This window comes from Varanus komodoensis, unplaced genomic scaffold (assembly GCF_004798865.1).
Source record: "Varanus komodoensis strain SLA01 unplaced genomic scaffold, ASM479886v1 scaffold6_2, whole genome shotgun sequence".
Classification (NCBI taxonomy): Eukaryota; Metazoa; Chordata; class Lepidosauria; order Squamata; family Varanidae; genus Varanus; species Varanus komodoensis.
Genome location: NW_025336346.1, coordinates 13,619,851 through 13,680,798, shown reverse-complemented (window position 1 = coordinate 13,680,798; position 60,948 = coordinate 13,619,851). Strand labels below are relative to the sequence as shown.

General features: G+C 42.0%; 1 protein-coding gene across 2 annotated transcripts; it reads left to right on the top strand.

Moving 5' to 3' along the window:
- Window positions 1–2,468: 2,468 nt before the first annotated feature.
- FGD3 (FYVE, RhoGEF and PH domain containing 3) lies at window positions 2,469–46,609 on the top strand. Of its 2 annotated transcripts, none has more exons than XM_044451422.1 (17): window positions 2,469–2,825; window positions 3,981–4,578; window positions 11,791–11,880; window positions 13,987–14,123; window positions 15,300–15,456; window positions 18,211–18,349; window positions 20,471–20,529; window positions 23,128–23,274; window positions 24,938–25,030; window positions 26,003–26,082; window positions 26,371–26,401; window positions 27,239–27,340; window positions 28,324–28,386; window positions 33,652–33,774; window positions 37,827–37,979; window positions 42,282–42,422; window positions 45,398–46,609. In XM_044451422.1, the coding sequence occupies exons 2-17, from the start codon at window positions 4,030–4,032 to the stop codon at window positions 45,620–45,622; spliced, it is 2,289 nt and encodes a 762-aa protein (XP_044307357.1). In that variant the 5' UTR covers window positions 2,469–2,825; window positions 3,981–4,029; the 3' UTR covers window positions 45,623–46,609. The 2 variants fall into 2 exon arrangements, with proteins under 2 accessions (XP_044307357.1, XP_044307358.1); XM_044451423.1 differs by lacking the exon at window positions 2,469–2,825 and adding an exon at window positions 2,858–2,989.
- The last annotated feature ends 14,339 nt before the right edge of the window (window positions 46,610–60,948 follow it).

The following is a 60,948-nucleotide window of genomic DNA, read 5'->3' as shown; positions in this document are numbered from 1 at the left end:
CAAACTGGAAGGAAGCCCAAAGCCAGATCCCATCTGGACAGAAAATATCCTTTGTCGAAACCCCAAGGTGTGTATTTTAGCTCTTTCAGTATTAACTTGATTTTTAAAAACCATTTTTTACAACCCATCTTGGGTTGTAAGATGGTCCACAGGGATAGATAAATCTGTCAAGTTCGATTCTGCTCAGTTTCTCATTTTCCCAGTAGTAAGTCTGTTTTGTACCTCACTTAGCATTTTTAAAGGTCACATGAAAATTTATACTTCTCTTTGTCTGCACCTTTATGTATTTTTTCAAGTAATTTTCATAATACAATGTGCATTGTGTGCATGTTTCCCTAATACATTTTATACATAGTTTCTCCTATTTTGCATATTTGTATGTGTGTTTTCATCTTAAAACTGCAGTGGAAAATTCAGAAGAGTGTGAGGATCATCAGACACTTCCATTCCAGGTTGTGTGTATGTCTGGCAAGTGCAAATATAGTAAGTTCATATTAAATTGTGAACCTAATGAATGTTTCAGCCATCCCTACATCATCCCATCAGTCATGTCAGGAGTGTGTATGAACTAATAGACTGGCATGCATGGTACGGTGGAGATTGGACTTGTAGTTGTATAAAGGATTGATTACTTTATTGATTGATTACTTCAACTGGGTTGACATCAAAGGAATAGAGTTTTCAGATTTTGTTACCAATTTTGTGTCCTTTTTTAGACATTGATTTTGATTTACGGTCTCTGTAGTGCAGTTTTTGCCACTGTTTTGTATGAGTGGCTAAGATGCTACCATCTATATGTGTAAGGGAATAGTCCCCATTTTACCTTCACTGCTTGTTATTTTCCCTTTGGACCTACAGGTTGCTGATCAGTTCTGTTATCAGTTCTGCAGCCCAAATGATAAATTGATTAAATGTCTCAAGTCGGGCTCCTCTCATCCAGCTTCTGCCCTTCTTACTTTCTTTGCAAGCAGGGCAGCACTCTGCCTCCAGGCTTGCAGGTAGAGCTGGAGTGTGCCATCTAGGCTGCAGTCAGCTTGAGTTGATCTTATAAAACTGTATCTTGAGAGTCTGTTGTTCATTCTGAACAGTATGTTTCATTGGTAAGGACTCTTTTGGGCCAGATGCCTGCTTGCTACGCATGTGATCTCCTGCCTTTAGTAACCAATTTGATTCTTTTGTTCTTTGGTTGCCAGTTTTGGATTTGACCTCTGATTATCTGCTATTGTGCTTCATGGGCCAGTAAATAGGTCCCTCTGGAACTGGGAATTTGACTTCTGCCGATGTACTCTGGCAATAATACCCAAATGATGTCTCTAGGCTGATTTTGCTGAATGTACTCTTCAAGGCAGAAATTGTCATTCTAACGCATATTGTAAATAGTGTTTTTTCCTGATAAATTGGAATGTAAAATGCTTTTCCTGGAGAACTGTTCTCCTGTACTGATTTTGCCTCCAAATACTTTGTTTCTTACAGGTGGTATAGTCTCAGTGGGGTGATCACTGCTTACCACTGATGGTGCTGTGCTCTAATCATGTTTTAAACTGTTCCACCTGTCCTCCACCTGGCCTTAGTGTCTTCAGTAACTATGCTCTAGTTGAGGAACAAGTCTGGCAGCTTCTTGCAAAACCTGTTTCCCACACAGTTAAATTTACATTTAGAAATTCTTGTCAGTTTTGCTTATGTTCCTTTGTTAAGTGTTATATACATGGATGGTAGTATGTAATGACAGCATGTATGCTTTCTTTAAATATGGTATGCAGCTTCTACAACAGAGAAATCAATGCAGTATAAACAAGTAGCTTTTTTCCCATTAAGCAGTCAGAACTTGTGGATGTTGGCTGTACCTGCAGAAAGATGCGAACAACTGGAGTTAATTTTCCTAAATTACTTATTTTAGAAACTAGTTCAATTAAGTTACATTTGGCTGTATGGAACAGTGAAAATGCATGAACTTATTGCTCTGAGTTACTGCTTGTAAGCCTGAGAGGAAAGCTATTTGCCCTTGAGCAGTTTGAGGAACTCCACCCTTGCAGTATTTTAATGAAGACTCAGGGCTGAGTACAAAGGTGTTTCATGGTTCTTTTTCCAGTGACAAACAGACAGCAACCATGGTAAGTGCTTCATTAAAGCAGTATGTTTAGTGTGACAGCAAAAGAGGAAGGAAAGCTTTGCTGATTTTACCATAAAGAGGTGGGGGAAGGGAACAGAAGAGAGAAATTGGTAGTTCTTCAAGTTGCTTCCTGCATTTCTAGAAAAATAAGTCAAAATTTTAAAAGATCTATATTAAACCTCTGTTGAATTTGCTTAAGAGTTTAATCCAACATAACTCAAAGCGGTGGGACACTACTATCCAGAATGTTCAGTTCAGTCTTCAAAGTTGTGGGGTAGGTTTTGTAAAACGCACTGTCTGTCTGTATATCCTGTTTAGCAATAAGGAAGTGGTCACATTCTGTCAATGTTTCAAAGCTCCAGCAAACTGCAGAAGGGAAGGCCAGTGCATCTTGTCTTAAGACAAATTCAGTATGTAGAAATACAAACTGGCACTTTTTCTTCCATGGTAATAAAGCAGTGGTTGTACCAACTTTTATTGGCGCAACTGGCTTTCTTGCTATTAAAGTTGGAACAGTCCTTTATTTCTGGTTTTGGTTTTTAGTACCTCCTAAACCTGTCCATCTGCAGCCAGCTGGGCAGGAGAAGATTCCTCCAGCACCATCTAGGCCTTTGCCAGCAGATCCAAAGTCATCAAGGAGCGTCACAACTGAAGAACAAACAACACAGACCTCAGCGGACATTAACAGGCTCATTGAAAAATTTGAAAATATTAGGTGAGTTTCTGTGGTCGTCGTTGTTATCACCCTGATCAACAACAACAACATCTCTTCCTAAAACAATTTTTATCAAAAATGCATTTTTAACTGGGAAAATATAACAGCTCACAATGAAATACATAAAAGGAATAGACCTATTTGAACACTGACAGATATTACTGGTAAGTCGCTTTTAACAGTGGAGAGTTTTGAATTCTGCCTCATAATGGATGGTTATTTATTGGTGAGTAGCTTAATCAAAATATTTTGAAAATAGATAGTTTATGTTCAGTAAAAATGGATGAGTTTTCAGATTTTAAATTCCATAAAAGTTAGTCGATTCAGCCATAACATTGAACTGACAGTCAAGAATCCAAGTTGTCAGATATATCACCATATCCTAAAAAACCCTGCACATTAAGGCCTGGATTATGTGTTCTTGGGCTGCAGTTGATTTATTTAAGGTTGGATGGTTTTGTTCTGTGAGAAAGGTTGACTTTATGGCTGTTTTCTGTAGAGAGAGGTTGATTGGCACAGCTCTCAGAGAACTCAGAATTTACTAGTCTGTGTTGTGTTAAAAATGCCCAGGAAGAATGCTGGTTTTTTATTGTTACAGTGCACTTGGGTGTTGTGGTTTTGATGCAGATAAATATACTTGAATGACCTTTAACAGCCTATAAATGGTTTACCCACTATTCAGGGTTAATTCTGTTAAATGGGTGACTTCCTCAATATAGTTCCCATAAATATTTAAAAATCTTAAATTTGTGGCTTTTGAGTTGTTCCTTAAAAATTGCAGTCTATTACTATTAAATGATGTCTTTGTTTGGCTACATAGTAATTATCAAGATGTATAGCCGTTATTTTGAGTGCTTATATTTTCAGAAATGCTTAAAGTTTCAATGCCTATTTGTTGCTCTTATCCAATGAAAACAGAAATAGCTGAAGCTTTGTGCAGGCCTGAGGCAGAAAATTTGGATTGTGTCTTTCATGGAAGTTAAAATAGCTTAACAACTAATGATTGACAGTTTGCTGCATCATTATGTAAAACATCAAATCTGCATCAAACCTATAGGTGGCCATCCCATACAGGCCAAAGTCAGAGAGCTTAAATCTCTGGAATTCTGATCTGAAATTCATTAGTGATTAAACCAATCATTCCTGTATTTTCAGGTTGCCCATTCATGTTGTTCAAAGAAATCGATTTAATTTAACTTTTAAGATGGAACCTGGAATGGACTCTTCTAAAGAGCCATCTGCAAACGTCTGTGAGGTGCTAGCTTCCGGTGGTAATTCTACAAACGAAAATACAGAACAAGATGAGAGTGAGGCTGGTGTCTTGTGTAGCAGTGAAATGTCTAATGCAGACATAATGAAAATTAAAGAACTAAATATAGATGATACCACAAGCACTGAAGACTGTACTATTGTGCATGACAGAAGAGCACCAACGGAAGAACTTGGCTGTAAGGACTCCTCTGTGGAGCTGAACGGGAATGGCAAAATTCCCAACAGAGACAGTGGAATTGATAGCCCTTCTTGCAGCGTGGCTGGAGAGACTTTTCTCAATGAAAATGGTGCAGAACAGAAAAAGCTCACCATGGCTGGGAATCCAGCAGAGGTGGAAACTGACAAGAAGAGTGCCAGGTTTTCTACTGGGGAGCAGAAAAGAGACTCTGCTCAGGATGAGGACAGTGACATGGATGAGGGGAGCAGTGAAGAGCAAGAAACATCAGAGACACCTAAACTGGAAGGAGTAGACATCAACAAGGTAAAATACATCCTATGTTTACAGTAGCATTCCATGCAGAAATTGACTTTCAAAGTAGAAAGCTGCATAATACAGAGTTTGAAAGTTTATGCACACAGTCCAGTCACGCAATACTACTGCCTGGCAATGACCAATCCAGGCATTCAGGCAGAAGCCTTCTGTACATAAAACACTGTACTATTACTAAGCTGTAGCCTTCCTTGTCTTATGGCTCCAGCCTGTAATCTTCTGGAATGTGGCATATAAATGGCAAATTACAAAACAATGTTTCCCTCCTTATTGACTAAACCCAATGCAAACAGCTGTGATTCACAAGCAAACCATTTGCAGATGGCTTTCTAAAACTTTTTATATGCAACTGTGCAAGTGTGCGTGCCTAGGAAGCACTTCCTGGAGAATTTGGGGGTGTTTCTGCTGAGTTCCCTTTCTTGTTATCCTTCTGGCAGTAGCTCCGCTCCCTGCTATTAAAACAATTCAGAAACAGTTAAAAAATTGACATTTCTGCACAAGCAGAGATCTGAAACAGTATTGCAGAAGATACTCCTGAACTTAGACTCATCGAGCGCCTGGAAACCCCTCCAAATCACCCAGTATCAGCAGCTGGAACCCTTCAGCAGGTCCCACCAGCAGTGACACCTGCCCTGATCCCTTCCTCAACTGGATGGGTGAATCTTCGAGTTGTTACCCACAGTGCCCCAGATATTGCATAACCTCCAGGGCATTGTGGAAAACTACATTGCCAGCTTGCAGCTAGAGATGTCACAGCCTGCTGAAAACTGTGTTTTTCCCCTGCAGGGTGTTTTAGAAAATGCGGAGTGGGGTGGTGGGTGGGGAGAGAAGCATTTTTCCAGTTTCCCACTGATTCCCTTCCTCAAAGCCTTCACTTCTTACCTTCACCCTCTGCTACCACCAGGTAAGCCCATGAATAAAGGTGAACTGATTTAGAAGGTGACCGCCAGAAGGGACTTTGCTGAAATAGCTGGCTACATCTAGAAATGTGTGGAGGTTTGCTCAAGCTTTCAAGATTCTTAAAAGGGTGCCTCAGAGAGAGGTGTTCTTGTCACGCATGTGCATGCTTACATGCACTTCACACTCTTCTCTGTCTGGGTCAATATGTAAACCAGAGAAGGGGCTCTGGCTTCCCTTCCAGCAAATACTCCCTTCAATTTTTATTTTACTTAGCTGTAGGCAGGAAGTGGGACAAAAGTAGTAGCTGCAGTTCTTCCTGTCCTGGTGAACTGTTATGCATGTTGAGATGTTGCTGCTACAGCTGCTGCTTCAGTTTAGAAAGAGCATGTGTCGTGTCGGCATTTGCCAAATGATTCAGATTGATTTAGAAAATGAACGAGTTCATTTCCAATTTTTCTGGAAATAAACTGGTTTGTTTCCAGGTCAGTCTGGAAAAATTTCTAGTTCTGTTAAGCCATGTTTATCTGTTTGGTGTATATCTGACCTTTCTAACAAAAACTAACACAGTGGCACAAGTGGGTTTGTTCTGCAATCCTGCAGTTCCTGTGGTTGTTTGTTCATAGCTTTGTCCTGTCATTTTTATAGCATTTGGTCCTGCAATCTTGATCGCCTGCTCCAGGCAGTTCAGACCTAAATTCACTGAGCCTGCATTTCTTTCTGTTTGTACCAGGAATATTTTGCACTTTCCTGTAGCAGCAAATAACTCTTACAGTTGGATCAATGTTCCATGTTGCGGTTTTAACATTGAGGCTCCCTTTGTAGGCTCTGACCGCATGGCAATGACTTGATCCTTCCTCAGTGTGAACTTGGAAACATTCAGCTCACCATATTGATAGAGTCAGTAGTTGATCAGCTGCCGCAAAACCTCGGCACATGTCTTCAAGCACCTATCATATATGATCCTATCACAAGATATATGATCTTCTTTCCCAGAACAGGACCATGATCATTATCTGACTCTGTTTAGCCAAAACAATTAGTCTTTAGTCAAAACAATAATGATACCTCCAGAATGTTCTGTATTCGCCCAAGGGCAAGCCATTTAAAGTCAACAACAATATATATACCGCAGACCATAAAATCCAAATTTAAAGGTTTCTGGTTCCACTCTGGCAATAGAAATAGGTTGACAGAAATAGGGTCAGAATTCTGGATGAAACTTCCCAGAAAGAATCATGTGGAGGTAAAAAGAAGGGTTATAATGGCCAGTGCAAAGAAATAGAAGAAAACCAAAAAAAGAGGAAAAACAAGATAACTCTTCAAGAAAGTCCAAGAAATTAAAGGAAAATTCAGACCTAGATTAGGGATGCTCAAGAACAAACAAGGCAACATACTATCTGTCCAGGAAAAAATAAAGAGAAGGTGAAAACAATATGCCAAATAAATACACAGAAGAGATGGAAGGATGACAAGGTGCTTTGAAGAGGAATCCTATAATGAGAAATCTGCAATATGAAAAAATGAAGTGAAAGTTCCTCTGAAAGCACATTTGTGAAGCATAAAGTACCCAGAGTAGACCAGATACCAATAGAACTCTTCCAGCCTGCAGGAACTGAATCAGTCACAATCCAGCAAGAATATGCCAACACACATGCAAAACGAAACAGTGACCCACAAACTGGAATTGTGCAATATACATTCCAGACCCCAAGAATGATACTAAAGAGTGCAGCAACTATGGGAGCATTGCACTAATTTCCTATGCAAGCAAAGTGATGTTCAAGGTTTTGCAACCCTTATAGAGCAAGAAATGCAAGTTGGATTTCAAAGAAAGGAAGAGGCTTGTGAGCTCATAGTGTAAATATGCTTGGGCTAATGTATGAACTTGCCTTGCACCAAGAATTTCAAAAGATCAATGTATGCTTTGTAGACTATAGCAAAACATTTGTGTGGATCATGAGAAGCTACAGGTGTTCCTGAAAAAAATGAGGCTGCCTCAACCAATCATCCTGATAAATTACTTTTATTGTGGACAGGAAGCTATTGTTAGGACTGAATAAATATGGAGAAACATTAAAGTCTCCTATAGGCAGTGATGTTAGACAAGGCGGTATTTTATCTCCCTGTCTGTTCAGTCTTTACACAGAACATATAAAGAAAGATGAATTAGGATTAACAGAGGAAGCAGGAGTGAAAATTGGTGGAAAATACTTCAATAAGTTAAAATGTGCTGATAATACCATATTACTCGTAGAAAAATAGAAACAGAGTGAGACAGAAGGGACCTCCCAGGCCATCTAGTCTGACCCCTCTGGCTTCAGCAGCTAACTGAAATAACTCATGCTGAAAGTTAAAGAAAGTGCCAAAGCAGTACAGCAGCTGATCATTTTTGAAAACAAAGAATCATCCCTCCAAAGAATTGCACGGCTTTACTGTCAACAGTGAAGAAATTGAAATTGTGAAAGATTTTATGAATCACAAAATGGTGAATCATGTGAATTACTTGTTCTCCTTTACTCAGCACTGGTTAGACCTTATATAGAGTACTGTGTCCAGTTCTGGGCACCACAGTTCAAGAAAGATGCAGACAAGCTGAGAAGGGTTCAAAGGAGGGTAACAAGGATGATCCAGGGACTGGAAACAAAGCTGTGTGTGGAGAGATTGAAAGAACTGGGCATGCTTAGCCTCAAGAAGAGAAAACTGAGGGGAGATTTGATAGGCAGAAGACCAACTAGGAGGTGGATCGATTGCTTAAAGGAAGCCATGGCCTTGAGTTTACAAGAGCTGAGCAAGGCTGTCAAGGATGAGACATTTTGGAGGGCATCGATTTGTAGGGTCATCATAAGTCAGAGACAACTTGATGGCATGTAACAACAGCAAAATCATGGAACTATGATGTTCTTGAAAATCTAAGCATCAGAACTGATGAGGCTGAGGCATTAGAGCTAGGTTGAACTTTGCCTTGTTTAAGAGCAAATGGATGAAGTGAGACATTGAAAACCATCAGGTCTCTTAGTCTCTTAGTAACTTGAAGCATTTATTTAAAAGATTGATATACCATCCTTCAGCAGACTCTGGGATGCTCTGGGAAAGAAGTTTCTATGGCAGTTCATATGGTGATTTAGTTCTCTAGCCATGTTTAGAAACTTTGACACAATGAGAGTCAAATTAGCCATCAGCACATCATTTGCTTAACAGAGATAGTGGGGGTACTAGTACGTTTTCCTGATACTGGGAATATTGATGTGGGAATAGGCCTGGAATTAGTCTGAGTCTCTATCCATATGTATAAACACTGGGGCTGGAACCAATTAGGTTATTAATGAGAATCACGTCAGAAGAAAGAATAAGAAACATTGATTTTGGTGTCATTGCAGCCATTAAAGGTAGAATAATAGCAGACATTAAGGGAAAACCTAGAAGTATATTCTGGAAAATGCAGCCTTTCAGACTGTATGTATTTACTTTGCTAGGCTGTAATATTGCATGATGAATGAATACAAGACACCATGAAATCTGTGGGGGCAAATCTCTACAGATATGGAACTACTTATGTCTAGTGGAATTCAAATTGCATACAGCATTAACCAAGTGGTCTTTAAGTACATGGCAGTATCCTTTGGATCACTCAGCCATCCTACCTTTGTTACTCAGCTTTGCACACTTTTATGGCAATATATTTTATATTCTATATAAACTACAATTCATGGTAATGTGCATTTAAAACATAATGCGAAATTCCTCTGTCGGATTTGGAGTGATTTCCCTTTCCCCTGCTTCACTTCTGTGTGATAGAGCCCATGCTATTTAAGAGCCTCCATATTCTAGGGTGGATTTTGTGGGATACAGGGCACTGCAGAGGGGAGAAAGAAGAAGGTCAATAAGAAGAACTGCCTACCATTTGTGCAACAATGGGATACAACTAAGAATCTTCATCCTGTTTATGTTGTCACTAATGCTAGTAGTGTTACTGTTGGGTAAGGTGGAATTGCAATGCTAATATCGTGCTAAAAGCAAATTACATTTGTTATAATTACATTGGATTTATATCCAACTTGTTTCCTCTTGTGAAGAACCCAAGCCAGCTTACATAACTCCATTTTATCCTCAATGGAAGAACCCTAGAGGGAGTGACTAGTTAGAAGTCACCCAGTGTCAAGTGGGAACTAGAATCCAGATGTCCTAGGTTTCCAGTCCAATTTTAAATTTTAAAAATTGAAATTTCAAGACACATCCTACTATGAGGTGACTGCTAATTTAAATGTGTGAATTTAACACATTTCTCAATTCTTTATTTACAAAATTGGAAAAATCGGTCAGATCCTTTCAGAAGCTAATGTGTCTCACTGGTTCTTGCTTTTTTTCCCCAATAGCCCTGTAGTCTAGTCATACTTAAAGCTTTCAGGGAAAATATTTCTATTTCTTATAACTGCTCCAAAAATAGCTGTGAGGTGAATGAGCCTAAAGGAAACCAGGTACCCAAAAATATTCTCTGATCATACTTAATGCTGTGGGGGAAAATGGACATGAAGTGGTGCTTCCTTCCAACAGATCTTGCAGAATGGTGCTAAATTTAGGTGTCATATTTCTCCCGTGTCATATTTCTCCCTTGGGATTGCTGTCGCGTGCCCTTCCCCGTCACTGTCATTATGCATTTGTTGCATCTTGACTTAATAATTGAGGGACTTGTCTATCTTTTGTCCAATGAAAACTGTCAAGAAAGAGTTAATTAGCTTTGATCATCCCTCTCCCTCTCTGAGTTGCTGAAATTTTATGAGGCATGTTAGACTTGATGCTTCTAAAAGGGGAAATGGCATGAAAGGCAGGTCAGGGTTATTAATTTAAGCAGTTTTAGAAGAGCATCCCTGACTGTGTCTAAGTTCAACTTTCCCCTGCAATTATATTGAATTCCCTTTTTTTAATCAATTCAGTTAACAAGAAGTGATATGGAAATATTCTGGACTGGTACCGAATTGTGTAAGAGTGGTCCAGTCATCTCATATAGAAATGAATGATTTCTACACATGAATTTTTTATTCCCATCAAAGACTATTGCCCTTATGAAATGAAAAAACCATCTTACCATGAGTTGTGATATGGCTAAGCTATCATAGTTAATTGCAAATGATACAGTGCTAGCATAGCTGTCTGAATTTGCCGCACACTTATTCCTGAATTCCATTTTTTCTCTGAGCTGCTGGTAAGCAGCACCATATCTTGATAAGAACCCTATACAGAGCAAGTAATTGTGCGCACGCTTGCATAATGATGGGCAGAGATGTAGTTGTGGGCTGGGAGCGCGAGCCTGGCTTAGACCCTGCTAAGCAAAGCGTGATGTGTTGTGAGGACCATCAGCCTTTGCATCAAACTGCATGTGATCTAGTCCTTTGCTAGTGCAGGCTGGCTTAATTTGGTTTAACAAAGACATCAAAACCTTTAGGTTTCATTCTACAGTCGTCAGAGTTTTACATTAGAAAACCGAGATGGAAAATTGTAGTATACAGCAGAGTATACAGTTTAAAATAATCTAGCATAACTAAAGCAGCATTTGGAACTTTTAAAAACATATTCTCAAAGGCCTCATACTTTTGGTTGGTTTGTAGCAAGGATGGACATCATCATCATTACATTGCACTTGCATCTTGTCTGTGTTCCTCTGGTGAGGAATCCAAGGCAGTTTACGTAGCTTCACTTTAGCCACACAACAACCCTGTGAAGTAGGCCAGACTGAGAGTGAGCGACTGGCCCCGAGTCACCCATGGCTGAGTGGGGACTAGAACGTGGATCTCTCATGTCCTTGGCCTAGCACTCTAACCACCATACCACACTGGTTCTTGTGTGGCTCTGTGCAACTCCTGCCACTTTTGTCCATGCCAGCCACCAGGCTTGCACCTTGTTTTAAACTGAAAACAGGTTCATGAATGCTTCAGGGAGGACAATGTTATTTTAAAACAAGGCGCACACACCTGGTTTAACAGCAAAATCATGTCTTTCCTGTCACCGTCACACTGCTGACCTTCCTGGTGCTGCGTAGCTGCTCTGAATGCCATGATAAGCTGGTTATAAGCCCAATATAAAAGGCTGCACTGTACTAATTTGTTATTAGAAAAGCCATGCAATGTACTCCCTGCATAACCATCTGACACACCAGCCAAATGTGTACTTCATCAGCTCTACAAAACAAGGCGCTCGTTTCACAGGGAAGCCCATTTCAACTATTGCAAGAAAGTAGTAAGAGGTCTCTATTTTCTCTACATGTAACGTTTGTTTACCATGGGCTTTGCATTTTTTGTATTGTTGCAGTGTTCAGAGCCACAAAAGCTGTTTAACATTGCAAACGAACTTCTTCATACAGAAGAAGCTTATGTTAAAAGACTTCATCTTCTAGACCAGGTAAGGTTACTGCTACATTTTGCTTTTTAAAAATATTTTATGCATTTGTATAAAATATTTTATGCGTTTGTGTTCTACCTTATTTTAAAGGCTTGCAGTCAGCTTCATTCACACATTTTTGTTTCCTGTTAACAAACATCTGCTCAACCAGTTTTCACCATCCTTATAGTGACCTTTCCAGAGCTGCCTTTGTTTTGTTGTTCACTTGCAAAGTGGTATCTTACTCTTTGTGACCCCATGGACAGCATTCCTCCAGGTTCTCCTGTCCTCCACTGTCCCCCAGAGTCCACCTAACCCCACACCCACCTTCCCAGTGACCCCCATCCGGCCACCTCAACCTCTGCCGTCCCCTTCTCCTCTTGCCTTCAATCATTCCCAGCATCAGGGTCTCCTCCAGCGAGTCCTTCCTTCTCATTAGGTGGCCAAAGTATTTGAGCTTCAGCTTCAGTATCTGTCCTTCTAAAGAGCAGTCAGGGTTTAAATTGCCTTTGTTTGCAGTAATCCATCCCTGATGCATGCCTTCAGTATTTCAAATCATACCGGTAGACTGTTAGAATAAATACAGTAGGCTGTGACTTCCATATTGCCCAACATAGGTTTGCCTATTCATGATTGAAAAAGCTGGCAGTGGTTTGCTGAACTAAAGCAGTGGAAGCTAGGAATGTGATTTCTTTCCAGGGTGACCCAGTGCAAATGATTTCTGAAAGCACTCACAAAAGTGTAAGCCGGCGTATTTAACCTCTTTCGGTCCAAGAGTGAAATTCAATTTCAGAGAAGCCATCAAGAGTCTCATTCCCAGTAACAAAAATGAGAGCATATTTATTATATTTGATTTTAACAATATCCAAAGCTCAATTTGTGCTTAAAACTGTTATTGCCAGTAATCAAGTCATAGGAGAGACATTTCAGCACTCTGGAACTGGGCAAATACCACAAAACCACCAAACAAATACTGTGTAAGGGAAAGGAGTAGCTGGTGAGGAGAAAAGCATGGGGAAACCTCCAAGAGGCAGATTGGAAGCCTACATGGGGTAGATTTGGCACAGTCCTGAGGTTTGATTTCCCTGTCATAAGGAGTAAATGCTTTCTCTTTATCTCACGAGGCTACGAATTCATATTTTTATATTGTCTATGCCATACCAGAATTTGAGCTTGGCGCTTTCTCCACAGTTGTTTCAGGGTAACCCACCTGGATGGATTTGGATATGTTCTGGCAAACATTGGATCTTCTACAAAGCACCACGAATGCTCTTCATTTGAGCTAGATGTGGCAGTATTTTGCCTCAAACAGGAGATACTCGCATGGCAATTTGCTTTGCCCTTGTTAATACAGTTGGGCCATTGTCCACAAATTAAGAATCCGAGTTGATCCTCCTTCACTTCATTGGGAGGCTCTTCTGTCCTTAGCATCCCCTTGTTCCTTAATTTGCTGACCAAGCCATCATTTCTGCCCCAACCAACATGATCTACAGAAAATGTTTGGTTTTGGATATGTCTGTCACATCTATTCATGTGTTTGTAGGTGTGTAGAATATACACATGCATTTCTATCATCTACTTGTGGAGGGTGACTTTCTGAAAAGGAAGTCTTCTGTACCCGTGCTGAATCATGACATGATTGAGAAATGTAGAAAATCCCGGCAAAATGTGTACCATGGAGTGAACCAGAGTGGCCCATCTCCTCACTTACTTGTTCTACACAGCTTCAGAAAGCTTGGATGAGACGTTGGTAACAAAGTCGGCTCCTGCTTTTCTGCAGTCTGCACACATTCCAGTGGATGATATGAAACTCGCGTTTCTTCATAACCAACTGGATTTTTTTCCTTTTCCTCCTGCTGTGTAATTCATTGATCCTCAACTGTAGTACCCCTGCACTTGAAACACAAAAAGGGTTCAGAAAATGCTTCTCCTCTTCTAAGGATGTTTAGTTCCTCTGTGTCCTGCTGGGCAATGCTTGTTCAACCAATTAATCTTCATGTTGGGTCTCCTAGTTGCTTTGGCCCTCCCACTTTCAGTTCTGTCTGTCAAAATCCAGCTGCTCTAAATTAGTAAGAATCATATCGTTTTGTTTCTGATGTTTTGTTGTGGTGTGTTTGTTTTGTACAGGTTTTTTGTGCTAAATTGTCTGAGGCTGGGATTCCAAATGAAGTGATAACAGGAATATTTTCAAATATTTCTTCTATCTACTGCTTCCATGGACAGTTTCTCCTGCCTGAACTGAAAACACGGATTACAGATGAGTGGTAGGTAATGAAAGTTACATACAAATGCTTCCTTGCCTAGAACTTTCTAGTAACTAAAAATGTCTGTTTCTGTAATATGCTAAATGCACTATCAGTAGAATAGTAGAAAGGATCTTTATGCAACATCTTTTGGCTTAAAGGTTCCATATCTTTATTTTATGCTTTTCTGTTCCATGTCTTTCTGATGTGTTATTTCATAAAACCAAAATAATGTTTTGGATGGCCTTCCAGTAGTAGGTCTGAAACAGTAACATATAATGCCTCCTTACCTTCACCCTAGTAATATAATACAAATCCTTGCAGAACTCTAGTCATTCTCAGTGTCTTCAGTTCTGGACCAGGTTCCCAGGCTTATATCTTCATGATGTATATGGAGTTACTGTGGGGAAAGCCCACTATTGTAAGAGCTCCGTTACTCATTCTAGCATACAAAGCTCTAACCTGGATTCCACACCTGGGTCCATAAATACAAATGCATTAATCGTTATTCATTGTCGATTTACATATTTATTAGATTTATATACTGCCAAAGTCATCAATGACCTCAGGCAGTTTGCAGCTATAAATCTGAAACAACAATAAAGTAACAACCCAAACAATGCAGTTGCTGTACGCACGTTCCCCAAGGCCCACTGGGGATGATGCACATAGGCTGGGGTATGTGAAAAGTATATTCTCTATGGGCACGTTTCCCAAAGGCTGTTGAAGAATATGCATAATGATTGGAGAATGTGCCAGTTTGTGAACTGATTATATGAAATATGGTGAGTGTGCACAGTGGCTGCTTATAATGAACACTAACCATTCAATTTATATTGTCTGTAACACACACACCAGATTAATTTCTGTAATAGAGTTCCTTGCCTATTAGGTGGTAAATAAATAAATAAAGCATGTCAAGCTGGCTGTTTGGAAATGGCTTGGATCCAGGATGCTTCCTTTGCATTGGAGGACCCTCCAGAACAGTGATGTTGAGAGCTGCAGAAGCAGAAATCACATCCACCTTCATTCTGTAGGTTCTTTCTGCTGGACCAAAAGCTTTCTGTGAATGGAATTTAGATCTAAACATTTCTTTTGCAAAAAGTGTGGCTTGGGTGCAAGCAGGATTATGCTTCCCAGTTTATGTGAGCTTCAATTTTTTCCTGTTTATGTCTTTGTGTTTGGCTTTTGCTATAGGAATACCAACCCAAGACTAGGAGATATCCTTCAAAAACTTGCTCCATTTCTGAAGATGTATGGAGAATATGTAAAGAATTTTGACAGAGCAATGGACATGGTGAACACATGGATACAGAGATCATCTCCTTTTAAAGATATCATTCAAAATATACAGGTATATTTAGTAAATACAGATGTACTTCTATATGCTATTTTGGCCTTGACAAGGCCCTCCAAGATAATTAACAAAACAAAAGCTGCAATTAAAACAGACTGTTAATACCAAGGCAAGTAGAGTTAAAAGATTTCATCTCAAAGAAAAAGCCAGGTAGATGACACACGTGTGCCTGCTAAAAACATCAGGAATGGGGCCATTCTAATCTCCTTTGGGAAGGGATTCCATAGCCTGTGTGTTGCTCAAAAACACCCTGCCTTACACATAATTACATTCTCTTGACTGTACCTCAAAAGATGATGATAACTTATGGGCAGGTATATACAGGAAGAAGAGATTTTTCAGATATAAAGCTCACAGTCCATATCCTGTTGACATATTAGGCAGGAGTGAAACTAGAAGAAAAAGCCCCATCCAGCACTCATAGGACGTTCTGTACTTGCCAGTGGCTCTGCATATGTAGCCACCAGCAAAGAGTCAAGAGCGTATTCTACAGACGGCAAGGTTGATCCAGACCACAAATAATTATTCCTCTAGAGCAGCTAGATCTCTGCCCAGCTTATCGGTTGGTCATGCACATAATGAATAGTGATATATACCTAGTTCATGTCTGAGAGCCAATGTACAATAGTGGCTGAAGTGCTGGATTGGAGCTCTGGAGATCTAGGTTCTAGATCCCCTCAGCCATGGAGTTTGCTGGCTGACCTTGAGTCACTGACTCCCCTTCCTCACAGGGTTGGTGTGAGGCTGAAATAGAGAGGAGAACCTTGCAAGCCAACCTGAGTTCATTGCAAAAGGAAGAAAGGTGGGGTATAAATGCAGTGATGATGATGATAAACAAAATGGACATATTTACTAGGTATGCATGTTAGAAAGGATTTTCTATAAAAGGATGCTCCTTTCTGTGCTATGTTAACATTAATTTTAATATTGCAAATATAGTACTAACACTATAGTACTAATATGTACTATATATATAGCAGTATTAATAATAGTGGAAAATGGATAAAATCCAAATGGCAACAAATACTCTTAAAGTACTTTTTTCTCCCCTAATTGAATTTTGAATGCATCCTGAAGTGTGTCTCTGGACCTTGTTGAGTCATGCCTTGTAGCTACTGAAATTCCTTTCCACCCTGCTGAAATCTGAATATTCACTCTGGCATAGGATGGGAATTCCGCTCCTTGTTTACTATACAGCAGTTCACAGAGGTGTGTGTGGAATTCATATGGGTCAAACAGGGCAGAACAGTTTTGTCAAATTTGCTTTGGTCTGCCATGAAATCCAGGAACCTTACCCTGGTTGAGTTCCAGGTTGCATTGCAGTCTATGCATAGCCATTAATAGGAAATGAATTTCTAGGAGAGAAATGTCATTCTTTGACCTTTGATCTCACAGTGCAGTGTACAACTAAAAATGGTGTGTTCATGCATAAATGGATCATCACTCATCAGTGATTGCTACTGCCTATAAGATTTCATGCAGGACTCTTGAGATGCTTTGTGTGGGGTATTTGTAATAATGTCATTGGTAATGACTCTGAGATTACATGAAAAATCGCATCATGAATCATGAGTATTGATTAGCTTATAATGCAAGTTCCCTTTGACTTGCCTTACATTTAAGTGTCAAAACTGTATCCTAATGGTTGTCAGATCCACCAAGTTCCTTCTTGCAGGTTGGTGATGTTGATTATGGTATCTGAATACAAGGATTAGGATTAAGCTTTGCATTCTGATGCAGATGTTTCTTAAATTTCATACAAAACAATGAGTGTTCATTATCTCATTTTGTTCTAAATGTGTAACGTACTGAGGCTTGTGGGGTTGTCCAGCATATGCTGCCTTACTGTCCTGCACTACAAGCTGGTTAAGAAAAAAGTGGGTTTCTGTTTGACATGCCCACTGCATTGATTAAAGTCTGCTTGGTGGTGCAGCTAGATAATTTTAAACCCCGAATATAATGGGTACTGTCCAGTGGTATTCCTACATAGAGTACACCCTGGTAGAGCAGCCAACTTGCGTCTAAGGCTCATTCAGTTCAATGGATCTGCTCTACATAAGACTAACCTTGGATATTACCCAAGTGTCTCATGCACCCCCTTTAGACCACCTTGTATATTACATTGATTTCAAAGTACAAAGTTAACTTTCTCTTTCCTCACAACTGCCATTCCATTCTCTAACTATATATTAGAGTGCTTGCCAACCATGATAGACTAAATGGCCTGAGCATGTGCACTTTTGCATTTTAAGCTCACTTCCATCATAAGATCACTCTGACTAAAGGAACACAATGGAGTTTGCAGTTCTGCTTCCCTGATGTTCTCAGCATCTCTTCCAGCCTGAGCATCGCTAGGGCCCTGGACCGTGCCCACAAGACCTTGTCTTAGAAATTAGGGTATTGGCCAGGGAGAAACTGACTATGATGCTGGGCCTACTTTCAGTGTGGTGTATAATACATGCTTTCACCGTCCTTATCTCTTTGGTTTTGGTATTTGTATGTCTAAAAGTATCCCATAGGGTTGGTTTGTTTGCTTATATTTTACCTAGTAATTATTGTCACCATCTTCAGGATATTTTTTAAGCCTGATTACTGAAGCACAATGATCTACTGAAAGCATCTGTCTGCTATCCCAGTCGGTTTTGCAGATTAAAGCGTAGCAGTATCTACTTCATTAAATGATTTGAATACATGGATATGACATTTATAAAAACAAAAATCAGCCAGAACCATTTTTTTCCTGGGTTACAGAAACAAGAAATATGTGGAAACCTGACATTACAGCATCACATGCTGGAACCTGTACAGAGAATTCCACGCTATGAGCTTCTCCTGAAGGATTATCTTAAAAAACTTCCTGGAGAGTCACCAGACAGGAAAGATGCTGAAAGTATGTACATTCCACATGGTTAGGAATGACCAGTTTATTCTGTAGAGTTGCATTCAAGAGTGAATGGAGTATCTGTGAAACATATTGCATGTTTTAAAACCTGTAAGAATCAGACCCTTCTCTCCTTTTCTTCTAATCAATCCCCCCTAAAAATAACATAATATCAATTGACTTGGATCATAAGCTTGTGAAACCAAAAGGAGTCAAGGCCTTGGGGTGTAAGTGGTATACACTCTTGATAGTCCTTGGATCTATGTTATATTGTGCTTGTGGTAGTGAAGCTTCTGGCTTCAATTGGTTGAACTAACATGGTGACACAGGAAATGCATGGTGATGTTTCAGCTGCTCAAGGTAAATACAGTCAAATCTGTGAATTTTGATTTTTTTCAGATGCTCATTTTTCCTGCATTAGGCTTGTTCGCTCTGGTTCTTCATCAGATTTTGAGCACCCCCCCCCCTTTTTCTTTTCTTTTTGTTTGCACAGATGTTCGTAAATATGATTTTGTGTGTCTTTCAAAGCATGCAAATTGTGCATTTGTTTTAATGTACGCCTTTTTGTATGCATGTCCCCACTGGCTGAAGCACATTTTTATACATTCTTCAGATGTACACATTTTCCAGGGCACGTTTTTCATATGTGTGCATGTTTTTGAAAACTGTTTTGTGAAACTTAGAAACAGAAATGTATGGATTTCACGCCACTAATTGTTTTCAGATCCACGTATGGTTCTGGGTAATGCACATTGATTGAGTTCATATAAAAATGTGAAACCAATACTTTTTTCCACTCATCTTTGGCTCAAGTAACAAAGCTGTTTTCCACCCAACCTTTATAAGAGAAGAGAAAGCTTCTGATTTGGTGAGACTGTAAACTTAAAGAGTTGGGAGATTTTGTGAGAGCACTGAACATTGTAAATGACCTTGTAGCTAGCTATTGTTTTTCCTGCTAGATGAACGATTAGGCAAATTATTAGATGAATTATTTTTGCTGTATAACATTTTACTGGTGAGTTCACATATTCTCAATCCCTCTCAAACATATGGACTGTGTATATGATGGAACGCAAAAGCAAAGCTTCCACCACATCCTATTGCAGGCTCAATCTGACTGAGCATAGTTGTATGGCTAATTTACTCTAACTCTAACAAGGCATGAATCCCTTGTGCTTTCCCTCCAGCAAACCAAAGTTCAGGTGCAGAGGAATGAGTAATGTTATAGTGATCCTGATTCACTGTGGAAAAGCACTGACTAGAGTCAATTTCAAAATGGGCTGGTTTTGCATGTGACACTAAACCATGGTTTGATATTGCCCAAGCCAACTTGTATGAGCCTGAACATAGCATCTGGCTCGCATGCTTCCCTCTGGTATGTACAAACCAGCGGTTATGACTTAAAACAAACTCTGGTAAACATGGCATGGTTTAAAACTGGCTTGATTACAGACTGATTCACATGCAACAATAAGTGAGAATCAAGTCTGCCACAAGAAAGTGGAGGAGTACACAAGTCTGGTACTGCACTCGGGTTTATTCTGGGTCATTAGCATAGCACTAACCCATGGTTTAGCATTACATGGGAAACAACTTGATCAGGTATGTGCCAGGGAAGTGTGTGACCTGAAAAAGCACAGAGTGAGAAGCTGTGGAGAAGAGAGTGAAGCTGGGGGTGCACATTAAACAGCCTACATTAAGCCTGACCACAAATTAAGGAACAGAAATTTCTGTTTTGCAAGCATAACTAGGAAGTTGTATAAAGCTATAGGCTGTTCCTGAGTTAAATAACTGGTTGTGTTTAACATGCTCTACTGCTCGTAGCAATTTATTGGATCTTGACAACTGACTTATATAAAACTTATTTTTCCTTGACTTCCTTGTCCATTGTGTACTGCTTATCAGACTTGTTAAAAAGATCCTGGCCTATTAAATGGAATGCTTTTGCACGCACCCTTGATCAGGGTGATCAAGGACAGGAATATGGTGCAAAGGGTCTTTCCTTTTACGAAAGTAATTTGTGTGCAGTGGTAATTTTGAAGCCAGGTTGTTCACAACATGGATATGAAAACTGCACTATTAACTGATAACCATTTTAAGAACGTATAACCACTGATGCCTGTATTGCAGAATCACTGGAGCTCATTTCAACTGCAGCAAACCATTCAAATGCAGCCATCCGAAAGATGGTGAGTGGAAACTGTGTAGCATTATTGTCATCTTCTGAGCCATTCACTGAGAAGCTTATTTGAACCAATGATTTTCTCATTACCACATGTCTTAATGTTGGTTTTCATATGGATTGAAAGTTTCTGGTTTATGTCAGGCTAAAGTATTTAGCTTGACCTAAACTACTTCAGTATATTTATTTTCTGTGTATGTTGTTTCTGGTCCTTTTGTCCACTGGCACCTATTAAATATCAATTATATATGTAGTTAGTCTCTTACATTCTTTTGTAGGTGTTTTGTCATACATGAAAGCTTCAGTTATAGTACTTGCACATTAACCACAGGATCCTACACATGGCTGCTTTTAAAAATTAGGTGCCACTGAGTTCATGTAGACTTGCTTCTAAATAAGGGTGTACAGCACTGTAGCCTAAGGTGGCCAGTTCAGCCATGTGACCCATTGTTACACTTGCTGTCCTATGTATGGTGGAGGGCAGACCCATGCTTGGGTGGTGTGCTCACATACGACCATGAGAATTTGGTCATACATGAACTAGATAATCATATGATGTAGCTGTTTTTGTTCTTCTAGCATGCCTTTAGGGATCAGGATGTATTCTTGATATTAGATAAATCATCTGTTAGAATGAAACATACGGTTCTTCACAAAACTTATTTCTGAAGTTGATCCTTACAGTGTCTCTTGACAGGCAAAATGTGAGATAAATCCAAATTAAAGGACATTGGTCTACCATTAAGAAAGCATTTGTAGGGCCAGCTTGCTCATAATTGGAGACCTTACAAGTTGTGAAGATATGTAGCAGTAATGGATTAGCTATTTTCAGTAATGAAAGGATGTATCCTAAGAGCCATGCTGGATCAGACCAAAGGCCTATCTAGTCCATAGTGATACAAATCCTGGATTTACATGTTTGAGCATTGGGCTTCTCAGGAAATAACTTAGAGCAAGCAAGTGCATTAGGTAAGAATGTTCTTGCATATGGTTCAGAGTAAAGACAGAGATAGCCTAGCTTAATCAGGCAAAAGGTTGCTGAGGCAGAAAACTGGGAAGTTCTGAAGTCAGGCTGTGCTGAAAAACAGGTGATGGGTTAGACCTTGAAGACAGATCTTTAGGCCTGGGATAGGCAATTTGCCACCCTCCAATGGTGCCAAGGGTAACCAGTGGTGACGGATGATGGGAATTTAGGCCAGGATGTAGGGGTGCCACAAGTTGCCCACCTCTACTTTAAGCTTTACTAGGTAGCTTTTAGGCCAGCTCAGCTTCTGGCATCTGTTGGGGCCTGACAGTATTGTGACAGCCACAGGAAATGGCACTTCCTGCAAAGTACTGTGCAGAGGTTTTGCAATTTTTTAGCTTTTCTCAATGCTAATGCTCATGAAGGCAAGCTGATATCACCTCAATTTGATCTACTTCTGAAAGGCTGTTTTTACCTGGCTCCTGGGAAGATAGTTTAAAACTGCACTAAGAACATTTAAAAGGATTTCCTGTGGGTGACATTTCGCTCCCCATGTTGTTTATAGTCAAGCCTACAATATTATACTTAATACTGAAGAATACTGTAAAATAATCCTAGCTTCTGGTCAGCAAAAGTAAGTCCTGCCCAATTCAGTGAGATTTATTTCTGAGTAACCAAGTATATAGCAACTTGGTTTTAAGCAACATTTTAAATGCTAAATACAATTGAATTTTATCTGGCCAGGGCGGCTTATTTTATAATGTGAGTTTTAATTAAGATTATTTTATATGGATTTTAACTTGTTTTATCTATGTTGTAAGCCGCCCCGAGGCTTCGGCGAATGGGGCGGCATAAAAATGTTTTAATAAATAAATAAATAAATAAATAATATAGGAAAGTGCAAGCTAGACAGCAAAAGTGGAGTGCATGAGATGTTAGAGAGCAATCTTATGTGTGTTTTCTTAGATGTACATTCAGTGGGATTTGTCCTCAGTCAGGTTTTCATGGGATTGTAGCCAGAATTAGCTTAGATCATGCAGGGTCCAAAATACATCCCATGTTGCACCACAACCTGCCTCTTGGGTCAAAGAAGCAATGGATACTTTCTCTTTGAAAATAGAAAATACTCCCTCACCCCCCATATAGCCCACAATGCCTGACTACTTGATTGCCACCGCTTAAATATTCGAAATGGCATGTGCTGCAAGCCCACCAAGGTGAGCTACAGAGATTGTGCAAACCCATACTTATTCTCTCCCTTGCTAGGGTTTTGGATGTTAGAAGGAACATTTTGGTATTCTCTGGCAATGTGTGATACAGCAGCCTAATCAAGAGCAGACCAAAAGACTGAGGATGCTAACAGAAGAGTTTTGCTCTGCTAGAATGCATTCTGTTTTCATGCAGGTTGCCTTTACCTCTGTGAAAAACCACATCTTTATATTGTGTGTTTTTTCTTTTATTGTGTTTTTTTTCATAAGCAATTCTGGATACTTGCAGGTAGACGACAAGGTTATAAATATTGGAGCCTCATCCAGTAGCTAACAAGATTTTTCCCATTATTTAAATGAATTATTTTTTTCTGTTAAGTGTTAATTATAAATGAGTTGGTAGCTGAATTGACATTTCCTTTTGTGTTTGCAGGAAAAGATGCACAAGCTCTTAGAAGTCTATGAGCGACTTGGAGGAGAGGAGGATATTGTTAATCCAGCCAATGAATTGATTAAAGAGGGCCACATTCAGAAACTGTCAGCAAAAAATGGCACAGCTCAGGATAGGTATCTATTTCTGGTGAGTCATTTGGTTTCTTTGAAATAAAGTTCTATAGTGCTAAACAGAATTTGTAGAAGAAAAACATCTGCTAGGATTTGTGTGTGAGCATTTTTTCCCCATTGTGAATTAGAATAGGGCTCCCTAACATTTTCACCCATGGTGCATGGCTGTGGGCACCACCGCAAAAAGGCACCCACAGAAGATATGGCTTGATACATCATGGCTACCAAAAGACAAGCAATTCAGCTATGTAACTGAATGGAAGCAAAGGAGTGGCATGCCAGTTAATCCACATATTTGATCCCACAGCAAAATATCTATTTAAGGTTGCAATTCTATGCACATTTCTGTGGAACACAGTGAGAATTACTGAGAAATTCTGAGGAAGCCTACATAGGATGATGCTTTTCATCTTGTCAAGATGCACGTTTTTCCGGCTGCAAAGGAAAGGATGATGCCCCCAGCCCCCAAAGGAAAGAAGTGGTTTTCCATATGGCTTCCCACACCATTCCCCACCTGATATACCTGTTTCCTGCTACCTGAGCAGGCACTCTGTTTCTGTGGCTGAATCAGGAAAAGGGCTAGAAATGGATAGAAGCAGGGCTAGGAACGGAGAGGAGGGAGAGAGATGGGAAGGATGGAGAGAAACAGCATGGTTAGAAGGAAAGAAACAGATAAAGAGGTAATGGGGAGATAAATAGCAGGGCTGGAGGCTGGATGTGAGGAAGAAATAGCAAGGCAAAATGGTAGAGGGAGGACAAATAGCAAGACTAGAGGCTGGGAGTGGAAAAAGTCAATTCAAAGGAGAAATGGAAATTCATTACTTTCTGCTGAACTTCTGTTCTTCTTGCATGAAGGAGGTCAGATAATTTGCGAGAAGGCAGTTTCCATCTTGGTTTTTCCTGGATGTGGGGCCTTCCCCAGTTTTGCCAGTTTATTCTTCCTACAAATCCATGTCCTATCTGAGGTAGCCAGTGTTTGTCAGTGCCCATTTGACTTCTTCAGATGATCTTCAGGTGTGCGCAAGGTTGTTGAGGCTTCTGTAGAAGTCATCTGGAATGAGGTTGGCTGACCTCCTTCCCTAGAGGAAAACAGACATTCATCAGTGAGTAGAGAATTTCCGTTTTTTTCCTTGAGTGCAGGAAGCCAGCTGGTTTGGGGCTGCAAAAAAGCAGTGAATTTTGTACAAAATCAGATTCCGTCAATAAGCAGACAGTGCAATGAAAGATGCTTTAAAAATGCAGGCACAATTGATTTAATGAAGTCCATATATCCTTGGTTGAAAGAATATGGATAGAATACTCGCAGGCATTGGAGAGCATGCTGATTTATTGCATGTCTCAAAAGCACATAGAATTGTTCTGTTAGCAATGTAGTCAAGAAAGACTCCTAGCTTGAAAAAAGGAGAGTATTTAGGCCTGAATTCATAGTATTTAGAGCAAAAATGAGACTTTTCTCAATCTCCCGCTGAAATATCATTAGACTCAGGTTCTGATACATTTCCCTTAGCAGTGTGAAAAGAAATATTGTTAATAGCGCAAATATTTCTGTTCCAACGTTCTTGAATAAATTAAATAAAATATGACTATTTAGCATAACTGATAAACCATATAACCTTGTGGATAAATATTGAGCTGATTCCTACATGCTATTAATAATAAGAATTTTCTGTCAATTGCAGTTTAACAGCATGATATTGTACTGTGTGCCAAAGCTGAGATTGATGGGACAGAAATTCAGTGTTCGAGAAAAGATCGATATTGCAGGGTTACAGGTTTGTATCTTGTTTTCTTGCTTTTATGCTCATTGTTTTTCTAGAATTTTGCAGTCTCGTCACAGAATGTCTCTTAACTGAAAAATAAGCAGTCTGACCACTCCCAAATGCTTAAGCAAGGTAAAATGCTGGCAGCATTAACTGTGCTTTGTTTGCAGAAAATTAAAAGGGGCAGTTTGGCATGTTTTAATGTGGCCCTCCCAAATCTGCTGCGCTCCAGATCTGTCACAGTACAGGCCCCCACATCCTCAGGCAGCACAGACAATGCTGGTCTTGTATACGGTTGATAGGAATTGTAGTCCAAGTCATCTGGAAGCACCTGCTTGGGAAAGGCCGCAAAACAAGCAGCATCCTCCATGCTAATGAAAAGCTGCTGAGCTATATGCCTTATCGCTGAATTGAAATATGGTGGAGGCCACATCCATTCCCTTCTCCAGGTCCAGGCTGAGCACAAATACAAGATGGATTAGATTCAAAGCAGCTTGTAGCAATCGCTTTTACTGCTCACATTTAGAGATCCTTGCTTGTACTTCATATGGCAGCAGAGTTATTGGTTTGTGGGCATTGGAGGAAGAGGGCATGGCAACAGCATTCCATGATGCTCCCTTCTCCTGCAATCCCTAGTGCCACTTTCAATGTTCTGGAGAAGCAGGGGATCCTGTCAAGCAGAGTGGAGGTGGCCCTGGATGCTTCAGAGACAAGGTGGAGCTGGAGAAAATCAGCACCCCATCCATTTCTTGGGAAGACTTGGCTGGATCCTACTTCCTTCCATGAATGAAAAGAGCTCTGAGTTCAAAGAGCACCAGCCTGGATCCAGCCCATAACAGGGGAAAGTGAAAAAGTAATTCACCATGTACTTAGTTCTTGGTTCACCCTTTTTGCTCCTATTCATTTAGAAAATGTGAAGAATTATTTGGTAGATATAGGATTTCAACTTTTACAAATGCCAAAATACTGACTTGGTTTTTCTAGGTCCAGGAAATTGTCAAGCAAAATGCAGCCCATACATTCTCAATAACTGGAAAAAAGAGATCATTGGAACTACAAACAAGGTACAGAATTTGTTCTGTATATATCCACTTATTTTGAACAAGAAGCACTTAACTTCCCCAGCCTTGGTCCTTCCAGAATCAATTTAGATTTGGCATATCCCATTTTAGCAAAAGATCATGAATTTTCATAATTTTCTATAGAGATCAATAGCTGTGTGATGTTTGCCTATAACATTTCAGATATTAAACTTGCTGCTGGAAATATTGCACTAGAAATGTCTCTGTCTGTGCACTAACTTATTGAAACTGCAGTAAGGAAAGCAAACTTGTCTTTGTTTCTCATTTTAGGACAGAAGAAGAGAAGAAAGAATGGATTCAGGTTAATATAATCATATTTTGCTGCCTACTTTTGTCCATTGAACGGAAGCCATTTTTGCTATTCCTCTTTACTAACAAAGAAGATACCTTAGCATTTTTACTCCACTCTGCAAAAAATTTTCAGGGAAGCTTGCCATAAGAACAACAGTTCAGTGATGGAAAGATAATCAAAGCTTTGTGAAACAAGAAGAAAATAGAAACATAGAAAAAAAAGCAAGTAATAAGTGCCTTCTAGTCTGACCACCAGCTCCAGCTGGCTCGGCTCATGTAATCCCCAACATGTGGTTGTCCAGAAGCAACATCTAGAAGACAAAATAAAAAGCTGTTCTCTTGATGCCAAAATTACATTAAAGCAGATTCCATAACAGAAGGAGCCTCTTCTCTCATTAAGATGGAGACCCAAAGACGAGAGCCCAAGAAGGCCCCGATCGCACGGATGCTATAGCCTCACACATGTTTGATCATTGGAAAGGAAGATGGCGCTCTGGAGCTGGGAACTGTTAGGTCTGCCTTGTCATTTGTCTGTGTCCTTGGCACAAGACCTTTCACCCCTCTGGCAGAACGTGCAGCCTCAGCTTGTGTATACCATGTCTGTTTTCAGGTATATCGGTTATCAATGGTTTAGAAATGCTACATGAATGTCTATATATGTATTCAATCAGAGAACTAAAAATGTGAAGGGGCACCCAAAACAGTTTAGTAGGAATCACATTTTAAGCAGTGACATCTACCACCGATACCTTTCAAAATATACATGGAGGGTGTTATTGTCTAACCTAGAATTTCCAGAAACTGCTGGTTACTTTTACACATAACTTTTCTTGACATTTTATTCCAGGTCATTCAAGCAACAATAGAAAAACACAAGCAGAACAGTGAAACCTTTAGGGCATTTAATAGCTCCTTTTCTCAAGAAGATGAGCCTCTCCCAGATTCATCAGTAAGTGAGGAGAATTCCATGGGCTCTTTCGGTGATGCATTTCAGTCTCTGCTGCTGACCAAAGTTTGCAGTTTTCATTTTTGATACGCAGCCTATCTTTGTAGCATTTCTGAAGGCCTTTATCATCATTTGGTTTACTTTCAAATGTTTCCCACAAGTGCTCACAAGATAATTCAATCATTAGTGTACTGCTAAAGAGGCACTGTCATGATCTGTATACAAATAGAATCATTAGCTTTTGAGCACTTTTAGTATGGTGTTTTTACATTATGTTAGACCCAAAATGTTCCATTTTGTGCACTATTGTTACTGATGTGGTATAATAGCTACAGTGTTTGGATGGTCATTGGAACTGGGATTTGAATCCATACTTGGGTAAGCCGTTCGCTGGCTCCTTAGACAATTTGCTTTTGTTGCAGTCAAGCACAATCCTCAGCTTGGAAAAATGATAAAATGTGAGGTCCTTGGAGGAAGAGGGTGAGGAAATGATCACCAGTTATGGTTACTCATCTCTTGTAACTCTGTGTTAGATGGAGCAAATCTATTATGAGGTCTCTTAAAAGCTTACTAGCAAATATTACCTGAGAGTCATACTGGCTCCATAGTAGTTGAAAAGCCTTTTAGCTGTTGGAACTTTCCTCTACCATTTTATGAGGAATGGTAGATTTTTGTAATGCTGTTACATAATCTGGTATCCGGTGTGAGTGTAGCAATGCTGCACTATGATTCTGGGTCAGGTTGCAAGTGCCAGGTCAGCACAAGAAGGGTTTGATGTTGCACTGACATAGCCACCTTTGTAACTCTTCCCAGTGGTTCTTGGCCAGCACAAGGGCTAATAAAATGGAATTATTGGAGAGCCCAGTAATTTTATTTAGAAACACTGTGATTCTCACTTGAAAGTGCTCTTCTTTGAACTAATATAACTTAGAATCCTTGAAGACAACCTCAGTACTGAAATTATTTAATTGTGTCTTCCCCACCAGATAGCAAGCACAAGTTCTGTGGAATCGATGCCAGGGACAGATGGAAGCAGCACATCTGGTGGGGTAAGCAATTGGGAGACTGGTGCTTCATTAAAGGAAATGGTTAGATGCTTTGTTTTTGAGCAGGGGCAGAGAGAGAAAGAAAGTATGCAAAAGAAAAAGAAAGAAACCTGTTCTGGTCACAGTAATTCACTTGCCAGTATTCTCTTTTTGGATTTTATTTACAAAAATTTATCTTTTTAAAATCACTTCTAAAGGTACCCTGACCCGTTTTCTAAAGTAAAACTGTATGATTTGCTTCTTTTGGAAATACAAGGTCCTATGCTGGCAAAAATTTTTATTCTTGCTTTGAATGCTACTGAAAAATGGTTGGTTTTTTTTAGGGTGCAATGCCCTGCTGACTGGGGAAAACTGGGAGTCGTAGGGCTCTGTGCTGTATAGATAGGCACAGGCTTGCACTCTTTAAAAATTGCTTTTGGAACAGAAATAAAGTACCGAAATGAAAAAGAAACGTAAGAAGGCTTGCACTTTTAAAAGTCTAGGAAGTCACTACAAACAAACAAACCATCATTACTTGGCACATGTCTGCTCTGTGCCTCTTTAAGACTAGGTTAAAGATTAGATAAATAAGTTTATCCATATTGTGTTTCCACTAGAAAATCTGTGAATTATTTGGTGAGTGGCTTTTCTTCTGACAGCTGGGAAATGGGCAGTAATTCCTTTCTGGTGGCCATTTTCAGTACAAGCACTGCATTGAACTATGCAGATATCCTTTGTTAGAAAAAGCAAGAGTATTAGGGCTGGTTTAGATATCAGATGGTGCTTCTTGCGTGAAAAACCATTGCACTCAACTAAACTCCTTTGTCTGATTCAGCTATGCCATACTTTGTATTCTTTATAATTAGGACTGTCATCTGATGAAAGAAATTGGAGCTAGTTAATCATATGAGTTTCAGCTTAGCAATTGATCAGTTGATTAAATTGCTGTAAATTTGCATATGAATAAAACCCTTCTTTTGAAGGCAGAAAAATAGCACAATAAACCCACCACCTCTTTCTCCAGGATTCTCCTCTTGCCTTTCAAAAAAATTGCCATGCAGAAGTGGCTGCGGCAGTTGTGATCCATCTCACTTCTCCATGCCATGGTTGGTGGAAGGATTCCTTCCTCCGAGCATGATATTTTGTGAAGTGTCCCAGAAAAGGCTCTGGGTGTCCATCTGCTACTGCCACAGCAGCACAGATAATCCCATTCTTCCGTGGGAATAGCGCCCTTCAGTGCTTTCCTTGGGGCGCAGCATGGTGGGTCTAGATGTCCACCGATCGTGCCTGATCCACTTTGGTGCAGCCTCTGCTGCCTTTAGGGGCACAGGCACTCTCTGTGGCCACTCCACCATAGTGCTGCACTCTGGAAGGGCCCCTCTGAGGGCGTAGGGCCAATATGCTCTGGGGAGCACCAGGGGAGCCCCACCAGCCCCGTTCAGTCTGGGTGGGAGCGTGAGGGCAGTGGGTGGGCCATGCAGAGCAGGTGGGAAGTCAGAGTTTGCTGCCTCTTCCCGTCTGCACTGGGTCTTGAAGCTCACTGTGCCTCGGGAGAGGGCCAGTTCTGCCTACAGGGTTTGTAAGAGCTTGCATTTAACATGGAATTAAATTAAGCCTAACTGATTACAGACACATTTTTAGTCAATGAAAGACTCATCAGTTAGATTAATTGTTGCTATCCCCCCACTGTGTTCATTCACAAAGCACTGTTCTGGAACCGAGAACTACGGTTAACAAGCATCCACTTGGGGGATTCTTACGGGTCAAGACACATTTTGATAAACTCGGAGGACTCAAGCGAAAATGACACGTGGCGTGAGGTGTAGCCAGGATAATTTCCTAGTAGACTTGGAAGCAGCAGGTCTGGTAACCTGGCCCAGAGCACAATAGGGTGATGCAGTCGAGTGTTATGAAGCCCTGAGCGATTTCTGAGTCCACTCAGCAAAGCCTAGGCAAGGTCTGGGATTGGGAAATGGTGTGAGCCTTTGGAAATGCTGCTGCAACTGTCTAGCACTTTCATGTGACTCGTTGGTGGGGAGCTGCAAAGACAGGGCAGGTTATTTTCTGGCCAGGTTATGTTGCAACCACTCCAGGCGGTCTCCGCAGTCCCAGCTGTTGTTCCATGGCAGCTGGGCCGGGCGTTTGCTCATCCGTATGCCTGGCATTTGCTCAACTGTCTGGGTGAGAAAGAACGATGCTTAAATACTGTGAGAAACTTTTGCAGATTGTTGTGGCTCTTTGGTCCTTGTTAAAATTAAATTGTAAGGCAGAATATTCCAGGCATTTCAGGGTTTTGGGTTTTTGTGTTTTTTTTTTGAACTACAGAAGTATTTACTTTAAAGCACCTCCTTTTAAAGTTTGTGTTGTATAACAAGTCCCCCTTTTTATTCTCAAATGCATGACCTGTTTAAATCTTCCTTTTTTTAAAAAAAAGGGGGAAAACCCTTATGCTATTTGCCTATGATACATTTTGCCAGTGACTTTTGCTTTTGACTTATGCAGCTAAACCTCTTGGTGGTGATGATAGCAACCTCAAAGCAGCCTTCTTAATTCTGCTTTGCTTGATAATGAACCTTGGCACATTGAAATATGTGATATTGAGATAAGCTGGACACTTTTGCTAAAATTGAAAAAAGAAAAAGAAAATACCAAAGCGAAATGTGATTCAGCTACAGGCAATCCCCAAGTAATCAGTGTCTGAGTTACGAACTACCATAAAGCCTATTATTATTATTATATTTAAGTGACTGCTGGAAATAGTCATCACCATAGAGAAAGTGGAAGCAAAAGGTGAGAGAGGGAGGCCTCCAGAGCAGGCCTTCCTGCCCTGCCCATTCAGAGAGGGAAATCTCTCCCACATTTCCTCATTGCAAAGATGAGGCACTGGTGAGTTTGGGGGCGGGAGCAGGCCTGTTCACATTTTTTCCCCTTTCACAGGGATCTTGCACCCATAACAGCTGCAAAAGTAGAGGGCCAACTGTATGTGATCAAGTTTCCATACAGATTCAACTTAAAGATGATTTTCCATTTTCTCAGAAATGGAACTTGTTTGTAACATGGGGTCTGTCTGTATTTTCATTCCAAAGGCCAGGTTTGCTTGACTCAGCAGAGATTAATAAGCCACAGGCGCTTGTTAACTGCTCCTGGCACGGGCTGACTAATTCCTCTAACTACCCATGGCCACCTGAACCAGGCAAGGGTGGGCAGCTGGGCTGGTTGGCAGACCACTAGCCGTCCCACAACAGGGTTGGGGTTGGGGTTGGGGTTATAGGTGCCTTTTTAACCATCTTTTCTGGATTTGGAGACCATCATAACTTGTGCCTGTCGAGAGTAATTGGGGCACATGAGCAGTATGCGGGAGGTCGGTTAACAGGCCACGTTGTGTCCTGTGAGCCAGGTAAAAGAGGGTACTTCCAGATGAGCCTTTTCTTGTACAGTTTTCTCAGGGGTCCAGGTGACATTGTCTTCCACTCGTAACCCTCTGTGTTTGCCTAGTGCTCTTTCCATCTGTTTTTCTGTAAAAACCCAGTGAGGAGGAAAAGCTGCATAGTCTTTTGACCAGCGCAGCTAGCAGCTCTCTGTCTGGAAGCACCCAGAGGCGTTGTTGCTCTTGTGTTTGTAGGTTGGCACTCCTTCTAACATTCTTTCAGTGGCAACAGACTGTGTTTCTCCTGTGTGAACTCCAAATGTATTTCAAAAGCCATAGTATGATACGGGGTTAAACAGATGAGAATAATATAAATTTCAGTAATCTCATAGCTGCAGCAGGAATCCTTTTGGTGAGGAATGGAGATTACCTTTATAGTACTGAGATCAGGTTCTGAAGACTTTTGTTTGCTTGTTGCCCTCAATATCCTTTGGAGGATTGAGGAGGGCTGGATCTCCCTTTGCCGCCCAGACCTTTGTTGGAGTAGGTGGGAACTGACCAGGAATCCCACCCCGTGCTTTTTGCACAGCTCTTGGGCAATTTTTCAGGAGTCTGTCAGAAGTACGTACGTAGCAAGACTTAGGAAGCAAAGATGGTATTGTGCCAGGTGTGTGCCAGGTAGCAGTGGCACTTAGGTAAAAGTGCAGGCTGGTGGCAGAACTGTGGTCCCTGCGTGCACAATAGGATTGCGACATGAGATTTCTTACTTCCGTTTCTTCCCAAAGCTTTGGTGTACACCTGAACGAAATTAAGGTGCCGCTTGTAACTTAGTTGTTAGCATAATTAGATCTTAACACAAAGTGCCATGCCGAAATGCTCTCTGACGCAATGGCCTGTCGTAAAAGCAGCAAGGGGCTTATGTTAGAGTTTTAGTGGGCCATCTGTTAATGCACAGAAAAATCCTTCCAGCCCCAGCATTTCCCAGCTAGCCATTCTGGCCGGGCAATGCTGAGAGCTGAGTGACCTTTTTTTCTGCTTAAACTGAAATAGGATTGCACCCTTAGCAAGGCTGTAACACGCTCCATAAAGTTTTATTACAAGTCATAGCTATCTTTCTGTTTCACTCCGCAGGGCAAGAATGTTAACATAAATTAAACTACTTCAATGAAATGGGACAAATTTTTCATTTTGGGCTGTGCTGCAATTTGGTGGTTTGCTGGTAGCGGATATTATTAAACAATTAAAATCTTCCATTTCCACTCTGTTTGCTGTCCCTGAAGCAAAGATTTGCAAAATGTGTCAAGTTGTAGTTTGAGTCTCCTGTGGAGTAACATGTGGTGATGAATGCAACTGGGACACGGAAGGGTCAAGGAGATACTTCCATATTTCCTGAGAATGTTCTGTACCTCACTGGGAAGCTCTGCATCACACTCCAAATCCCATTGTCTAAAATTCTTCCTACAAGGAAGTCTCATGCCAGCTAGAGACACCGAAAGATTTGCAAGTAACATCCCTCTTCTCTTGCATACATCTCACATCTTACTAGAGCAGCAGGAAGTATCTTCTGAGGAAGAAGGCAGCTCACATATCAGGAAGGGTGAAAAGACCTTAAGCACAGAAATAATCTTTAAAGAAAATCTATCATTGTTACCGAGTGGAGTTTTAGCAAGTTCCACCATTGTGAGAGGTTGTCTAATAGCTGATCTAACCATCCTTCCCAAAGTCAGGGGTCATTTAGCTATGGCAGCTTTATTAGCCAAAGAAGGCAGAGCTTGATTTAAGGTACATCTTGCACATTTAATGCATGTTAAATTTCTGCTTACAAGTGCCCGTCTCTATTTTATGTAACAAAATTCAAGCTGTCCTTTATTGGTTTTCTGTAAACTTGTTTAACTTCTTTTTAAATTAACTTGCCCTTTCAGCCTGAATGCTGCAGAAAATCTTCCAAAACGAAGAGAGACAAAGAGAAACAGGCTTGCAAAAGTTGCAGTGAAAGCTTTAACTCCATTACGAAAAGACGGCACCATTGCAAGCAATGTGGAGCAGTGAGTATTGAAATAAAAATTCAGGTTTTTTTAACAAGCTGGGGGTTCACTACAACATTCCATAAAGAAAAGGATATAACATTTTAAGTATTGTTGGTCACAATAGAAACATTTATACTGTCTTTCAATAAAAATGCACAAGGCTGTTTACATAAATAGATAGATGAGGGCTTGATATGTGTGAAAGTAGATTGATTGATTGATTGATTGATTTAAAGCTTTTCTATCCTGTTCCCTACAGAACATCTTGGGACAGTTTACAATTTACTTAAGTTACGCAGTTTACCTTCTGTCTATCATATTAATTCACAACAAGAAAATCAGAAAATCCCATGGGTGCCCACAACCACTTCCACATCCCACTGCTGCACGCTCCCTTCCCTGATATTTTCCCAGGTCATTCTTTTCCTGCCACTGCTAACAGTGGGGAAAGCATATTCTGCATCAGGGATATGTGAATGTTGGGATATGTGAATGTATGCTTGTACGTCTGTGGAGGTATGTGTAATGGCTCCCAAGCCAGCATCCTTTGTGGCCCCCGGGGCTCTGCACCCCTGTTGAACATGGATGTTTCTATTCATCCAACATCCATGGAATGAGCTGGTGCTGGCAACACATAACCATCACAGAGGCAATTGTTTTCTGAAAATCAGGAAACCATGTTTAATAAGCAGAACAAGGACTTCAAGGGGCTCAGTCAGTAGTGCAGTGCTGCAGGAATTTGGCTGTAAAGCAGAAACACCGTCTAACCCACATGAAGGTTTGCATGTGCCCAGATCATTAAGCAGGTGAAAAGGCAGGGTGCTTTTCACAGTATCTCTCTGGCTTGGTGTCTCTTTCCTTTTAGAGAATGTGCATTCTTAACAAGTGGCTATAGTGGTCTGATGATCATTTGATGTAATGTAAAATGAAATGTACACTGCAGGGAATTTTTATCCTTGTAGCGCAGATTTCGCAGAAGAACCTTCTCACCCCCATGTAGTTGATGATGGGGTAAAGAAAGGGGCAGGCCTGTTGACGGGATGAAACTGGAAGGCTCCACAGTCCACAGCACCTGGAATGTCTACTGATTCCTTGTCTATTTCAGACACACTTAAAATCATAGTCAGTATCAGTCACAACCAAAATGCAAACATTGCTGTAAAGATGATTGCATGTTGTTAAGCATGCTCTGGACACATGCAAACTTCTTTTTAAAATAAATGTTTACCTTCCTTCTTCAAGACTCAGTTAATGAACGAGATCAATATAATGGTTTTTCTTTGTTAAAAAAAATCTTGTAAATACAATCTGTGGATTGGAAATAAAGAATTACTGATTAAATTAAATTAATTGTACTGAATTGTAGCAACCAGTCATGAATGGCTGGCAGTGCCTAGGAGCAGCAGACATAAATACAGGAGCAAAGGTGATGGAAGAGGAAGTGTTAAAAGGCTTGTGGAGCTGATGAAACTTGGCAGCTGCCTTTCTATGAAGGGCATCCGCACATGAAGTGCGAGGCACTGAAGTTAACCTATGGAAAGCCAGCCTATAATGAGATAGATCCTGCGCAGAGAAGTAAGCTGGTTAAGGTTTAAGCTTCTGCATCTCAGCTATGGTACGAACTTAGTACATTGTATATCTAATATACAATTATTAGTATATCTAAGCTTATGTCTTATCATAAGTATATTATTATTATTATATCTAGGCTCGTACATTGCAGATCCCTTTAATTAAAAGGTGCTGAGATACTTTGGCTTGTTGCTGTCCAGTTGCCACCTAGTTAATGAGCACACTCCATTTCTCATAGTAGATTCCCCAGAAAGTCCTCCACAATGACTGCTGAGCTTAAACCCAGTCCATTTAACGTGCACGATATACATTATCCGAATATAGATAGATCTTTATTTAATAGTTAATGCTGACACTTGGTGCCAGGATGCAATTTCTATAGATGTTCTGTCACTGTGCCAGATTTATTCCTATCTAAATTACCTTTGTGCGGCACAAGACTGTAAGAAGAGCCACACTGGATCAGACCCGAGGTCCATCCTGCCCAGCACTCCAGACACACGGGGGCAAAGCAGCTGCCCACAGGAGTCCTCCAGCAGGCCGGGTGCCAGGCCTCCTCCTGCCCAGCTCCTCAGCAACTGGTGTATGGGAGAGGAGGTGGCACATGGCCAGCAAGGCTACTAGCCACGGAGAGCCTCTTCTCTCACAGCAGTTAGAGTGCTGGACTGCGACTTGGGATTCTGGGCTCAAGTTCCCACTGGGCCACGGAGCTCACATTGTTCCAGTTACTGACTTTTTGCTTCACCTGCCTCACAGGGTTGATGTGACCATAAAATGGGGAGGAGAAGGACCACATAAACTCCCTTGGGGCCCTTGCTAGAAGAAAAATAGAACTGTAATAATAAATACATAAATTTCTACCTCTTATTTTTGCTTCCTCCCCAGTATTAGCTGGAGTGATCTCTGCTGTAAATTTTACTAGTGACAGAGGATACTTGAGAAAGGCTTGGTTAGCTCTGCTCGTTACAGAGTCATATGGGATATAATGCACGTTTGCGACAATGGCACACAGCTTTTTTTTTTTTTTTTGCTGCCTTCAGAGTCACTGAGGTACCTCATCAGCAGTGATACATTCCTCTTCAGCCTGCTGCAGCAATATTCTGGTTTTGTACACAGATGAAGTCAATATGCTGGTTTTCATTTTCTATTTTCCCAGTTACTGCCTTTCCAATAGACGAACTAATCAGGTCACTCACAGCCACAGTCAGCACACCACCGTTACTCTTCCTACATCAGCAGAATCAGATGATTGGTTCAGCCAGTATCAAGACAGCTCTAAAAAGTTACAAAAGAAGTGTCTTTTTTAGACATTTCCTGTTCGATTCCTGTTTTGAGGTGATATTTGGAGCCCCCAGGAAAGAATAGGTTGCTCTTTACCCTTTAGTTTGCAGGTGTTGAGTCCTAATGTGTGGGCGCCATCTCTTTCAGTGGTTACTTCATGGTTGCCATTTTGTTCCTTTAAAGAAAACTATTTTCTGTGGGAATAGTTTTAATATTTGCAGGGTTGGGGGATCTTTTTCAGCCTGTGAGCTACATGGCCTTGGTCGTCATGTGTTGCAGGCAGCGGTGGGGAAAGCCAAAAGTGGGCAATGCCAATGAAGGCAATGGGCAGGCAGGACCAGTCCACATTCTCTCATGCACGAGCACATAGATGCTTTTCCGCTTCTGCATATGGATAGTCATGCATACGCTCCCATACATGCATCCCTCACCATCCCCTGTGTTCTCCAGTTCGCTTTGAAAAGTGCCTTCTACTAGCGTCAGTTAAAGGTTTTTTCAGGCAAAATTTCAGCACAGAAGTTGGGTTCTAGTGCTTGGGGAGGGCTACAAAAGCAGGCTTTTAAGAAGGCCAATTCCGTCCTGCGTGGGGCAAGCGGGCATTGCTCACAGTCTGGGTGGAAAGGCGCTGTGGGTTGTATTCCGCTCACAGATCAGTGCTTTGCCGCACTCGCTGCAATGATTCTGGAACACATCCTGCTGTAAATAGTGATGCATTTATGAGATCAGGTTTAGTATTACCAAAATGTGGGTGAAGTGTGTGCGTGATGCTTAGTACAATATGATGGAAAGGGGATGTCATATGTCCAAAAACCTTTATTTATTGTAAACCATCCTGAGACATTTGTAGGGGATGGGATAGAAAAACTTTAAATAAATAAATCCTTTCATGGCATGGATACTTTCAAAAGTACATTTGGATGACCTACTGGGAAATCTAATAAATATTTTTATCCAGCATAATTATGAAAAACAGTATAACGCTGAACAGAAAGACAAACCCATATAGGTGTGTTTTTGCCTTTATTTCTATAGGTAGAATATTAGATTATATCACAGAACAGCAATAAAATCCCAAGTAACTGGGGGAGACAGAAGGGGAGCTATATCTCAGCCATGTGACCTAAAAGTCTTGTATTATTAATATTATTTTCAGAAACTGGTACTAACCAAGATTTAATTTTTAATAAAGAATGAAGTACTTGTTTTTTTTCATTTAGGTTATCTGTGCAAAATGCTCTGAATTTAAAACATTTGCTGATAACAGCCGCAACAACCGTGTGTGCAAAGACTGCTTTCAGCTGCCATCAGCAACCCTGTGCATCTCAGGCTCAGAGAGTGCAGGAGAACAAAAGAAAAAGATTGGCATGGAGGTATGTTATCTTGCTACCCAACCCTAAAATGATCGTTTTAGCCAAAGCATGGTTACCGCTGTTAACCTCGTTTGTCAGGTTGACCTCACAGTGCTTCATCATCTAGGCTGCAGACTGGTGGGACCTGGACGGCTGTGTGTGGAGAAGAAAGGTTGCAGGTGGAGCAGGAGATCGTTCCCACAGAAACAGCCGTAGTGGGTGTAGGAATGTGCCCTGCTTGTGTCTCTCTGCTCTTAAGGCTTTGGCATGGGAGGCATGCCAAGTGGACCAGGGTTCCTTTGCGATCCCAGAACGGTGTGGTGGGAGGAGAGTGTGAGTCAACAAGCAGCCATGCCAGACTTTAGTCTGAACTTTAAAGAATCTGTCCATGGTGCTTAGAATTACAGCCCAGAAAAAAAGTCAAGTCACCAAAGCCACTGAAGAGGAGAAGATCATACAGGAAAATATCATGAAGTAGTACAGATGGGGTGGCTGAGACTTGGGACCTTCTTTATACAAAGCATGCATTCACTCATTAGAAGTGAATTCACATTTACCCAGGGAGACAAGCAGGCAGGCACAAACGCATGATAATTCACCTGCTCTCTTGCAATACAGAGGAAGCAAATGTGTTCAGTGGGGTTGGAGGTTGTTGGGAATTTCTGCATGCAGTGCGTGTGCTCAGTACGTTCTTTTCCTCACTTGGCAGACTCCACCTTTCCTCTCTTCCTCACCTGGTGTCCCTAGGTTTCCCAGCCCCTTTCCCTGCAATTTCTCCTGTCCTGTTTTCTTTCTCTCCTCCTCTCACACCCACTTAGGAGTTCCTTTCTCTGCTGCTTCTCCTCTCCTCCTGTCCTCTTCTTTCTCTCTCCCTGCCTTTTCTATCCTGCAGCCCACCACTTCCACCATACGACCTGCCACTGCAGCTTCCTGCCCAACTGCCCCCGTCTCCATCACTTCTGCCACCTGTCCATTGCCACCTCCACACACCAGCTCACCTGCACTCACCTGAGCAGAAAGCGAGCAGGAAGCAGTGAGGATGCTTCAAGTTCCTGCATCCTCATTGCTGAGCTGAGGGCAGTGATAGGAAGAAACCGTGGTGGGAATAAGAGGGGAGAAATGGGATCTTGGTGATGCCAAAGGTTCTGCAGGCACAGCAATGCTAACACTGGTTTCAGTATGATGTAAGTAATTGAAATGCAAACAACATAACTCATCCCATCATCTGACTAACCATGCATGTTATTTTAAATCTATGCCTTTTTCCTTTCCAGAATTAATATCTAGCCATATTATACAGTCTTTTTCCCTACCAAAATTGGTTTTCTAACATCTAATCTTATTCTGATTACTTACTGCTTGCCTCTACCCAAATTCTACTGTTAAAATCTCCCACAGATAGCTTCTATTTCATAAACCATATCAGACCTCCAACAACTCTCTTAAATAGCTTTCCTGCAGTGGAAAAAACATAGAAATCACCGTGATCCACTTACTTAAAACTTGTTGCTTTTAGGAACAAAGATAAAGAGTTCATATAGTCCACCAAACAACTTTCATAAATTTTGTTTCCATTTTTGAAATGTGCTTCTCTGAGTGATCATGTTAGAGGTAGCACCTTTAGGCTACATATGCAGACAGAAAAATTCCTACAACTGCCCACATTTCATGCTAGCTAGTCATGCTGGGAATTGTAGGACCTTTTTCTGTCTATACATGCATAGGATTATTCCTTTAGCGTATTCCAGTATAATTCACATAAAACTATTGTAGCAGAGCTATCTTCTTATAGAGGGGAAATCATTGCCTTCCCTTCCCACAAAATCCAAGTTTTTCAGTAATCCTAAAAGCCATGCAAATGTTTAAAAGCCAGTGAAATGTGATCTGCTTTGTAAAGCAAAGCTCCACAGTGTTCAGATTCAGGAGGTATGAAATATTTTTCCTTAATAGGGTTAGACATTTAGCTCTAGACATGCTCTGGGTAAAATGTCTAGCTTTAGACATTTTACCCAGCATCTTTGAGATCTGGGTAAAATGCACAAAGGAGATGCAAAGTCTGGGATGCTGTTTTTTACCAGGAGGTAATTGACTGACATCTATGGGTTTCATCCGAACAAATGCCTCTAGGATTAGGGGTTCAAGTGTTTCCCTTAAATTAATATTTCATGAGCTCGGTGGCTCTTCAAGGGTTGGCCACCATTAGCAGATGCACAACTTCTCTGAATAGTTGAGATACAAAAGCCTCCTCTAATAGCGACACTGTTGCCATTCAGAAGTGCCCTTCCCCATTTTTGTTAAAAAGCTCTTGTGGGAAATTACCTGAATCGTCTCCCTCCTCTGACTCGTATCGCAGAGGAGGATTTCCACATCTTGAAAGCTAAGCCTTGAAGTGCTTACTCCAGGCAGGTCCGTGAAAGGCCACTGTAGGCTCTGTCGCTTCAGTTCACCAAACCCCGCCTTGCTTCTTTTTTCTGCATTTCTTCAAAGAGGCGTTTTTCCATCCTTGGTGCTCATGTGGTCCAGCCTTCTCTCATACCCGCTCACATAGCAGATGAGAAGTTCCGCAGTCTGTCTTGCTGCAGGAGGAGGGTTGGATTGAAGATGGCTCCATCTTAAATAGTTCTGGACATGCATAAAGGCAGAAGCTGGGAAAGCCAGCAGCTCCCCACAGATACATATGTACTATTATTGGATGAGAACCGGTATGGCCTCGTGGTTAGAGTTCTGGACTGGGAAACTCTGTTCTGTCCCCCAGTCAGTCATGCATTTCACTGGTGGACTTGCTCCATTCACAGACAGGCAGCCTAACCCACCTCACTGGGATGCTGTGAGGCCTCTGGGATGTAAGCAGCAGGTGATTAGAACTGGAGCTCCAGGACCAGGGGTGAGAGGTCAGTGGAGAATTTGGCAAGAGCCATTAAGGCCAGAGGCAAACGCAAAGGGCAGCATATGCAGGAGTCAGATCTCAGCAAGGCAAGACAGGGCTGTAGATAAAGGCAAAGTCAGGAGCAGCAGAAGGCCAGGCACAAACCAACAAGGCAGGCAGAGCTGGAGGCACCTGCAGACAAGGATTAGCTACTTGGCAGAGGCCATGGTTGGACCAGAGCCAAGGCAGGGCCAGGAACAGACGGGATTCATGTGCAGGTGAAGCATCCACCACAGACGTGCCTGCTGCTGTGGCCAAAGCAGGCGGAGCTGAGCAGCCTTCTTAGACCCTCCCATGGCCCTGATGGCAGGGGCTCTAATTCCTGCAAGTGGCTACAGGCCTCGTACCAGTTCTGCCGGCACCAGCCACCTGCTCGATCGCGCCACCAGGGGGAGCTGTGCTGCTGTAGGAGTGGAGGAGGAGGGCCCTGGAAGCCTCTGTGGGGAGGCCCGGAGATGTACAACAGGAGCTGCTTCCTCATTATATCTACGTGCTGCCCTTTCCATGCTTCTCTCCATTTTATCCTCACAACAACCTTTTTTTTTTAAGTTTTGTTCTTAATAAACCTAACAAAAAGGAAACTTAAAAATCATCAGTCATCGAAAACATCAGACCTACTGGGTCAGCCCCCCACATTTTTTCCTTTTATGTTAAACTATAAACATATTTAAATCTATGCATAGTCCCGTTTCTCTCGCCAATGATAAAAAGAGTCCCAGGTTTGATAGAACTCCCAACAACCCTGTGGAGCAGGTTATAGCACTGCATTTGGTATAACTTCAGTCACACCTATGTTAGGTTGTGTAGAGAGCAGGAAAGAGGGATATTCTAGAAAGGTCTGCTTTCTGTCACTTTTGTGCTTGCTTGCAAATCAGTGAAAGCAGTGTGTTATGGAGATGACAGAAATGTGCCATGAATGCAGAATGGCTTGGCTCTTCCAGCAGCAGCCCTGTGCACACCTGCTGAAGAGCAGGTACCAGCAAACCTTTCAAACAGATACGTGGTCAGGAAGGGGCTAAAGTTTCTGATCCCCTCACTTCTGCTGAAGCAGCTTCCTCATTAACTTTCACTCTTATCCAACCTACTTTAAGCTTCAAAGTAGCTGTGTCATCTTAATTGCTATTCTCAGTTTCTACTGCAGAGCCAGATTTTTAGCTCATCATTCCCCAAGAACAGTAATTCAGCACCTATACCTAGTTCATTTAATCCTGATTGGATGTAATGATTATTCAACCCCTGTGTAGTTAAAATTTGATTCCTTGGTAATCACAATTCTGTGCACATTTGCTCTGTGTGAACAAATATTTAAATATAAATTGCTAATCTGTATAATGTACTGTAAATACCTTCAGTGTGGGAGGAGGAATAGACATGACCTCTTTGGTTTTGTTTAACAGAAGCAAAATGTTTGGGGAGTGGAAAACAGCATTTTCTGCAGTCATCTCTTGTTCCAAGAAAAAGGAAAGACTTGGTGTAAAGTGTGGGTCACCATTCCTAAGACTGAACCCCTTGTTTTATATCTGCAAGGAGGAAATCAGGTAAAAGTTTCAGCATGTTATATGTTAGTTTTAAAAAATAAGCATAATGTTCTGAGAAACAGACTGGAATAGTAGTTCCTGAACTGCATGCCATGCGCTTTGAGAACTAGTCTGCAGGAATTTGCCATTGGCCTGCCATGGGGAACTGATTGATTGATTGGAAGCATCTTGTGTGCTCAGTGAGGAGCTTCTTCTGGGCCTGCAAGGGCTCTGGCTTTTTCCTCCTGAGTCAGCTTCTTCTGCTCATCCTGTCCCTGTGCTGAGTGCTGTGAGTGGCCCATTTAGTGTGAGGCACCTGCCCTTAACAGGGCTGGTCCACAGAGCCTTACAATCAGTATCCCCCACATGGCACCCACAGAGCCCGGCTGAGGCACCCGCCAACCATCTTTGCCTGTTGCACGTGAACAGGGCAATTCCATCGTTTGTCCCCCTCCAGCCATTTTGACCAAGGCAGCCTTTCTGTTTCTGATATAAGTCTGTGGCACAATTCTTCAAAGTTTCCCTGCCAAAAACCAGCAGAGTGAGGGGGTGAATTCTACCACTGTCAGCTCAGACAGAGTCCTTGGCAAGCGGGGAACGAACAGAGTCTTTGGCAAGGGGGGAGAGCTTTGCTCCCCCCCCCAGCTCCCCCCCCATCCTTATTTCCTTCCCTATTAAGTCCAAGTACAGATCCCTCAATTAACATAAATAAGGAGAGAGAAAACTGCCTTTGGAGAGGTAGACTGAACTCCCCCTTCTCCAGCAGGGTTTTGGTATAAGGGCATTTTCCTATCCATGCAAATGAATGGAGAAATTGCTGATTTGAGTTGCCTGGAGATATGGAGAGAGAAAGCAAAGGCAGAGAAAGTGTGAAAGAAACCTGAGGGGGGGAGAGAATTGTCAGAGAAGGGCTGTTGTAGGGACCAGAGAAAAAGAGAAAGAAAGCAGAGCTAGAGATGTGGAGGAAGGAAGGAAGAGCCAGGGAGAAGAGCCAAGCAAAGACCAGAAATGGTGCAGAACCAGAGAAAGAGAAGCCAGAACAGGTAGCACATACAGAACCTGTACACGCGCGTGCACACACACACACACACACAGAGCACACCTAACATTTTTGTGATGGGCCTCTCAAACCTCCATAGCAGTCACTTTGTGGTGGTGCTCAGAGCACATTTTCAAATGCCAGATGAGCTCATGGCCCAGAAAGGTTGGGCACCTTTTATGTTCCACTGCTTTGGCAGTCGGATGACATACCCAGATCAGGGACTCCTGCAGAAATGCAGCAGGTGCCAAAGCTCCCCTGAACACCGGAAATCCTGGCCCTCTTTTCAGAGTGGGGTGCGTCTCCCATTTTAGTTCTGGGTAAAGTGTGTGTCTGTTATCAGAGGCCTGCAGAACACTGGGCTAGACACATTTGGCTTACTTTCAGCAACAGAATGACCTTGCTGTTATCCGAACTTAGCAAACATACCAAGAGAATGTTCTTTTATTCATGAAAAACATTTTACTTTACACAAAGGAATAAAACTATGCTAATTATTTCCCTCAATTTTAAGGCAAGTATTTTCTTTTCAAAACGAATACTTCAGAGGGTTTATTGAACTTGAAAACATCTTTCCAAATTAAAGAAAAATCACAAGGCTGTGACAGTAAGACAGCATGACTTTACATCTTCATCCTATTTATAAATTTCAACTCTCTGACTGCATCAGATCTGTGCTATTGGAGAAATGCTGAGAATGTCTTTTCAAATGCCTTTAAAAAGTAGATTTCCGCCTTTAAAAAGTAGATTTCCGCAGCTCTGGCATACTTAGAGCTAAAGCACATTTAACCAGAAGCACACAAGATTAATACAGCAGCAGACGCAATCTTGAGATCTTTCTGTGGCATCTGCTCTGGAATGATAAAGAGGACTGATATGTTTACTGGCAGAATATGCAAACAAATAAACAAATAAAAACCTCCTTTCAAATTGTAGTGGAAATCAGCATGTGCAGATCATGGGCATCTGTGTACTAGAGTCTTGTGAGCTGTGTGAGAAAGGCAGGGAGAATGATTAATAAAAGTCTAGAACCTCCATATATTTCTATACATAATTCCTCTCCAAAGCCAAATGAAGAGAAGTTTTGGGCAATAGCTCCTAGGATTCCTGAATATTAGCTCTGCTGGTTAGAGCTGAGGGCAAAGCATCTGGAGTGCCACAGGTTGCCCACTGCTGATTTAAAGTGATGTTGCTGTTTTGGAAAAAGAAAAATCACTAAGAATTCTTATCAATATTGAGGGAATGTATTCTGAGCCTCAGAAACCATTATTTTTCGTTCACTAAGTTAGAAACAGTAAAAGTATATTGAAGTAGTCTAGAACAAGGATTCAAGGCTTGGGTGCTGCATTTTGGCCTGGTGTCAGAAAGCTCTTTCTAGGTTCCCCAACTAGTTTCCACTGAATCCCACCCCCTCACCCTCTCTCTCCTCTCTCTCTCTCACACACACACACTCAAATGCAGCTTATCGTGTAATCCAGATCAGCATGTCATGGCTAGCCACAGGCCATGAGTTATTTGAGGCTTGTTTCCCCTTCAAACATGGAATGCTGCCTTGGTTTGGTTGACAAACCAGCCGTGCTGGGTGAGTAAGCAGGCAAATGGCCCTTGCACTGGCAGCATTCACCGTAGCATAAAGCAAGGCTCTGGGGCTTGTTTAAGATGCAGTGCTGGGAAGACTGGACCGGTCTTGGTGTTGCAGGACTACTGTGACACACAAACATGTTGGCCCATGCCACAAGAATTCAGCCATTATGGAAAAAAACTACTTTGGAATACTTTTTAAATGTCTGTTTGGTCCTATAAATCATATTTAAAAATCCAATCTATGTCTTCAAGTAGAACTTCAAGAAAATTTTAGCAATGACTTTTGTGCTGACATGTTCAGCCGGTTTAACTCTTGCATACTGTGATGTGCCACTCATTTCCAACTTCTTTTCCTCATGCCTGTGTGTGTTAGGATGGACGGGTTCCACGCAGTATACCCCTGCCAGGCTATGAAGTTGACTTCCCACATTCTGGTGAGAGGTTCGAATCAAAATACGTTTTCAAACTCTCCCAATCCCAACAGACTATGTATTTTAGTGCCGAGGATGAAGACTTACAAATAAAATGGATGGATATACTCACCAAAGCAGCTAAAGGAGAGACTCAAGATTCAAATGAAGAATCCAATAACCCCTAATGTCTTTTTATGTGGTCCAAACTGTACCAGGAAGGAGAAAAATTCACCAGAATTCAGTATTCATGGCACTTTGAAAATCTTCATGGCTTTATATTTCTGTATGTCTGTATAGGAACTCCCTTTTTATTGTACATTCATCACATATATCCAGCATATATGTTGTTAGATGGAATGAATAGGTGTAGTTGTTAATGGTGGTTATGTTGTTTATAACTGCAGAGGCAAGACAAGGGGAGAAGCATTAATTTAATCAAAGATAATCGGAAAACCATAAGTTCTCTGCCGTATTTCAAAACAACTCCCCCTCTATTTTGTTCTTTTCCATTGCTGTCTGAGTGAAGGATGTGTATAGTCTGTGAGTTTCAGTAGTGCTCCCTTTAAGTTAACTGTTGCACAAGGCTTGTGGCTGGCCACTGACACGCTGTTCTCTGTCTTCCCTTTGGAGATTTGTTTTAAAAATGGTCTTCTCCGTGTTGTACAAGCAGTGTCGTAGATTTGTTTTCTTTGATAATATTGACCTTTCTCAAGATGCTTTTTTCACAAGACAAATGCTATAGAATATATTTCTAAAGTCTTTGGAATGCCATTGCAGAAGACATCTTGAAGTCTCAATGCTCAATATATAAATACCAGTTTTTGGGTTTTTTTTAATTTTTACCAACACTTTTCTTATTTCTTTATATGATCTCCTTTTTAATGTATGTAAGCAAATGTTTTATACTGCAGACTGGAATAGTACCAATAAATGAACATTTTTATTACATCCAGTAAGGTAAAAATTGTTTAGAATGATTAACTTTTTTGATTAATCAAGGATTTATTTATATAATTTGTAAATAGCACATATTAAGCTTTTTTTTTTAACACAACTGATCTGAGACTGTTATCAGATTAAGACACTTGTATAAATTGAATTTGTAATTTGTTTCCTGTGTCCTTTTGTTTGCAAAAGTATTTATGTATGCAAATAAAAATCCATGCCATTGATTCTTGAGCCAGCTACTTAGGTGAATTTTGCAGAGGTAAAACCGATTTCTTGGATCCAGTCAAGCAGCTACATTGCCTTTCAAGTCCGTGCATCTTCTTGCTACTCCAGAATGACTTTAGTCTACCCCAGTCCGTTCTCAATATGTCTCGTCAGAGACTCTCAACCCAATGTTCATCACACCCATCTCTGCAGCCACTTCTTGCAACATGGGGCAGAAAAATTGTCTGGGATCTGATTGACTGCTGCAGGGACTTGAAAGAGGAACTGCAAAGAGCCACACTTTTTCTATTAGCCAGGAAAATAAAAGAAAAAGGAAGTGGGATTCTGGGGGACTACAGAGTCATGGAACAGTGGAACTGACACACTTGTCAAGTAGCTGCAGGTAGGACTGATAGTAAATGCTTCAGACTCGAGGTGAGTAAACTCTGAGCTAAGCCACAAGGCTGTTGGTTTGGCTCCTGGAGGCACCATATACACTCCTGAGGAACGTATATCTGAGAAAATAAGAAAAGCCATGCTGGATCAGTCCAGAGGTTTTATCTACTGCAGAGTTCTGTTCCTGCAGTGGCATCTCCTGCTCATGTACCCCGGTAACTGGAATTGAAAGGCATCCTTCCCCTGGCACCGGAGGGAACGTGCAGGGATGACTTGCAGCAATTAATAGCTTTATCCTCCATATGGCAGGTAGTCATTGGCGACTGAACCCATTAGTGATGGCCATAATTACATGTGCTATGATTGTTTCATATACAGGGGAATAAATATATTTTATGTGATCACAAACATATACCAACTTCCAGATCAAACTAATTGACAGCTGTGGTTAAAAGTGTCACAATATTTTACTTTTATACCTACATTGTTTTACCGTTCAGACTGCTGTGCTGGCAAATCACATTGGCAAATGTTTTTTCCAACTGAAACAAACGTTTGGAGATGTTAGTTCATTTGAACATAAGCACTAAAAAAACAGTGTGTAAAATAATAAGAGATGTTAATATTTGTTTAAAAACGTATTTATCTAAAAATGCAAAATGTAAGGATTTATGAGAAAATAGCTTTAAAAACATGGAAACTAAACAAGATTGGCACCAGTAAAAATGTACACATTTGTTAAATATATTTCATCTGTGTTTGATGGATTGTTGTTCTGTTACTATCTTATTTACCAAATTAGACTCTTTGCCAAAATTGTGTTGCACTTGCACTAACCTGCATGAGCATGTGCACCTAGATATTCACTTGCACAAATGTGCACCAGTTAGAGTACACTGCTGATAACAGAGTAATGCATTCGTATAAGGGTACATTTGCAGTAATGCACACTTGTGCTATTGTGAATTAGTGCACAACCTCCCTAAAAGTGAAAAACTAGTTTGCAGGTCCACAATATCCATATGAGTTGGGAAGACCTAGTCTGCTGTGGAGTCTTTAGGCTGGATTCAAAGAAATGCAAACTCATCGGAATACACTGTTGATTTCTGTGATTGGAGAACATGATTGGAGGTCTGTTTGTGCATAGCAGCAACCCATTGATTAAAAAATCGGGGCAGCCATGCACAAGCGGGGAAGAGTGGGTGCGTTCCCACAGCAGGCCCACCTCTCTCTTCACAACACAACCCATAATTGGCTGCACCATGGCTTAGTGGCCTGGGTTCACACACCAGTGCTGCACAGTGGAGCCACTCATGGGTTGTGCAGTAGGACCAGAAGAAGCCTACCTGTGGGGGCCAAGCAAATGGTTTTACTTAGAGAGAGTTGGCCGGGGTTCTCTCATGCCCGCTGGCCTCCATTTTTGAGGCCTCGTGGAGAACGGGTGATGTTCCAGAGGACTGGAGGGTGGCATCACTGGTCCCAATTTTCAAAAAGGGTAGTAGAAGGGACAAGGGGAATTACAGACTGGTTAGCCTTACGTCCATTGTAGGAAAAACAATGGAAAGGCTCATAATAGAGAGAGATCTAGTGATGCTAGATAGGGAAGGGAGGCTGACAGCCACACAACACGGCTTCTGCAAAAACAGGTCCTGCCAGACAAACCTTGTGGAATTCTATGACAAGGTTTCGAGATGGCTAGATGGAGGGGATGCAGTGGATGTGGTATACCTGGATTTCAGCAAGGCCTTTGACAAAGTGCCCCATGATATCCTGGTGGAGAAACTGAGGAGTTTTGGGATACACCAAAGCACTGTCTGGTGGATTAGGGCATGGTTGACTGACCGAAAGCAGAAGGTAACCATTAGTGGGGAATCATCAGGATGGCGGCCAGTGACAAGTGAGGTCCCCCAGGGCTCTGTCCTGGGGCCGATCCTGTTTAATCTTTTCATTAATGACATGGAAGAAGGGGTGAACAGTCTGCTGATCAAATTCGCAGACGACACTAAAACTGGAGCAGCGGCCACAACTGAGGAGCAGGTACTCCAGATGCAGAAGGATCTGGACAGACTATGGAAGTGGGCAGGAGACAACAGAATGGTGTTCAATGTGGATAAGTGCAAGGTCTTGCACTTGGGGCATAGGAATAGCTGTCATAAGTACAGGTTAGGTCACATGGAGATGGGTAGAGACCTGTTCTCCCCTGCAGAGGAAGGCAGGACGCGCTCCAACGGAGCAAAGCTCAGGGAGCCAAAGTCCCTTTAGATGCCAGGAAGCACTTCCTGACAGTTAGGGCCCCGAGGGTATGGAATGGGCTTCCACGGGAGGTCGTTGAGGCCCCATCGGTGAGGGTGTTCAAGGATAGGCTGGACGTTCACATGGTGGGCATGTCGTGAGTGGAGCTGGCTGGTGCCGGAGGTCAGACTAGATGGCCTGGGAGGCCCCTTCTGACTCGCTCTGTTTCTATGTTTTGTTAAACCAATGGGCTATCATCATGGGATCCAGGTCCATGCAAACATGTCAGGCAGTAGACCCCACCTGCTACTTTGTTAGTTTGCATTAATCTTTTTTGCTAATATGTTTCCTTTTTTTCATCTGCAGTTTTCTTCCTGGACAACTAACAAACTCAAGTGTAACCTTTCTTAAACAGAACTTGTTTTTTTTTTAAACCGTCCCCCCCCCCCATCTTCTCTCCAATCTCTTTAGGTACTTCCAGAGGGAAGGGTTCTAGTGATAGCACTATTCTGTTATTCCATCCTTTTCCCCCCTCGGGGTCTTTCCATGGTAAACAAAAAGATGGAAGAGTGGTGGTAAAACTAGAAGGGTTGTCAACAGAAGAGGGAAGTATCTGACCCTCCCCATGAAACTCTTTGAATTAAGCAGGGTCCTGGTGCCATAAAGGCCTGGCCTGCAAGCACACTTGACCGTTACTGTTTTACCCACCTCACCCCAAAATGACCATCAGCTGGGCATTGCCTTCGATCCATTCCCACCCTCCTTTCCCCTCCCATGGAGCAACAAGTGCCCATGCAGCAAAGGAGACTGTCAGAAGGGAACACTGCTCGTTCCAGTTACAGAGGAATACAAGTTACCAATGAAGAAGTCATGATGAAAAGAAAAGCGATTTGTTCAAGTTAATTAATTTCATTTTTTTTTTAAATTGCGCAGGCCACATGCTCTATGACACTTCATTAGACCCACTGGCTAAATGGATTAATAAGGACTGTGGAGATACAGACTTCATAAAATTGGTTCCATTTGTGTTTTGCAGATTTTCAGGCATCTTTTTGTCATTCATTCATTCATTCGTTGTTGGAATAATTTGTGCACAAGCACATTCAGATAGTTACTTAAATTTGCACTTCCATAGACTGTATGTACAAATTCCTCCAAACACCTAAATGCAGATTTTCATGCTTTAGCCGATGGGGAACATACCCATTTTAGGTCAGTGATGTTTTGGTACTTTACTGTGATTAAATTTGTGTAAAAATATGGACTGTTTAAAAAAAACAGTCTGCAGATATGAATGCTTTGGGAAAAGCTGGCCTGCTGCAGAATCCATGGGCTGAATTAGTAGAAATTCAGGCTAACTTGAGCCCACTGTGCATTTCTATGACAGCCTTAATTAGGACCATCCCCCCTTCTGCAGTGCCCAAGAATTGGAAAATGACAGTAGAGCTGGGAGTAGGGGGTGGGGACTCTCATACAGTACATCCTACACACACACACACACACACACACACAGAGAGAGAGAGAGAGAGAGAGAGAGAGAGAGAGAGAGAACAAAGTCCAATTTATTTCAGTGGGAATTATTCCAAGGTCAGTGATTTTGGATTTCAGCCTTAACCTCACATATTGGGTTGTCTGACTGGTTAAGTTAAAGCATCTTTATTTTTCAAAGGCTGAAGGTCACGTTATACAATTACCAGGTAGCGTGAACTAAATCACATCAATAATCAATCACACTATTTTTTTATTCTTGCATGGGATCTTTTTAACATATAATTTGCTTAGTAAAAGCATTTGAGACTTGCTTTTCTAATCAGTTTACTCTCCCATGATGTAGAATTTCATGAAAGAAAATTAGATGGAAATGGTACGCCTTTTAACTGGTTGAGAGAAATCTTCCATTAGGAAGCTTCTAGCTGAAATGATCCAGCAGTAACTGATTTTGTTAGTTAAAGTGAAAAGGGGAAGGGAGTCACACACGGGATAGGAAAGAGTTGCCAATTGCTTTGTCAGCTTCCATGCAAAATAATGGTCTTATCGCTCTTAAAACATATCAAGATATCCAGCAACAGAATTGTGCTCATAATCTTGGATTGTTCCTCATAAAAGGCACACCACACGATGAGAGATCAAGCACTGAGCTTGTTGCATTCTTTAAAAAAATATTTTGCAGTCCCTGTTCTCAGATACGCTTTCTTCTCTTTAGATTGCAAATTGCCATTGAAATACTTAAAAAATAAAGCAAGCTTAAGCATATGCAGAGTGCCATGCAGCAAGTTTTGCAGAAGTCAGGAACAGAATCCAAAGAAGGAATAGCAAGGTATCTGAAGATGATAGCTGAAAAGAACTAGTGTTGCTAGACATCTGAAGCCAGAATAAAATCCTTACATAGCTAGCAAGCCTGCTTGTCTGCCTTGAGCAAGTTGCAGCATTGCACAATGGTTTACAGGCTAAAGCATTGCTCCGATTTGCTTAGAGGAATTAGTAGGGGGAAAACATATATAAATAGCACACACGACACCCATTATTGGGGACTGTAGCATTAATGTGACTTGTACGCACTCCGCCTGAAAAAAATAACTTACAGAAAAGCAGCAAGATATTATTGCTGCTATTATTATTTTTTAGAATGTACAGTAGGATAAACAAGGGAAGTAGGGAGAAATATGTGTAAGTGCTGTTACATGTGCATATGGTTTCAGCTGGAAATGACAATTAAGGCAAGAAGCCAAAGGAAGCATGAAGGACTCTGAACTGTCTAATGGCAATACCCATTCTATATCTAATACCTCAACAGGATAGGTATGAATGAATAAGTTTCATATTAGAAACTTCATTATAGACTCCAAATCCAACACTAAGTTGACCCACACTGAACAGTAAATGTTACTCCAAGGATGGAGAGCCCTTTTCACTCCCAAGGGCTGCATTGCTCAGGCCGGCCTGGCAGCGGCTGCAGACTGTGGTGGGCAGATCAGAGTCGGCACTGGCACTGGCACTCCCGGGAGCAGGCAAAGTCTGAGCCAAGGTGGGTTTGGGCAGGAGCCAGAGGAGGTCAAGCTGCAGCCAAATGGAATGGGAGGGCGTGGGAGCATTGGCAAGGCGGGCAATGCGTCAGAGTGGGCTGAGGTCCATGTGCGATGCCGGCTTCCTTGCCCTGATCGAGCAGGACAAATCCCCTTTCCCATCCCTTGCTTGAAAGAGATACAGAGAGCTGTACTAGATTATGTCTAGGAAGTTACATGGTCATCCATTTTCTGAGGTTTCCAAGTACGTTTCAACATTTGTGTATTGTAGGTGTACTTTGGCCACCTAATGAGAAGGAAGGACTCATTGGAAAAGACCCTGATGCTGGGAACGATTGGAGGCAAAAGGAGAAGGGGATGGCAGAGGTTGAGGTGGCTGGATGGGGTCACTGGGGAGGTGGGTGTGGGGTTGGGTGGACTCTGGGGGATGGTGGAGGACAAGAGAACCTGGGGGAACGTTGTCCATGGGGTCAGGAAGAGTCGGGTACAACTTTGTAACTAAACAAGAACAGCAACAATATCTGTGAGCACCACGTTCAGCAGCTGCTAAAGCCCACAACCTGATGGGTGCACCATCAAGCTTCCCGAACTTGCTGATCTCCTTTATCATTTTATCCTACCCATTCACTTGCCCCTTTCTGGCCCAGAAAACAGTCATGGTGGAAGGAGAGTCAGTAGATGGCCCACCTATCTGCTCACTAGTCAGACAAGCAAGCGGGACACCGACGAGCAAGGGGGGCTGGTGATCGCGGGCATGTCAAGTGGCCTCACTGGTGAGGAGCCCTGCTGAAGGGGCCTGGCCCAGGCGCTCTGCAGGGCCTCCCACTGGCGTTGCGTCTGCACAGCAGGAAACAGCGGATTCAGCGCTTGCGAACAGGGGCACCACATTACAGCTGAGAGACCTTACTTTGTAAACGATTGAACGAGCAAGCACACCTTACCAAGGCTAATAAAAGCAGCCCGGTGTTCACACAGAAAGTATTTGATTAGATAGGGGAACTGTGGGTGTGAAATTTTGATTAAGTTGGAGATAGCTGCTGAGTGCTGTGTTTCTTAAGCTGTTTACGGTTTCATTTCAGCCTTGCACTCATAAGGAAGGAAATGCTCCACTTTCGTTGCTAGATTAAAGGTGGCAGGCAACGGGAAGCCACAGAACGGTTTCTACCTGCCTTCAGCTGAAACAGAGCAGTGGAAAGCACCGAGGTCCCTCATGGGATCCCATCCAGGGTGGTCTGTCTCTCATCCTATTGCTGTTCTGTTTTTAGTCACAGTCAGCCAGGTGTGCCTGAGGTCTCTCAAGCATGGCACACAGTGCGTGGCATAAGTATTCACTTTCACCTTTCCCCATTTTGTTGTGTTACAACTTGGAACTGAAGTGGGTTGAAGTGATCTTGTTACCACTTGATGTTCATATCATACTCAACATGGTGAAGGTGCAAAAATACGTTTTATACTGATATAAAAGTTAAGTGAACAAAAACAAACTGGTACTTTTTCCTTTCATAACTATTCCCCCACCTCCCCCTCACACACAAGTCAGTAGTTGGTAGAACCACCTTGGGCCACAATTACAAATGCCACTCTGCTTGGATGCGTCTCTGTCAACTTTGGGCATCTGGATGCTGCAGCATTTCCCATTCTTCCTGGCAAAACTGCTCCAGCTTCATCACACTGGAGGGGAACAATTGCTGAAAGCAATCTTTAAATCTTGTCACAGGTTCTCAGTTGGATTGAATTCTGAACTTTGAACTGAAGGCATTCACACGCCAATGTAATTTTGGCTGTGTGTTCAGGGTCGTTGTTCTGCTGGGAGGGGAACCTCCATCCCAGTCCCTGTTTTCTTGCAGAGTGAAGCAGGTCTCCAGGTATAACTGTCCTGAGTTTTGCTCCATTTATCCTGCCTTCAGTCCTGATCAGTTTCCCAGTCCCCCAAAAGGCAACCCTGCAGCATAATGCCACCATCCAGGATGATGGTGTTTTCAGGGCAATGAGCATGATTGGCTTTGTGTCACATACACCATTTTGTGGCAAGGCCAAAAAGTTCAAGTTTGGCCTTAACTGACCAGCGGACCTTCTTCCACATGAAGGATGTGTTGCACACACCTTCTTTCAAGCTCCAAGTGGCGTTTGATATGTGTTGCTTTCAGTGGTGGCTTCCTTCTCAACATTCCTTCAGGAGCATCCAAATGATCGCTGTCCCATGGATGGTTCTCCCATCTCAGTTGACCTCTTGTCTGCTTCTCTGACTAATGCCCTCCATACCTAGTTCCCGAATTTTGGTAGATGGCCTTCTCTAGGCAAAGTCACGATTGAGTCATATTCTTTCCATTTGCAAATGGAATCCAGAAAAGTGTACTGGATTTCACAGTGTTCAGAGGGATATTCACAGTGCAGGATTCATTTAATTTTATTTGCATTTTTGCAATACAACTTTGATTGATGCAAAACTTATGAGGGGACAACCGTTATGAGGAGGCGAAAAAGTGCAAGGATTTGAGCTATGAAAAAGACAATGGTTAGCATCCAGTCCTGCTCGAGCCATGCATGGTGAGCCCCATCAATTCCACTGCTCTTCTGCAAGGAAGACAGGTCTGCAGAGAATTTCTGCTCATTTCAGGTTGCCTCCAGAAGTGCTAAATCACCACTGCACGAGTAAGATGCTGTCTGTGCAACTGAATTGCTGAGACAAGCTGTGCCATTTAATGCTGCCTTATAAAACTTTAAACATGCCCCTTGCCAGAAGCGTGTGAGATTTAACTTCTAGTTCATACAATTTGGCTAAAGGAAACAGACCCAGGCACTTTCCCTCCGTTTCTCTTTTTCCCTTCCTTATCCTGACTACCACATTGTTATGCTCATCCCCTTTCCCCAGAAAATTCCATCTTTCATGGAAAAATGTTTACCAGGATTCGCTTGCCTTTAAAAGCAGAAGTTGGTCCTGCTGTCATCCGCAGCCTGTCCAGAGGTGACATGAGGGAGGCTGGCCGGGCGGCTGTCCAGAGGCTTGGAGCTCTGCCCAGAGAGGCTGGTGTGGGTCCTTCTCTGCCTCCCTCCAGTCAGGTGTAGTGGTGCCACTTTAGTGGTCCTTAAGGACCATCCTGGGTCATGACCAAGCAGCTTGCCTGATGAAAGGGGCAGCTGGCCCAGGTTTGGCAGCACAGTACAGATCCTGTGTGTATTAAGATTTATCTTGTGCCCCTCCAAGGCCGCTAATTTGTTTTCAGATTGCTTCTGCCAATTATAATCAGTATTCTGAACTCTGTCACGGGTTGTCATATTGTAACTTTTTGTGCTATGCTAAATTAGCATTCTCAGCTTATTCTTATGAGCAAACCTCTCTGTGGATACAACTTTGGACTACAGGTGTGGGTTCATAGTCCTAAATGCTCCTCCATATGAATGAGCAAACAAACAAATCATTCTCCCAGTTCATTTTAGCCTAGTCTCCATCCTACTTTTCACTTTCTCCACTTTTTCTCTCTACAAGAATAAAAATAGAATTCTGAACACGCTGAAAAATAACAATGACAAAATAGTCTACCCACCCCCGTGCTATTTTTGATTGAACTTTGCATGGACATAGGGTTTTATTTATTTATTTATTTATTTATTTATTTATTTATTTTTCATGCTGCCCAACAGGTAAAGCTCTCTGGCCAGTTCACGATTGTTTCAGTAGCTCATGCAACCAGAAAGATACCCAGTCCCCAAATATTTAATCCCTGTACTTTAACAATTTTGCTGGGAGTGCACAATTTTCATGAGTTCGGTGGTGTGAAACCACCCCATCCATGTCGGGCTCTTCAAGATGGTTATGGGTCCTGAAGAGAGAAGCCCCTGTGCGTTTGAAAGTTGTAACTTCCCCTCCTATGTCTCTCTTTAACCATCCCTACCCTGCTCTTTTCTGTCCTTCCTAGTGCCCAAGTTATTGCAAGTGCTCCATGCTAAAGCAGGCAGGCGTTCCTAATGCGGGAGAAGAATCAAGGGCAGGCGTGGCCAGGAACCTGCCGAAGGCTCGCAGTCCTGCAGGGCCCACTGCCAAGACCCTCGGGAGTTGCTCCTCCTCTTCACCACAGCGGCCTGCCTGCTTGCCTGCCTCTGGCCTGGCCACAGCAGTGGTGCTGCGGGGAGGACGAGCAGGAGACGCTGCCGTTGACTTGCTCACTGCTTCCCTGCCCGTCGAGCAGGCGCGCTCCAGCAACGCGGAGGGGAAGGTGCGATAGCAGCCGGTTGCAGCAGGGCTGGAAAGGCTGGTGCATTGAGGGCATTTGCCAAAGGACCTCAAAAACCTTTCCCTGCTGGACCTGCAGCTAGATGGGCCCTGTAATACCTCCTATCCTCTCAAAAGCTCTGCTTTTGCTTTTGTCTGTCATAAAAAAGCCACTTCTAGGCTACTTTGGGGGCATATTAAAACACCTTTTCCTTGTCTTTTTCAAAAGATGGTGCCCTTTCAAATTCAGCTAGGCATGCCACTGTTGTACAAGGTGTTCTCCTTGAAGAATATCTGTGAGAGAGGGACAGGAAACCAGCCTGGGAGGAAGCCTTCTTTTTTTAATATACTAAGGTTGGGCACTTCAGTTCAAGATATTTGATAACCTCAAAGAGCTGTGTCCTTCCTCAAAACCTAATCTGATTCTGGAACCCAGCTTTGTTCCGCAGGGGCTGGAAGTTGGTGGATAATGAAATAACTGGATGTCTGTGATTGAAAAGGTGGTTTATGGGCAGAGTTCACAGATTCAGCAGTGACCTGGGCCATAACTCTTGCTAGCGGTGAAAATAAATAATCCTCCTTTCCTTCAAATCCTTTCCATCCCACCCACCAGCTGCATACATGCCATACCAAGAAATAAATAACTCAAGGCATCTTAGTGGGGAGGGGGGACAATTTTTTAAATGTACAGTTAAAGTCAACCAAGATATAAGCATTATGGATTATTAACAGTTCTTAGGACTCTTTAGAGGGATACTTATTTGGTCATTATTCTAGTGATTATAATATTGACATTTGACAGAGTCCACCATCCGTTAAATTAGGATTGGTTGCCAAATTTGGAAGATACACATCCAGATCATAGACATTTTTACTTGAAGTTCCTCTTAATTTAGGCCATGTGATCTGCATGTTGACTAATGGGTAAGGATTGACTTATCAAGGGAGTCTTGGGTGGGTTCCGACAACAGAACAAACCATGGTGGCTTTTCCCCCCATAGTTGTTCTGCTGTGCTGTCTGAACCCAGTTATGGTATCTCTCTATAATAAGTTTGGTCTTTAGAAAGCATGATAAGAAACCAAGTTTTTTCCTAGGTTGGGGTGAATCCTTTCAGAATCTGTCCCTCTAGCACCTGCGAACTTCCTCCCATGCTTGGCCCAGTCCTGCAAAGCAACTGGAGACAAGAAGAAGTTTGCAGAGACTCACGGTCCCCTGGTTGCACCACTGCACCTTCCCCATCAGGTGCATCTGTCCAAAGAGCAGCTGCAGGATGCAGAAGATGGACACTGCAAGCGGTGGTGGCAACCCCAGCAACTAACCTTCCTCCTTGGCTGGTGCAGCACCAAAAGTGGAATAGGAGTGCGGCTTGCATGACATATGGGGCTCGACTCCTGACAAGAATGCGATGCATGTTGGAAGTGTTCCCCAGAAATTTGGACTTGAGGCCTCTGGAAAGTGGACAAGATTCTGGGAAGCTGAGCCCTGGGAATCCCTAAATGGATTCCTTGAAAGCTTGGCAGGCAGATTCCTTACAGAGAAAGCATAGAACGAACTACGAATATGTTCCAGTATGGGTTGTTATGCTGTCTGAACGCTACTGTGGTCCTGGTATGCAACTGCCACAGAGTCCTCTGGAAAGAATGGCGAATGCAGAAGCCACTCTAGCCATCCAGCCTCTATGTGTAGACCACCGAGGAAGAGGCAGGCAGGAAGTAATGCACCTTGGGACTGAATTTCAGGCACGATGGCTGATAGGACACATGCCAACAGTGCGAGGACTGAGTGAGCAGGATGAAAACCATAATAAAGTAAAAAGAAAAAGAAAAAACAAAACAAAACAAGAACCATTGTAATCACACAGCTTTGCTTGTTGTGTTATGTGAACGCAAACACTCAGAATGACACCTGAGCAGCCACTCTGTGCCACTAAACTAGCTTAGTGGGTTTCTATATTCCTGCAGTTCCTGCCATTTTAAGATTTAAGAGATTGTTCAAGATATTACAGGAATGCCCAAATAGCCAAACTGTCAATTTCTACTATGTTAAGGGTTATAAAATGTTAAAATACCCTCTAAGTAAAGTGTTAAGTGATGTTATACATTGGCCAGGTTCACATCTTAAACTGTGGGCTTTTTACCTTTGTTGCTCTGTCACAGTGTCCACACCCAGTTGTGGGATTTCACCACAATATGTGTTGTTTCTGGAAACCACAGAGAGAAACAGAGGTTTATTGTATGGCTTCCGTGCTTCACTGCAGCTTCTCATATCATCTGGACCTGGGAGCTCCAGTTTTCCATTTGTGGTGGAGAAAACACACGCCATAGCATCCCATGGAAAGAGTGGCAACAGGAGGGGCTCCTCTAGGCATCTGATCTTTATTACTCACAACCACCTAGGAACACACACATCAATGCTTCCTTTGCTCCTAGGAAGTATTGGAAGGAAGAAGTGGGTGAATGCACAGAAAGAGAAGGCGAGTCTCTCTCTCACACACACACACACTCTCTCACACACATGCACACACAGAGAGAGCACTGTATATGTACACCTTTGATCAGTTTATGCCAATTTTCCCCAACTCGGTACCCTCTAGATGCACTGGACTATAATTTCTATCATCAGTCAGAATATTCCCTGGCTGATGGAAACTGTAGTCCTACACTTCTGGGGGGTTCCTGAGGGCAAATATTTAAATCCATTCCATCACTTAAACCTTCTCAAGTTGTTGCCATCATGCCAGCAAAGAATTTACTATTCTGAAGGACAGGTTTTAGGCAGCTGTTCAGCACAGTCTGCATAGATTGTCTCTTCAGTTTCTTATAGTATCTAGTTTATGAAGCAGACTTCTTCCACAAACATTAAGATAAAGTATCCCCAGTACAAAGAACTAAAAGCCTTTTGCTAATCACTCAAAGACTAATTCCACAGAATATCATCCAAATTTCTCAGCTGCCAATCTGACAATTAAATAATAAAATGTAAACATTGCTTATTCCATAAGCAATAATAATTTTCTTTCTTCATAATGTTTGTCCTTGTTATTTTTCATTCTCTTTAGTTTGTTAATAACTGTTATTAACAATCTGTGCCAAATTAAACATTTCCTTGGAAAGCCTGCAATCAGATGCTAGTTGTCAAAAGCAAATTCCATTTGTAACGCTCTTCCTTCCCAAAATAAAACTGGGTCAGCCAATAGGGTAAGAACCCCCAGAAAGAACGAAGCCTCATCAAATCACCGTTTCCCTTTGTGGTGCCTGAAAGCACCGTGTGGCGCACTATCAGCCTATGCTATGCAATATCATTCCTGCTATCAAGATGAAGAAATTAGTTTATCTGATGGTTTGATTTAATTAACAAGCAATACTGACAAGATGTTGAAGTCCTGAAGCCGCCACCACATGTCAGATGGGCATGGCTAACGCTTGGATCCCCGCATACTCTCATTCCTTTGTCTAGAGGTCTTATGGTCCTAGGGCCCCTGTATCCGGGCTAAGTCAGCCTGCACATCAGCTAGCAGGCCATGTAGGTTGTAGCGGAGCAACAGGTAAGCCGGCACTCCATGGTTGTCCTTCCTTTCCTTCCCTGCTGATACTTTTGCCACTATCCCGAAGCCCTTTGTAGTAGAACTGGCCTCATCTCCCTGCTCCAGTCATGGTTTCTTTTCATTCCCTGCCATATTCTTGGTATTTTTAAGCTTCAAAAATGCAACACTGGGGTAGCATTTTCATTATTTTTGACCCCTAAAATTGAAAAATTGTGTTCCTAATTTTCATTATTATTTTTATTGGTCTTCTTCAAGTCTGATCTGTGTCGTCTTGCCTGGCTCAATTTCTTTGTATGTTTCAGCTGTCAAAGGGAGCAGCAAAGTGAAGTAACATGTGCGGAAAATGAGAAACAAGCTGCATATGGGCTAATTTGCACTCCGCTGCCAGGATCCAACCGCCTAGCTGTCAATGAAAAGAACCATTGAAGTGTTGGGAAAGTCCAAATAAACCCTTTAATAAAAAAAGGCTGTCTTTGCATGTCTTTTTAATATAAAATCAGGCAGCAGCACCCTTGTTCGTCTCCCCCAGAAAGGGGTAGGTCTTTTCAGCCAAGCTTTCTGTGCCTGGAAAAACTGTAGGTGTTGGAGGCTCCATTATTCATCTATTCTCTCCCAGACCGAGGTGCATAAATGCCCCCAAGGCTGCTTGTGACAATGTTTCAAACCTAATCGGCTCGGGAATGCTTGTGCATGGCCCTAGTTATCAACCTGAGACCTCGCTTCCTTCCTGAGCTTCCTTCCGGTTCAAGGCAAACGAAAGTATCCGCCAGCTCCCTGGCTGCAGGGGCAGCGCTGAGCAGGTTCTCTGCCTGCTGCAATCACCTCCCGGTGGATGTCAGAGCCCCGCCTGGGAGCCGTTCTCATTCCTCTCGCCCAACTGTTTGCCTTGTCATTAATCGCCAGGCACCCCGTATCTGTAATCTCGTGCAACATCCTCTCAGCTGCTCACTTTG

What these genes read in the sequence shown, in the direction of transcription:
- FGD3 (XM_044451422.1), top strand. Translation starts at nt 4,030, where the DNA reads ATGGAACCTGGAATGGACTCTTCTAAAGAGCCATCTGCAAACGTCTGT. An exon ending in ATATCATTCAAAATATACAG is followed by an intron (nt 15,457 to 18,210) that starts GTATATTTAGTA and finishes CCTGGGTTACAG; the next exon opens with AAACAAGAAATATGTGGAAA. An exon ending in ATCTGCAAGGAGGAAATCAG is followed by an intron (nt 42,423 to 45,397) that starts GTAAAAGTTTCA and finishes TGTGTGTGTTAG; the next exon opens with GATGGACGGGTTCCACGCAG.